The 72,089-nt window shown below is 34.0% G+C and overlaps 1 pseudogene; it reads right to left on the bottom strand.

The window, feature by feature from the left end:
• Positions 1-21,355: 21,355 nt before the first annotated feature.
• On the bottom strand, positions 21,356-63,531 carry LOC120165572 (annotated as a pseudogene).
• Between the last annotated feature and the right edge of the window lie 8,558 nt (positions 63,532-72,089).

Below are 72,089 nucleotides of genomic sequence, written 5' to 3'. Positions count from 1 at the left end.
TCCTCTATCTTTACATAAAGGAGGTAGGCTATGTCACCGCGTTTCTTGTGGAACTTATCTTTGATAGCTACTCTCCAACTCTACTAAATCTCTATCAGCTCCTGTATATCATTTTGCTTGAAATTGACGTTAAAATATGTAGACATATGTGATACATAATCCCCATGCAAACTGTCTCCTTTTGCCCTTTGTGTTTTTTCATACCAAGCTCGGATCGCTGGATTGGGTTCTTCCTTGTTATGAAAACTCTTTTCCATCTCAATGATTTCTCTTCTAATCTGATGATTACTTGGTTAATCAACACCTTTCTTTCATGTATGATGATCATGCAAAATGCCAAATAATAAATAATCAAACATAGAAAATGTGTCAGTATAAAAAATTCAAATATCAAGCAGATATTATTGAAAGGTAATTGCAACACCTACCCACATGCTTTTCTACCCTTATTAGGTTAAATCTTACCCAAAATATGCTTGTTACCCCCATGCTTTGTTCGAAAATAAAACCTAACCACATGCTTTTCTAGTTCACCTATTTTATTGGGAAAATAAAATAACACGTGTAAAGAAAAGAGGTTTAGTGTCGTTTCTCCTTTGTGTACACTTATTTTGGGTACCTACTGACGAACATATGTTTGACATGAATTTTATCGGGGTGGGTTATTAGGGCTCATTAGATGAAGTATTAGGTTCTAAGAAAAAGGTACTAGAATTGTCCATGTTGGTGACTCCTTAGGCTGCCAAACCCTCAATCATGGCCCATTACAAGCTCTTGCAGATCGAGTTCACTTCGAGAGGATACATTCCCTTGTGTCTATGCGGAGAAACAATTTATCTCACGTAGACATAAAGTATATGAACCCAAAGGTTACTTGCTAAACCCCATGCAAAGAAACAATTTATCTCACGTAGGTTAAGCTTTCGCCTCAACTTAAAAGGGACAAAGCTCATAAGTGAGCTTATGTTATGTAAATGTACATGTTGTGTGTGAGGAGAAAATCACAAACCTTTAAAAACACGACAAAATAAGACACTTCCACAAGTTCCTAAAACCTATTCAAATTTGAAGACCACTGAAATAAAAAATCCATTAGTTAAAAATAGAATAATGCATGATATGTTAAAACTCAAAAATAAACAAAAGAATCATAAATTAAATACAATTTAAGTTTGTAATTCCCAAGATAAAAAAAAAATGTATAATCGTTTATGGCCTGAATCTCTAGGTCACTAGCAGAGTCGCCAAGCTGTCATAACGTCTGCCTCGGGGATCCGTTAGACTTAAAAAATTAATTCGGGAAATGCGATTAAATATGATTTTGAAAAACACATTGATTTTAGAATCACAACCAACCTTTAAGTTAGGTAGGTTGAAAACCTTAAACGACAATAAAACGGTTTGCTTTTTACCAATGATTCATTTTTAAAAGTTCGGGAGTCGATTACGTGTGGGGAAGGGTGAGCACCCCCACAACGCTCAAATTTTGGTACCTAAACGATTATATATTGTTTAAATATTGGGAATTACAAACTTCGAAAATATATTTAAATTATGATCCTTTTATTCATTTGACTTTATTCAAAAAGTGTCAATTTTTGAATAGTGAATGCCCTTTTGTGTGAACAATCTTCGGGAATGCACTTCCTATGCAGTTAGGAGACTTTCCCATAGAATCCCCTCACAAAAGAATTATTTTGCAATTTTTCGAAAAAATAAAATAAAACAAAATAACAGTGAAAAGAGGTGAAAAATAATCAAACGTGGAACAAAGAAAAATATTGAAATAAAAAACATTTTTACGAAAAATCCTCGAAAAGATACCTTCCCTTGTAGTTGGGAGATGTCTTCGTAGATTTCCTTTACAATAAAATTTTCTTATTTTTGTATATTAAAAAACAATGACGATTTATAAAAATAAGGTGGAAGTAACAATACCAATGTGCACATAAATAAGAGTCAAAATATGTTAAATAAACATATGCAAAAATAACAATTCAAAATTAAAAGAAAGAAAATTCTCAAACATGGATTAAATCGAATACAAATATAAATGCGCAATTGAACATCAAATAAAGTTTATCTTAGGACTAAATCGACAATTAAAAAACATGTTCAATTTGAAGAAGATTAATAAATATCTACAACTAAAAAAGAACCAAAATATAAGTTCACTAAAAATTGAAGCACGAATCATAAATATTAACAAATACAATAATGTGCTAACTAGGGCCAAAATCGAAAAATATAAAATACTATGCTCAAAATAAGAAACATGAAAATATACGAGTACATGTTGAAAATTACTATTAAATATAAAGACATTTAAATAAATACTTATATATGGTGCGTACACATAAAATACATAAGAATATGAAACATACACATATATTAAAATACAAAGACCAAAATGCAAAAAAAAAAAACTTAAAGGACTAAAATAGCAAAAAAATTAATTTAAAGGGCTAAATAGTAAATACAAATAATCTAGAACCCAGATAACAAATATTAAATAATACAGGTACTAGAAATGAAAATAACCCCCTAAATAATATTAAGGACTAAAATAAAATAAACATAAACATAAAGGACCAAATAATAATTAAACCAAATACCAAATAGTGACTAAAATAACAAATTTACAAATATTGTGGCCAAATTTGAATATTAAGGAAAATATCATAATTCATGAAATCAGTGACTAAATTGAAATTAGTAAAACTAAAGTACTAAAAATAAAATAAATAAAAACTTAAGGACTCGGAGACTACAATATTAAACACACCTAAAAGTACATGGACTAAACGGAAATTAAACCAAAAATACATAACATGCATCATAAATGAGTAAACTACAAAAACGGTCCCTTCAGGTGACCATTTTAGAAAACACGCCAAACTTAGGGGGGACTTAAGTGCAAGTTCCTCCTAAAGTTTTCTCTAAATATCAACATTTTTCTTTTTCTTTTTTCTTTTTCCTTTTTTTCATTTAAATTTGATTTTAGAGAGAGCGGATCTCCCCTCTCTCTAGAAAATCGATGATCGCCGGTAGCTTACCACTCGCCGCCCACCGTCGTCCACCGCCGCCGATGGTCGATGACCACCAAATTTCACTGATAGGTCCATCTTGGCCTCCTCGTCGCCAATCTAATCTTCGTTTTGTGAGAATCAGTGCCGCTTGTCACAAAAAGACCGAAAACACTCGACCTTCTTGAGCTCTGATCGCCGCCGTTCGTCATCCGATCAACCCCAAATTTGAGTATGTTGTTCTACGTCGCCTTCTCTTCCTTTTCAACAGTTAGATTTGTGAACAGAGGCCTCCAACGCCGTGGGTGTCGCCGGCCGAATGGGTAAGAACCATTCTCTTTTTTCTTTTCTTTTTTCCGGTTTATTTTTCAGATTCCTTTGATTCTCTTCGAAAGAAAAGGAAATATATATATATGTACAATATGATATTTCAAATTAGATAAAAAAAGGAAAAAAAAACCTTGATATATATGTATGATATCTCGAATTGGAGAACAAATATAAGAACAAAAACTTGTTTTTCTATTACTTTTCTCCTTGAAAAAGAGAAGGATCCATGACCTTTTTTTTTCCTTACATTGCTTCCCCTTTTCCCCCCTTTTCCTTCGGTTCCATATAACAATAAAAAAGAAAATAAATGCTGAAGTTGTTGTTGTGGTTGGTGACAGGGATTGGTGCTGCAGGCGTAGGGGCATGGGCTACTGGCAGCTTCACGTTGGCATGGCAGGCAGTTGGTGGCCAACCGTGTCGCGTCAGTTCCGGGTCAGATCCAGCTCGAGTTTGCTGGATCTCTTGGGTCGGGTTGCACACTGGGCCTTGGGTTTCAATGTAGTGGGCTTCCAATTAAACATGCACAAAATGTAACCGTAAGTTAATATGATGATGATGATGATGATGATGATGATGATGATAATAATAATAATTAAATAATATTTTTGAAGATCCGGACAAAAAACGAGTGTCTACACTAAATAGTTGAATTGCTATCTTTTTAGTTGTGCATAATAAAAGAGATATCCTCCTTAATTAAATGTGGGATTTCTTTTCAAATGAGTGTAAAAATAAATTATTTCTTCCAAGTGAGATTCACTATATTTCTTTAAATTTATATTCATATATAATATCAAAATTAAACTAAATTCGTATTCGTAGTTCTTTGAAAAATTTACATTGTGTTTTTCTTAAAGGTATCAGATTTTTGGGCATTTTGGGTGCTTCAATCTTCCTCACGCAATTGAATCTAAAAATTTGTATTTGTACCCAGCCCAAAGCGAATAATGACGATTCCTATTTTCAAAATATGTACACTTTCCACGACTATTTTCAAACAATCTAAAAACAGTTTCGACACTAGGTCTTACGATGTGAGAAACTATGAGAATATAACATTACATGAGCACTAAAACACTATACTTAAATAAAAATAAAGAACTAATTCAAATAACAGTACTCACGTATGACTAAGGGAAATTTGTAAAATGTAGCTGGGCTAAATAAGGGTGGTCCTGATCTATTGGGGAGCAATGTAAAAACGTGTGATCACATTTATAACATAAAACCAATAAGAAATTCCTTTAGATACATAATATTCCAAACATAAATGCAATTTAAAGTAATGTGGAATATAAAACATGGTTTTTGGATCAGATTTTAGCAAAACACGTTGTAAAATCAGACTCAACACGTCAAAAAATATAAAATCAAAGGTAAAAAAAGAAGACAATAGTCAACAAAAAACCATCGATAAATGCTGGTTAATAGTTAAGGTCAAAATCAACTAGTCAAGTCCATCAAACTAGGTTAAACGGGTCGAATATATGTCAACAAGTTAAACGGGTTTGACATAGGTCAACACATCAAATTGAGTCGGATACGAGTTAATGAATCAAATAGGTTAGTTTAGGTTCGGGTTAAGACTAGGATCGGACTAAACTAAGGTTGGTTTTGGGTATGAATTGAACTGTGCCAACATTAACCTTAATGGTCGATGTTCAATTTCGGTTATATCAATCATGATAAAATCTCTCTTAAGACAATGATTATTCTATGAAATAAAATTTATTTATTTTTATCACTTATACTTATAAGTGCTAACATATTTATTTTCCATTAATAATGATCTAACACTGTCAAGCAAAAGTGAAGCTATCTTGTGTCACGTTAGATATGGAGTTTCTTCAAAAGATATGTTTATCCAAGGTTCTATTTGATTGTGTTTTGCTATTCCAGGTTGTTAGGGAAAAAGAATAAAATAATAACAAAGGCGACACGAGAAAAATAAAGGGACCCTGGATAATATATGGGCAATACCTTAGTTCAGCAATGGACGATGAACTTTTGTACTTCAGAGGCTTATCCAACGACTGTGATCGCTTGGATTCGATTTCTGGAAGTAATGAAATATATGTATAAGAGAAAATTACTTTATGAAATAGGAAGCCTTGTTGGGAAGGTTGCCAAACTTTGACTTTAATAATACCATGAACAATAGAAGAAGATTCGCGAGGGTGGCTGTTACTGTGGACCTGAAAAAACCTCTCACATATTTGTTTTACATGCGGCAGATTCGGCCATCTAAATGACTGCTGTCCCAACGACCCACAGTTGCAGAAGGAGTAGACTCAGCATCCGGCGTCTAGAACCTCAAAACTAACAAATTCCGATAACCCCAGGGTGAGGGATGTGAGTCAAATTGAGAACCCTGACATCAGCAATCTTACCGCATCGGAAAGTGATCCCTATGGACCATGGATGGTGGTCGAGAAATGCCGTAGACGACCACAAACGGCTACTGCTAAGAAATAGGAGTCTTCTAAGGAAACTACCAAATCGGGGTCGCGTAATGAGGCATCAAACGATTAATCAGCAAGCCCTGGAGGATAATCAGTGTGAAATTCCTTTGGATACTTCTAATAATATTTCAAATTTTATTTATTCTAATCAGAACCTTTCCAAGTTAGCATTGTCAACAACTAAAGGCAAAAACAAAAGTAATTTACAAGGAAACTTTGCTGTAGGAAACCAAGTTCGTGGTCCTCAAATCCAGGTAAAAAATTAGAAGAGCAACGCTTCCACGCCGAGGAAAACTTCACAGATGGCTGAGCCGAGCAATGCAAAACCAAACGAGGTGGGACCTACTCTAAATATACATGTTAATGGAAACACGTCTACGCATGGGGAGGTTCCATGCACAATTTTGCCAACGACAAAAGCCATGCAAGTTGAAGCACTTCCAGCTAGAGAAGTGGTAAGGGTTAATGATTCTGAATTTACTTCTAACACTAATCCTATGTTTGAGAAATCTTTAGGTGTTACTGGAAAATTTAAGGATTCTTCCTTGGATATGGTGGTTGGTTTCAACGAGGAAACTAATAACACAACTCCTCAAGCTACAAAACAGATTAATTAATCCTATCTACGCCGAGCAGCTGGAATTAAGGGACGCAGTGCTCCCTATGTGATATGAAACAAGGGATCCAAGCTCAAAGCCAGTAACCCTATTCGACCGAATGTCCAGGAAGTATTCCATGGAATTGTCCAGAATTTAGATGAACAACTCAACGCCCAGACTGAGGGAATTGAAACGGTGAACAACGTGCTTGCTTGGAACTTCTTTCCCATTTGTTTATGGATTTTAAACTCATTACTTGGAATTGTCAAGGTTGTGGCGGAACCCGGTTTCTGATAATTCTTAAGGAATACACCATGGAGTACAAGCCTGATATGTTCGCGCTTATTGAGCCTTGGGTCAGCAGCCACAAAGCTGAACTGGTTATCGCTAAGCTTGGTTTTAAGTCGAAGCGACTTGTTACTCCGGTGGCATTTGAATTTTATGGAACCAATCTATCAGAGTTGACGTGATCATAACCCATCCGCAATTTATTCTATCTAAAGTGTCCAAGGGAGCTTGGTCTTCGTTCCTCGTCACCACCGTGTATGGCCACCTGAAGAAGAATAAAAGGAAAGCTATGTTGTGGGACCTGAATAGTATCCAGATCAGTAACACTTTGCTGTGGATCCTCGCGGGAGATTTCAACGCGCTCTTAGCTAGTAATGAAAAAAGAGGTGGTCGAAGGACAGGCGTTGGCTGCTATTTGTTTCGAATCTTTTTGGAGAATCATAATCTCATTGACTTGGGGTTTAAAAGACCTCCTTATACGTGGATAAGGGGTGGAATCTTAGGCTCACTAGGATTAAGTTGGATCATCGACCAATCCTACTTCAAACCAAGGTCGCTCCGCGCAACAAGGCACAAAGGCCATTTCGTTTCCGTATTGGATGGGTGAGACATCCAGACTTCAGCTTCATCAACACTAATTGGTTGATGGATGGTAATTTAACCCATTCACTTTTTAATATTTCTAATGATCTTAAGTCTTGGAAAAGGGACGTTTATGTAAATATAATCCAAAAAAAAGAAAGCCCTCACGAAAAGACCACCGAAATTTAGAAGAAGATGGATATTACTAGTGATAGTCTTATTCCCGAAGAGCTGGACAATCGGGTTAAACTGGAAGAGGTCCTGGATGATGAGGAACTGTTGTGGAAACAAAAGTCGAGAAGTACCTGAATTATAGAAGGAGACAAAAATACGAAATTCTTTCACAATCGGGCGCTCATTCATTGTAAGACTAACCGGATTCTAGCCTTGAAAATCAACTGTGATGAGTGGTGCTACAATGAAGATATTCTTCGAAAGGAAGCTACCAAGTTCTTTTCTTCTCTTTATCGTGATGATGGTAACACCACTGACAAGTTCCCTATCAGAGGGGCCTTCCCCCGTTTATCCCAAGCTGATTACACCAGGTTGAATGATGTAGTCTCGGGTGACGAAATAAAGAGAGCTCTCTTTGACATGAATCCGATTAAGTCTCCCGGGAAGGATGACTTGCATGCATTTTTGTTTCAAAGTCAGTGGCATACCGTGGGTTAGTCTTTTTGTTCTTGGGTTCGTGGGATTTTTTAAGGGAACCCTATTGATCCAGAGTTCAATAAAACTCTGTTGGTCCTCATCCCCAAAACGAGTAGTCCCAAAACATTTTCCGACTTCAAGCCAATAAGTCTATGTTTCGTGCTCTATAAACTTATGATGAAGATCATTGCTAATAGGTTCAAGGCCATCTTCCTAAAGTTCGTTGCGCATTATCAAACCAACTTTAAAAATTATCCACTCAATGAGAAAGAAAAAGGGAAGACTAAATGGATGGTTGTTAAAGTTGATTTAGAAAAGGTTTATGATCGAATTAAATGAGATTTTCTCTCTGATTCTCTCAAGGACATGGGGTGTCCCAATAATACTCATCGAATTATTATGCAAGTCGTTTCCTCGTCTGCCATTCAAGTTCTTTGGAACGGAACCTTGTCGAATAATTTTAAGCCGTCTTGCGAAATTCGTCAAGGTTGTCCATTGTCACCTTATCTTTTTGTCCTTTGCATGGAACGACTCGCTCATAGTATCCACTATACCATGGACTTTGAACTTTGGGATATGATGATTTTGTCTTATTGAGGCCCCCGACTGTCTCACCTCTTCTTTACCGACGACCTTATCCTTATGTATGAGGCATCAGAGAACCAGTCCAACCTTCTCTGGGCTATCCTTGATCAGTTGAGCATGTTTTTCGGTCATAAGGTCAATTCAAACAAGACCAAAATTTTCTTTTCCGTTAATATTAATGATACTCTGGCTGATAGGATGTGTTCCTCTTTGGGCTTTCAACGATTGGAAGTTACTGGTAAGTATCTGGGTATGCCCCTCTTCCATAAAATAGTTACGAAGAGCACCTTCCAGTTCATTGTTGATAAGCTCCGTAACAAGCTCAAAAATGGGTGGTCACCGAGCTGTCCCTAGCTGGCCGTGTAACGTTAGTGAAAGCAGATCGCTCGTAGGTTTATTTGGGGGATCTAATAACTCTCCGAAACCGGCTCTCATGCATTGGAGGAATTGTTGCCAACCGCACAGTAATGGTGGCCTCGGAATTCATTCACTCCATGGCCAAATGAAGCGTTTCTTGTCAAACTTGGTTATAACTTCATTATGAGACCGAATGCTCTTTAGGTCAAGGTTCTTCCCTCAAAGTATAAGGTTTAGAAAACATTGCTGGCTCAACTCGGTACCATCAATGGTTCTTTCATGTGGAATTCCCTCAAGCGTATTTAGAAGTTTGTTTATGAAAACACGTGCTAGTCTACTGGTGATGGAAGAAACACAATGTTTTGGAAAGATAGGTGGATCTAACTTCATCAGGATAAGTGGAATAGTTCCAATAAACTGTGGAGTATCACTTGGGATTTCGGTGGACGTCAAAGGGTTAAGCAATTCTTGTGGCTGATCCTCCATCAGTGGCTTATGACCAACTCAGAGCGATCAAGAAGAGGACTTACCACTGACCGAACCTGCCCTGTGTCATAATGGAGAGGAAACCATTAATACCAAGAACAAATGAGATAAGTTTCTTTTCCTCTAATACTTGTGAATGGCTCAGTGCTAATCTTACAAAAAATGCAGGTTGGGACCAAGGCGAGTTTCATTGGAGACACTTGTTCGACATTATGATTTGGAGACTTTGGAAGAAACGAAATAATTTAGTCTTCAATGGACAAGTTTAGTCAGCGCCTGAGATGATACGTGTTGCTTGGACGTGGGCCAAAGCGATTCGGCAGAAACACAACAAGGAGAACCAGACTGTGAAGCCCTACACCCCAAAGCAGAAATGGCGGCCCCGACGTGCGAGAATCGTGAGAATTAACACAGACGGAGCTGTGAACAAGAATTATATGGAGGCAGCCAGCGGCGATGTTATCCGCGATAGTTTTGGTAACTAGATATCCAATTATCACTGTAATATTTATCGTCGCTCGGTGTTCCAAGCTAAGTTGTGGGGAGTTCTCGACGGCCTCACTATTGCTTGGAACCAAGGTCTCCGAAATGTTATTGGTAGTGGTAAGAAGTTTAACAACCTCTGCACAGGGTCATGAAGTTGCTGTTACCAGGCGAATTCTTGAATTGCTTAAACAAAACTGGAGCGTCAAGATTACTCATATTACTCACGAAGCAAACGCCTTGGCTGATAGCCTGGCTCACCTTGAAAGAAATAGCTCTATTGACCTCGAGATTTTCCAACAAATCCCTAGTGGTGTTCTCAATATTTTTAGATCTAATAGCATTGGTACTGTTAGTGGTTTTACTCACTGAGTCTCAGTGATTCCCTTTTGTCACCCAAAAAAAAACGAAAAAACAAAAAACAAAAAAAGACAAAAAAACAAAAGGGACTTGTTGGTTGAACTATGATCCACCGCCATAGAAGCCTCAAAATTCTCAAAGTCATCTTAAATACTCCCTTGATTGGATTTTTGGTGATCCCCAATGCTTTGGATTCAAAACTCTAAATTTTCTCGTTTTTTTCATGCAAGTTCTCTCTTGAAGGTCTTGGAAATTGCGCTTCTTTTGTCCTCTGTATTTTATGAATATTGTATCAAGGGCTTCTTTACTCCCAACAGCCGGATTTTTAGCTTGAAAGATTTATTAATGCTTATTCTTCGTCATTTGCTTAACATTTCACCAACGGGGTTTGTTCAACTTGTAAACAACTTGATATTATTTGAATAGAGCTCGAGTTTGAGTCGATGTGTATACAAAAAATCATTTTTGGAAATCACCAATCAAAACTAAATGTGTAATGTAAATCTATTCGGATTAATCAAAACGAAGCCTTAAAACTGAGATCGCAACAAAAAAATATTTGCTCAAGATTTCATAACATCATTTCATCAATTTGCTTAAGAGAAGAGAAAAGCATTCAATGTTTTTTTTTTGATCAAATTGATAAAGCACGAGCACATCTTCCATTCATAGAACAAGTCACGTTAGGAAATTATTATCGTCCGATTAATTAATGACACATTGTCGAAAGTCGTCATCGTTAACCAATTTGAATCATTACAAATTACCAAAATTCCGCCTGTCTATTTTTATCATTCAATTTCTGTCTATTCAATTATTATTCAATTTCACTTCTCGAATATGGTTTTCGTTGTATACATATATTATGAGGTAAAATTTTATTCAATATACATGTAATATCTTCGGATCACATTGGGTTTTCATTCACCCATTTCTTTCTTTCTTTTCGAACAGTTGAATTTTGAATAAATGAATTTTTAAATTGAACTAGAGGCAACAAAAAAATTAATATTAAAAAAATTAATCTTAAGGATCGAGAATAAAAATTTATTACAGTATTTATAATTTAAACAATATTACACGATATAATTAATATAATCTTACAATAAAATTGCTCAAGATTTCAGAATAACTTTTCATCAGTTTGCTCAAGAGAAGAGAAAAGCATTCAAGGCCTATTTGATCAAATTGATGAAGCACAAACACGAGCACATTTCCATTCACGGAATAGGCTACGTCAGGAGATCATTTATCGTCCAATTAATCCCACAATACTAAAAATCGTCATCGTTAGCCAACTTGAATCATAAAAAATCGTCAAAATAGCTGATGTAATTCATTTTATGAGAAATTACAGGTTTGGATGATGCTTTTTTGACCTAAATTTAAAAACTAAATTCGTGAAAACGATTAAACGAATGGTATAAAATTTTTTTTACGAAAAACAAAATAAAAGTTAAGTTTAAAATGTCACATTATTATTTTTTCATTTTCCTTTACTATAGTTTACCACGATGATATAATGGAAATGCATTAAAATTTTAATGATATATTTAAATTTTAAAAGTATGATAACTAAAATATGATGTTCAATTAAAGTGGTGGAACTCAACATTATTTTATGCAATAATTTTAAAGAAATTATATATATTAATTAAAATATTTTATTATTTTATCAGATTATATTTTTTTGATATAAAAATAACAAAAACGACTTGTTTAGGTTACCATCTTAGAAATTCTACCCCAATTTTATCAATCAATTAAACTATATATATCAAAATCATATTCATAATTTTTTTTTATAAATCCTTAAAATTATAATGCATGCCTATGCTAAGTATGCAAATGACATGAAAACATGGACAAGTGACATGTAACATAACATATGCATAATAAAGGCTAAGCAGACATATATAGACTAGAATGCATCATATGCCAACATGTAACTTAAGTAATATGCATAATATATGGTTTAGATATTAGAACATGAATCCTATCATAAGATGCATATTGCAAAGTTTGTAAATGACATTGTGGTGTATGATAGCATAGTGTAATGATCAAGGCATATGATGCCATAGATGACATATGCAACATAAGTATATAAAATAAATAAGATATACAAATATGTAAGGTAATTAAAAGTTCCCTCTTCTTTCATCCTCGTGAGATAAGATGAAAGAATAATGAATATTAGTAGGTGCTTGAGTAGCATCACGTCATCAACAAAACATAGTGGCCACATACTTGATAGAATACAACACAAACTAAACTAGCAAAAGCAAAACCCCTCAAAGCTTCCAAAACATCCTATAAGCTTACCATTACCACCAAACTTTGAATATTTCATGACTTCTAAATTCTGTTTTTGCGAGATAATCCTCTGCGGTGCACCTTTCCTACATGATGATCCACCACAATTGAAACTGTTACTTTGATCCAACCCATTGAGCAATTACCACCATGACTTAAAAAAATGGCTTTGTAGGCAGGCTTGATCGAGGTGATCCACCATGACATTATTTTCTCTTGGACTAAATAAAGTGTACTCTCACGATCTTGTGAACCAAAGGAGCAAATCATAAAAAACACCACCACCTCCAAGGACTAAGGTTTATTGACAAAATCCAATTCAAGGAACTTGAAAATCAGAATATAGAGGGCCTCTATAGTTCCAATATCTACCCAGAATTTATGGTTCTTTACTGCAACAGGGTTGAATTCGGACCCGAAGTCGTTGGAAGCAGGGTGGATTTCATCTTAAGTATATAGACCCCCATTGATTTCTAAGAATGCATTGCTTCAAATAGCACCCTTCCATCTTAATTATATTGACACCCATTCGAAATAACATCTCCCCACAAGATGACTACAGTCAGAACGTTCCTGATCTATGGATCTTAAGTTACCATATAACTTGCCTCGTAGCATCCGCGATTCCTTCAAAACACTGCAGATTATTTGTTGCGATAACCATCTCCATAAATCCAGCATTGTGTGAAGACAAAGTTTGACAATTATAAATTCATAATTGTGTAATAAAGAGTCGCATATATTACTTAATTGTTACAATTCTCTCGATACACCCTTCAGACATTAGACATCCTAAAAATTCACTCGCAAATTTCTCAATAACATCACCAAGAAGAATATCAATAAAATTTCTTCCAGTTGCCATGGAGGCAACACAAAGCGTTTTGCAGATAAATTTTCTAAAGAATTAATCAATTGAAGAAAACAAAAAACTTAGCTCGTGTTACGTTAGATATGGAGTTCCTTTAAAAGATATGTATATCATAAGCTTTTAATATTTGTTTTAATGTCTAAAACTTGAGAGGAAACACCAATATTTTCTTATTTCAATTAAAAAATAGGAAATAATTGTCTTTGTCGCGGCCGTCTTTCGGTTGGGCCCGAAATTGGGCTTCGACTTGAAATAATGAGTTAGAGTCGCTACCGATCATTTAAAAAATATTTGGCTGATCAGACACCATCTTACCTGATATGCATTTTACCAGAAATGTCGGTTAGGGACGGTTATAGTCAAGGAAGGATTAGCACCTTGTACTACCCTTTCAGTACCAATTAATTTGTCGGTTGTCTCAATAGCGAAAATTAGAAATTAAATTAAAATTTAAGATTCAATTTGAATTAATTACATTTGATCGATTGAAAGTATCCCCTAAAAAATTCGAAAAATATTAAATAAATCAAAGAAAAAATATTAAATAAATCAAAATAAAAAATAAAATATATATAAAATAATAATAATAATAATAATAATAAAGAAATAAATCAAAGGAGAAAAAGGATAAAAATATTCAATAAATCAAAGGGAAAATATATAAAAAATGTTAAATGAAGCAATATGTTGAAAACATTTTGATGTTTCGATATAACAAATTAAGGTAAATAAATTTTAAGATTTTACAAAAGATTTTCTAAGTATATTCGATATAATTATTCGAATATCAAAATATTACTCCAAGTATTTCAACGTTAAATTTCAATCCTTACTAATGTGTAAAATTATGTTTTATACTTAAAATATTTTTGAAACAATTTTCACAAAGTATTTCGAACAAAAAACGAGCCTAAAATCAATTTTTCAGGTAAGTGTACTGATGCATGAATCAATGCATCGATGCACCCTTGTTTTAATTGAACATCGAATGGCTTTTGTGTACCGATGCACATACCATGCATCGATGCACTCCATATATATCCTAACATCGAATTGATTTTATGCATCGATACACAAGCCATGCATCGATGCACCCAGGCTTTTTCAAACATCGAAGCACATTTATGCATCGTTGCACTATCAGTGTACCGATGCACTAAGGGTCCAACGGTCGAAATATTTGAATTTTACACATAGTGTACCGATGAACTAGCCTTATGCATCGATGCACCAGACGCTCCCACTGATTTTTATTAATTTTTTTCACACAATAACGGCTCCATTGACTCCACTAATCATCCCCAACATTCATAATCAATTGAAGGAGTATTTAAACAAGCTTAGAAGCCATTGATTAACAACAAGAAACAAGAATCAAGAGAGAATCAAAGAGAAAGCATCAAACCTCAAGTTTGAGCATTTTCAAGCCTATTTCATTCAATATTCATTTTTGCTTTCAAGAACACTTATTGTGGTCAATTGTATTATTCTTGAGTGTTCTTTCTTTGTTCTAGAATTGTGCAAACACATTTTTCCTTGTGAGGTTTTTCATTAAGTTTGTGAATTTGTAATCTTCTCTTTGAGAAAGAGTGTTCTCAAGAATTAGGGTATATTCTTGAGGGAGTTGTAAGGCTATCTCTTTGGCCTCAAAAGAAAGAACAAATTAGTGAATTTGTTGGAAAATCCTTAGTGTGGATAGCTAAGGTAGTGAACATAGAATTTGGTTGAGAAAGTCGAACCACTCTAAATCGCTGTGCAAATTACTTTCAAATTTCTGTAAAAGCTTCCACCAAATATTTAATTGCCAATTCACCCCCCTCTTGGCCGATTCCATCGATCGATTAACTCAACAATTGGTATCAGAGCTTGACTCATTTGATGGTTTAATCGCCTCTTGAGTAGATCAGGGAAGAGTTAAATTGATAATCAAGTCATCAATGGCCTTCACTTCAAACTCCGACTTCGGTTTTGATTCATTACCCGTTAACAAGCCTCATTTCTTCAATGGAGCTAATTATGCTTATTGGAAGAATATAATGATGTATTTCATTCAAGCAAGTGACATGGGAGCATGGAATATTATAGAAGATGGATACTTCAAACCTTCCACTCATCCAAGATTATGGACTGAAGGAGAAACAAGAATGTTCTAGCTCAACTCCAAAGCCATCCATATTATCTTTTGTGCTCTTGGACTGGATGAATACGGGAGAGTTTCATCTTGTACAACCGCCAAGGAAATATGGTACAAACTACAAGTCACTCATGAAGGCACCGACGAGGTAAAAGAATCTAAAATTAGTCTTATAACTCATAGCTATGAAAATTTCAGGATGAAATCGGATAAAGACATCAAAGCTATGACAGATAGATTTTCCACGATTGTCAATGGTCTCAAATCATATGGAGAGAATCATTCCAAATGAAAAACTTGTGAGGAAGTTGGTTTACTCACTTCCAAAATCATGGCAATCAAAGAAGACGGCTATCATTGAGGCTAAGAACTTAAAGTCCTTAACCCTTGAAGAACTAATCGGTTAACTCCTCACTCATGAAATGATGCTTCAAGATGAGGTAGACCTCGATAAAACTGATGAGATACCAAAGGAGAAGGAGAATGAGAAGAACATTGGAGTTTCTCTCAAATCCACAAAATATGAGAGTGATTCGGATGAAGATGACGAGGAAATGGAATTATTTGCCAAACAGTTCAGAAAATTAATGAGGCCCAACCGAGGAAGAAAATTCAAACGAAATGAAGGCTTCAAAACTGAACCAAAGGAGAAGGACCCGATCATTTGCTACGAATGCAAAAAGCCGGGGCATGTCAAATACGATTGCCCTCAATTAAAGAAAAAGGGTCAATCCAAGAAGAAGCACAAGGCTCATGTGGCTACATGGAGATATGAAGAAAGTTCCGATGAAGAGGAACAAGAAGCAGCAAACTTGTGCTTGATGGCATTCGGGGAAGATTCTCAGGTAACCTCTAGCTCATTTAATTTTGAAGATTATTCATTTGATGAGCGATTAGAGGAATATAATGGGTTGGCTTCGGATTATGAGAAATTATTTTTAAAATATAAAAAGGATATTTCGAAATTGAAAAAATGAAAAGAATCTCATATCCAATACCAACAATGATCTTGAAAGTAAAATAAAAAATTTTCAAATCAAACTAGAAGAGTTTGAAAAGAAAAATTTTGATTTGTAAAATTTACTTTAAAAGGTCAATGATGATCATCAAAAGAAAATTGATGATCTTAAAACTTCTTTTGATAAAGTTGGAACAAAACATTTTGAAAATGGAGAAAATTCAAAATCCAACTTTGTTAGAAAAAGTTTTAAAAACTACAATCATAGAGGTCCCCAAAGAACCTCTAATGGAAAAATTGTTAGAAGAATATGGGTTCCTAAAGAACTCATTACTACTAAAGATAAGGATATCCTACACAAATGGATACCTAAGGGGACTAGGATTTTGAAAACTAATGAATATGGACCCAAAAGAATTTGGGTACCAAAATCAAAAATTAATCTATGTTTGTAGGAAAAGGAGCATTGCTACAAGTTACGGGAAACAAATTCAAACCAATGGTACCTTGATAGTGGATGCTCAAGACACATGATCAGTGACAAAAGCCGGTTCATAGAGCTCAACGCCAAAAATGGAGGAGAGGTGACTTTTGGTGATAACTCAAAAGGTCACATTGAAGGTATAGGCCTTATAGGTAATACCTCTTCCATACAAATTAAGAATGTTTTATATGTGAATGGATTAAAGCATAATCTATTGAGTATTAGTCAATTGTGCGATAAAGGATTCAATGTCATGTTTGATATTAATGGTTGTAAAGTCATTGATATTGCATCTAATCGGATTATGCTTGTTGGTCATAGAATAGGAAACATTTACATGGTGCATGTAGATTCCATAGATGTGACTAATTTAGGCCTAGTTGCTAAAGATGAGCATGATAGTTGATTATGGTATATGAGACTAGGACATGCTAGTATGAGTGTTTTATAACGATTAATTCAAGGAGATTTAGTTTGAGAGTTGCCTAAACTAAAATTTGATAATGATAAAATCTTTGATGCTTGTGCTAAAGGAAAACAAAAGTGAATTTCTTTTAAATCCATTAATGACGTATCCACTAGTAGGGTATTACAATTGATCCATTTAGATCTTTTTGGGCCATCTAGGACTACTAGCTTGGGTGGAAAACAATATGCATTTGTATTGGTAGATGACTATTCTAGATATACTTGGGTTCTATTCTTAAGTACTAAAAATGAAGCATTAGAAAAGTTCATCACGTTTTCAAAAGTAATCCAAAATAAAAAAGGTTACTCTATAACTAGTTTTAGGAGTGATCATGGAACTGAATTTGAAAATATTGGATTTACTGAATTTTGTAATTCTAACGGTATTAGCCATAATTTTTCAGCACCTAAAACCCCTCAACAAAATGGAGTTGTTGAGAGGAAAAATCGAACTTTAGAAGAAATGGCTAGAACCATGCTTTGTGAAAAAATTTACCAAAATATTTTTGGGCAGAAGCCACAAATACCGCTTGTTATGTTATTAATCGAGTAATGATTAGGCCTATTTTGAAAAAAAACTCCATATGAACTTTTTAAAAATAAAAAGCCCAACATTAGCTATTTTCATCCTTTTGGATGTAATTATTTTGTTTTAAACAACGACAAAGACAATCTTGGCAAATTTGATGCTAAAAGTGATGAAGGAATTTTTCTGGGTTATTCCTTAAATTCTAAAGCTTATCGAGTATTTAATAAAAGAACTTTAGTTGTAGAAGAGTCTATACACGATGTTTTCGATGATAATCCCCTTCCAAGAAAGGATTCTTGTGTGAATGATGATGTAGGCATTATAAACATAAATGACGTTGGACATGACATTGGAGAACCATCATCAAAAGAAGAAATGAAAGATGAGGAAACTCATGATCCCCTCGAGAATCCAACCATTGAAGAAAGGGAAGTATCTACCCAAGAGAGTATAACTATGTCAAGGATGGTGAGATTAGGTGATCCATCCAAAGTAACAACTCGATCTTCTCCTAGAAATATTTTGTAATTATGTTTATTCTCATGCATAGAGCCTAAAAATATTAAACAATCATTAAATGATGAACATTAGATTATGGCTATGCAAGAAGAGTTAAATCAATTTGAGAGAAGTTGAGTATGGACATTAGTTGAAAGGCCTAGTAATAAGTCTACTGTAGGTACTAGATGAGTATTTAGGAATAAGCTTGATGAAAGTGGTAATATAGTGAGAAATAAGGCTAGACTTTTTGCTCAAGGGTATACTCAAGAAGAGGGCATAGACTATGATGAAACAAATGCTCCCGTAGCTAGGATGGAAGCAATTAGAATGTTATTAGCATTTTCATGTTTCAATGAATTTAAATTATATCAAATGGATGTTAAAAGTGCATTTTTAAATGGTTTTATATAAGAAGTGTATATGGAACAACCTCCTGGTTTTGAAAATTCAAAATTTCCAAATCATGTTCTTAAATTGACAAAAGCGCTTTATGGTTTAAAACAAGCTCCTAGATCTTGGTATGAAAGATTATCAAACTTTTTAATTGAAAAAGGTTTTTCAAAAGGGAAGGTTGACATTACATTGTTTTTAAAGCATAAAGGTAAAGATTTATTAGTAGTTGAAATTTATGTTGATGATATAATATTTGGTTCTACTAATGATGTTCTTTGCTAAGAATTTTTTAAGCTAATGCAAAGTGAATTCGAGATGAGCATGATTGGGGAACTCTCATTTTTTTGGGACTCTAAATCTAGCAAAGAAAAGATGGCATCTTCATCAATCAAGCTAAGTACGTCAAAGACATGCTCAAGAAGTTTGGACTGGAAAATGGGAAACCTCATGATTCTCCAATGAGCTCATCTACAAAGCTTGACAAAGATGAAGAAGGTAAATGTGTGGATGTTAAATTATATAGGTCAATGATTGGTTCTTTGCTTTATTTAACCGCAAGTAGACCGGACATTATGTTCAGTGTTTGCTTATGTGCTAGATTTCAATCATGTCCTAAGGAATCACATTTACTAGCTATTAAGAGAATCTTTAGATACCTTAAGGATACTCCTAGTTTAGGACTTTGGTATCCTAGAGACTCTAGCTTTAACTTGCATGCCTTCTCTGATGCAGATTATGGATGATGTAAATTAGATAGGAAAAGTACCTGCGGTCCTTGCCAATTCCTTGAAAATATGTTGATTTCTTGGTTTTCAAAGAAACAAAATTGTGTTGCATTATCTACCACTGAAGTGGAATACATTTCAGCCGGTAGTTTTTGTGCACAAGTTCTATGGATGAAACAACAACTTTTTGATTATGGAATTGAAGTAAGTACCATTCCTATCAAGTGTGACAATACTAGTGCTATTTGTCTCACTAAAAATCCCATCCAACACTCTAGAACTAAGCATATTGAAATTAGACATCACTTCATTAGAGACCATGTCGCTAAGGAAGATGTAGTTCTAGAATTTGTTGACACTTTGCATCAATTAGCTGATATCTTTACAAAACCTCTAGACAAAGAGAGATTTTGGACACTTAGGAGAGAATTTGGTTTAACTTACCTATCTTCACTTAGTGTTTAAAATAATTTTAGCACTTTTAAATTATGCTTATAAGAATAACACTTTTAATTGGATTCTATACTAATAGTTAGGGGGGTTTATCATCTTTGGTGAAAATTGATTATATGTTCAAATGTAATTTAATGATAAAATTGATTGATTGAACATGATTAATTTTTAATATATGAGTTGCCAATACCACTAGAGCTAAATTATTTAGCATTTTAAGTGTTTAAAACGAATTTTTGACATTTTTGTGCATAATGCATCGATACACTATGAAAGTGCATCGATGCATCCCTTTGAATGTGCATCGATACATCATGAAGATGCACCGATGCACTCCTTGAATGTGCATTGATGCACAAGGCCATGCATCGATGCATCCGTCGGGTTTAAGGTTAAAAACTCTATTTCTTCTTCATTTTCTCAAACTCTCTTAAACACTCTCAAACTGCCGCCGCTCCTCTCCCTCTCCTCACTCTCAAAATTGCTCTAAAACCTACATTTTTGATCGGAAATCATTCATATTACTTCTCAAAATCATGCTAATATCATTAAATCTTGCAAAACATCATCACATTCCACTCAATCCAAATTTTCAAGGTATTTTTCCAAAAACCTCTATTTATCAAATTTTGATTTTAGAACTAGTTTAGATTAGTTCTAGGATGAACATTATATCGGGCATTGATTATAGTATGATTCTAAACTATATTTTACAATCAATTTTTTCAAAAACAAACATTTTTTCAAAATTTTCTCTGAAATTTCGAAATAAAAAAATTTATTACTTTAAAAAAAATTATTGATGTTTTTTATTTAATTGTGTTATTTTCATGAAAACTATACATATTATGATTTCTCAAATATTATTTTCAAATAGTTTTCAAAATCTTCCCATTAGGATTCGGTATAGAGAATCATGAGTTATTGCGGACTCTTTTGAGTTTTGGGATTGATTATATTACATACATATTTTTAAATTTGCAGGTTACCCATCCAATTCTGATTCCTAAACCATGTCCAACCCGAAACGCCCTAGGACTTCTTCGAGTAGTTCTAACCGACCTCCTAATCCTATTCCTCCTCACCCTCCAAATCTAAACGATCCCAATATGACCATTCTAAACTCATGTTTTAATATGCCTGGTCGACAATCCCATCCCTCTTCAAAACCAAATCAATCTCACTTCCTTGAAGAAGCTGACTGGAAACAGATGAGGATACTGGCCAATGGGTTTATCGACCCAATAAGCAAACTCCGGGAGCCAGTTCTTCACGAGCTGCTCCTAGCTCTTCTTGTGCTCCTCCTACCGCTTCTCATGCTCCTCCTCCTCTTCCGGCACCGGCTACTACGACGATCCCGAGATTCAACAGCTTATGCAAGATATTTTTGATCACGTACCGGATGATGAGCCAGCACTAGATCCAGTACAGCAAGAAGATCAAACGTCTCCATATTTTTGATATTTCCTAGAATCGTTTGATCTGAGGTTTGCTTCCATGGAGTCTCAGCTAACTGAATTTCAACGGGAGATACGTGAATGTATGGACGCTCTCACTCTTGAAGTACAAGCACATTACCCTCCTCCTCCCGACCCTCTGATGGAGTAGATATTTATTTTTCCTTGCTTTCTTGGTCTTAAAACTTGGATTGATAAACATTTTGATGTTCTTGGATTGTTTTTATTTTGGATGATTATATGTTGGATTTATGTTTGATTGCTTGGATGCTTGAACTTATATTTATATTTGGTTGTTAAACTCATATTGGTTTATCTTAATTTTTGCATCATTTAGACATATATGACCAATTCTCCATTACACATTTTATATGAATATTGTTTTATGAAATTAATGGCTAACCTTTCTTTTGATTATGATCTTAGCAACTTAAGCTTTAAATATCTAAATATCAATTGGCTAATTTTTTCAAAACCTTGTTTAAAAACGTTTTTAGAGTCTTTTTGATTTAACAAAAAGGGGGAGAATCGTTAAAGGGGGGAAGTGTTAAAGTAAGGGGGAGTAATTTCAAAACTTTATTTCAAAAATCCTAAAATTACTAAAAGTTTTGTTATATCAAAAAGGAGGAGATTGTTGAAACATTTGATGTTTCGATATAACAAATTAAGGTAAATAAATTTAAGATTTTACAAAAGATTTTCTAAGTATATTCGATATAATTATTTGAATATCAAAATATTACTCCAAGTCTTTCAAACTTAAATTTCAATCCTTACTAATGTGTAAAATTATGTTTTATATTTAAAATATTTTTGAAACAATTTTCACAAAGTATTTCAAACCAAAAAAATAGACTAAAATCAATTTTTCAGGTAAGTGTACCGATGCATGAATCAATGCATCGATGCACCCTTGTTTTAATTGAACATCGAATGGATTTTGTGTACCGATGCACATACCATGCATCGATGCACTCCATATATATTAAAATATCGAATTGATTTTATGCACCGATGCACAAGCCATGCATCGATGCACCTAGGCTTTTTCAAAACATCGAAGCATATTTATGCATCGATGCCTATCAGTGTACCGATGCACTAAGGGTCTAACGGTCGAAATATTTGAATTTTACACATATTGTACCGATGCACTAGCCTTATGCATCGATGCACCAGACGATCCCACTGATTTTATTAATTGTTTTCACACAATAATGGCTCCATTGGCTCCACTAATCATCCCCAACGTTCAGAATCAATTGAAAGAGTATTTAAACAAGCTTAGAAGTCATTGATTAACAACAAGAAACAACAATGAACAAGAATCAAGAGATAATCAAAGAGAAAGCATCAAACCTCAAGTTTGAGCATTTTCAAGCCTATTTCATTCAATATTCATTTTTGCTTTCAAGAACACTTATTGTGCTCAATTGTATTATTCTTGAGTGTTCTTTCTTTGTTCTAGAATTGTGCAAACACATTTTCCTTGTGAGGTTTTTCATTAAGTTTGCAAATTTGTAATCTTCTCTTTGAGAAAGAGTGTTCTCAAGAATTGAGGTATATTCTTGAGGGAGTTGTAAGGTTATCTCTTTGGCCTCAAAAGAAAGAACAAATGAGTGAATTTGTTGGAAAATCCTTAGTGTGGATAACTAAGGTAATGGACGTAGACTTTGGTTGAGAAAGTCGAACCACTCTAAATCGCTGTGCAAATTACTTTCAATTTTCTACAAAAGCTTCCACCAAATTTTTAATTGCCAATTCACCCCCCTCTTGGCCAATTTTATCGATTGAATAATTCAACACAATAGATAAAATAATAATAAAAAAAAATAAAATAAAAGACATACTAACATTAAAAGAATAAAGAAAATAAATAACTAAATAAAAATATTAAAAAATGAATGACTAAAATTTACAGGACCAAATTGAAATAAATTAGAATTGATTGACTAAATTGGTACTAAAAATGGGCTGCAAGAGAAAAATAAAAAGTAAGGGGGCCAATTTGCAAAATAAAAGAAATGTAAACAAGGATTAAATTGCATAAATTGAAAATTCAGAGGGAAAATTGAAATACTTGACCAAAATGAATTACACTTCAAAAGTATAGGGACTCCAGAAACAATTTAAAAATTTTCTAATAACAACCTAGTCCCTGGGCTATAAATAGCCAAAAACCGTAAAAAATCATATTACCCTATTTCTAAAAAAACAAGCCATTCTCTCCCCAGAAGCTCTCAACCTCTCCCATAGCCAGCCGATAACCGACCACTCGCCGATGACTCCCCGCGGCCAAGCAAACCCAAAATGCTCGTCTCACCCACAAGACCGAATCCAAACCCAAAACACCAAAATCAAACCCCTTCGATGTAGATCTAGGCTAAAGGTCTCGTATATACCTTTTCCGCAACCCCTCAGTTTTTTGGTGTCCTCTTATAGTTTCGAATGCTTTTTGTACGGTTTTGCTTTACTCCGTTGTGCGATGATATCTTTGTATTGGTTGCCCCTTTTTTGTGTAGTGGTTCTCCGATCTTGGATCGTGTTTCGATTGTTGATGTGGTTGGTTTCTTCCGACTGTTGTGTTCGATGTTCTTGTGTTTTTTTTCTGTTGTGTTCATTCGGTGGTATTTATATATCCTCCTGACGGGGTTGTTTCCGATGGCAATGGGGTCGTTCCCGGTTATTTCGGGCTGTGAACATTGGGTTGATCGAAAACCCCAGGATGGTTCAGTCCCAGGATTTCAGCAGGCCGTTTTGAAAGTTTGACTGGCGCATGGTCTTCACGTGCCCGTTGAGAACCCCATTTGCAGTGCAATACTTAATGTTAAACCCCTAATTTAGAATTTGGACTTGGTCAGGCCCACCTGATCGGGTTTGTTGGACTTTGGACTGGACCTAAAAACAAATAAAAAATAACAAAGAAAAATATATAAAATTAAATTTTCAAAATGTTTAAAAAACTATATATTATATATATTTTCAAAATGTTTTAAAACTATATATTATATATATATTTCAAAATGTTTTAAAAACTATATATTATATATATATTTTCAAAATGTTTTAAAAACTATATATATATATATATATATATATTAAAAATGTTTTAAAAACTATATATTATTTATATATATTTTCAACATGTTTTAAAAACTATATATTATATATTTTCAATTTTTTTAAAAAACCATATATTATATAATTTTCAAAATATTTTTTAAAACCCAAATATTATATAAATTTTTAAAATGATTTCAAAACAATATAATATATCCATTTTCAAAAATCATTTTCAAAACTATATATATTATATATATTTCAAAAATCATTCGTAAACTATGTAATATATATGTATATATAAATAAAACAAAATAAAAAAATCCTGACGAAAATGAGTGTCTACAGTCTTAATGAAAATTAAGTGATTATTTTTTCTTTAATTGGAAATAGAACAACAATGTGTATTTAATTTAATTTCTTTATATTTTTAGAAGAAGTGACAATATTTCCACGTTTCAATTAGAAAATAGGAAATAATCACCTTAATATAAATTAAGGGATTATTTCTTCTTCGATTAGGACAATACAATAATACGGATTTCTCCTAAAGTTCTTATTAATAAAATTTTAATATTTTAGGAAAATTAAAGAATTATTAATTAAATTTATATTTGAATTCTTAGATTCTTAAAATCAGGGACAATATATAATTAAAGGTACCGATTCCATGCAATGTAGGGTGTTAATTCTTCCTCAAACGTAATTGACTCCCAAACCCAAAATTTCTGTTTACGTAGGCCAATGTCGTCTTTTAAATGTTTTTTATTAATATTTTTTAGAAAAAGGCATTTTTCGAGTATTCGAAGTACCTAACCTCAAAGGTCAATGACGACTCCAAATGTTTCTAAACTTTTCTAAATATTTTCAATTTCGTCAAATTTCCGACTTCTAAAAATAACACCTTTATTAAAAAGTCTTCATGACAGTCTTTTAGCCAAATATTCTATAGTTGATTTATTATATAGTTTAGTTCCTTCTTTTATTGAGTTTATCGTTGCTGAAATTTAAGGTCCTTCGTTGATTTCAAAATCATTATTAGTGGTTGTGTTTGAGATTGTTGGGAGAAAAATCTTCTCTTAATTCTGTGGAGCATGAAGAGTGGAATCTAATCGTTTGCAGTTAGTTTTATGTTCGATAGAGAAATGGTTTTTGTTTTGGAATTGAGTGCTGGGCAGACATAGAATATGAAGACTTTGATGATGTTTCTTTGTTGATTAGTTTTGGTACTGTATTTTTGTAGTTTTGGTGATAACTTTTGGGGTCTTGTTTTTATTGTTTTGTTTTAGTTGTGTGCTCTTTTCCTCTATTTAAGATTAGAGAAGTTTTTAATGAGGTATATAATGAAAAATGTCAATGAAAATGATCAAAATAAATTTTTATTTTGTAATCGGTATTAAAAAATTAAAATCATGAAATTGAAGAGTAGAGAGAATGTTTGAAGTATAAGTTGAGCTGGCAGCGTAAATATGTTTGACAATCATCAAATTTGTCAAATAAATTAATACTGTAATCTTAAATAAATAATAAAGATAATAATATATGTCGACATAGTTTTTCGCCCGGGCGGGGAAATACTGATATCAACTTGGGGGTTTTCTCTTTGAATATATTTCGAAATTTAAGGAGTCGCCACCAATCATTTAAGGTGCGATAGAGACCATAAAAAATGGGTGATTTTAATAAAAAAATTATTTTTATCAAAATACTGAGTTTTAGGGTCTACAAAAATCCAGAAATCAGGTTCGGGAGTCAGTTATACGTGGGGAAGGATTAGCACCCCACAAGCGCCCAAAAATTGGTACCTAGTTGATTACCCTATATTTAAAATAGGAAAATTATGAGTTCAACCTTTATTTAATTTGAAAATCATTACGAATGCAAAGCTGAAAAGGGTATTTGGTTTTTGAGACCGATAGTATTCGCTCCCAAGCATAAATGCGGGAGATCAAATATTGTGCCTAATAACCGAACATTGTCTCGTTTTTAGAAAACATGATGCGGTCTTTGAAAAAGATGTCGACCTATTTCAGGAATCGCTAGTAGTCATCCCCGGAGCATGATGGCGGGAGATATACTATTAATTCATTAATAAGTGAACATTGCCTTATGTTTGAAAAATATAATCAAACAAAAATTTATTGATTCTAATCAAACTAAAAGTAAATTAAAGTTATTTCAAGCTTAAAGTGTCAAATTATGAAAATTAAGGAACTTAGGGACTCAAACCTAAAATGTAGGCTCTAATATTAATCCTATTTGATTTTAATCAATTACTAAATCGAATAATTGAGATGGTCCCTCGAGCATTTAGGCGAGGGTCAACTCAAATTATTCACTAAATTAAAAGGATTAGCATGAAATCTAACCTAAAGTGGAGGTCCTATTTAATAACCTATTTAATTTTAATCACATGTGCAATTCGAAGAATTAAATAGGAACCTCGAGCAAAAATAAGGACCAAATTAAGAACTTTCTTAATTTAAGGATTAATATCTAAAATAAAAACAATCTAGGTTGAGTTTAAAAAAACCTAAATAAAATAGGGTTAATAATAAAAATCTAAATTTCTAGGACTAAATTAGAGAAATTAAAATTAAAGATAACAATTAAAAAATAATTACCAAGTAAATGGACTGAATTGCAATAAATTATAAATAAAAAGATAAAATTAAATACCAAAAATAAACATTTAAGGGACTAAAATAACAAGAATAGAAATTTAAAGGACTAAAATAGAAAAAACAAAAACTTAAGGGACTAAAATAACAAAAATATAATTTAAAGGGCCAAAATAGTAAAAATAGAAACTTAAGGGAGTAAATAGTAATTACAAATAAACCAATCAAAATCACAAATATTAAACAGTACAAGTACTAGAAATGAAATAACCCATAATAATACCATGGACTAAAATGAAATAAGTATAAACATAAAGGACCATACCATAATTAAGGCAAATGATAAGTAGTGACTAAAATAAAATTTTTACAAATGAAATGGCCAAAGTCAAATTTTAGAAAAAACAGACAACAGCTGAAATTTAGTGACTAAAATGAACTAATTAAAAATATTGTGACCAAGGTCGAATATTTACAATAATAAAAAAATAAATAAGGACAGGACTAAAATAAGAATATTCAAACATAAGAGGATTAAATACATTAATATTCTATTTCATTATGGACCAAAACATCAGATTACAAATTAAAGGGACTAAACTCACAATTTTCCCCTTAAAGAAAGAAAACACATAAATGGGTGATATGATTTTTAAGGCCAAAAATGATCATTTCCTTTCATTTCTCTGGTTTGGAAACGAGGGAGGAGAAAGAGAGTTTTCAAACTCTCTCAACTCCCTTATCGGGGCAAAGGGGACCCCTAACTCTACTCATCCCTAACTCAAAACCTACATCGAGCATCCTAGAAAAACCCCTAAAGCCCTAGATCTAGGTTTGATACCTTCAAATATTTTGGGAAATCGGTGACTTTTGGCTTTCATGGCGCCTCTCCGATCAAGGTAAGGGTTCTCCTTCTTTCTTTTCTTGTATTCGAATATATTGCTGGCTTTTTGTTTGCTTTCTTTTTCTTTTTGTCTCTTATTCTTTTGTGTTCTCTTTTTCTTCCTCATTTTTTGTTCGAAAACCCTCTCCCCATTTTTTCATCTTCTTCACCGAATGTTCACCTCTCCTTTTATCAATATCTTGCATGTGATTGATATATTTGCCTCTACCCGAGGAGATAATGTTGTGACAGAGCCCAGACTTCTTTTGATTTGCTTTTCATTTCTTTATTTGGATTATTGAGTGACTGCTTGATGATTCAGTTACTGTTTATACAGAGGAACAGTCGACGACTGCATGGAAAATGGTAGGCGGCGGCAGTAACATCATATCCTAGGGTTAGGTTTCAGAAACCCTAGGGGGTCGGGTCAGATCGGATTGAATCCGGGTCAGATCCTAGGCTGCTGGACCTAGTCGGATCCGAGTCTGAACAGCAAGGCTTCAGTTGGGTCAGCTTCTAGGTCTGGACCAGGTTCCAGTTGGGCTTCGGTTGAGTTATTGTAATTGGGCTTGAGGATTGTTGTAGTTGGGTCTCGGGTTATATATTGGGCCTGCAAATGTAAATGTAAATAATATATATATATATATATATAATTAAGACACATAAAAAATAGGTGTTTACAACTGCCCCTTTTTGCACATTCTTGTGTGAACAAGAATAGGGCAAAGATGAAAAAGACAATCAGTTTTTGTCCGGTTCTCTTTTTGTCTTGGAAATTTGATATTGTTTGTGGTTGGGGATGACACTGCTCATACGTGATGAAGAGCTCTGGTCGTCTAAGGGTATGATGGTTTCAAGAGAAACCGTATCAAGAGAGACAAAACTTGTTTTAAGGGAAACTGTCTCAAGACAGACAAAATTTTTTTTAAAAGAAACCGTCTCAAGGGAGACAAAACTTTGTTTCAAGAGAAACTGTCTCAAGGGAAACAAAATTTGTTTCAAGGGAAACTGTCTTAAGAGAGGCAAAATTTGTTTTAAGGGAAACGATCTCAAAGATTTGTATTTCAAGAGAAACTGTCTCAAGAGAGACAAAATTTTGTTTCAAGGGAAATATATTCAAAGATTGGTGTTCCAAGGGAAACCGTCTCAACGGAGATAAAATTCGTTTCAAGGGAAACGATCTCAAAGATTTGTGTTTCAAGAGGAACTGTCTCAAGGGAGACAAAATTTTGTTCCAAGGGAAACATACTTAAATACTTGTGTTTCAAGAGAAACTGTCTCAAGGGAGACTAAATTTTGTTTCAAGGGAAATAGATTTAAAGACTTTTGTTTCAAGAGAAACTGTCTCAAGATAAAATTTGTTTTTAGGAAAGCTATCTCATGATCTGTCTACCAGAAATGTTTGTCCCTCGAGTGAGGCATTTTATTAGAAATGTTGTGCATCGCGCAAAGGAAATGATGAAAATGCCCTGTACAAAGGTCTTATGGATGACCCAAAGGACTTACGCATTACGCTCGGAAGCCTTACTGATGGCCCGAAGGACTTACTTATCAAGAAACCCTTGAAAATCAAGCTTAGTTTCTTAGTTGTCAAGGAACCCCTAAAAATTAGGCTTAGTTTCCTTTCTTAAAATCTCTTTGGAGATAATTATCAAGAAATCCCTAAATCAGGCTTAGTTTCTAAAAAATCATTTGAAAACATTATGCTCGAAGGTCTTATGGATGGCTCGAAGGACTTATCATCTTGCTCGAAAGACTTATAGATGGCCCGAAGGACTTACGCATCACGCTCAAAAGACTTATTGATGGCCCGAATGACTTACTCATCAAGAAACCCTTCAAAATCAAGCTTAGTTTCTTAAAATCTTTTGTTTCGAGCAAAACTATCTCAAGCGAGATAAATCTTCTATTTCGAGTGAAACCATCTCAAGCGAGATAAAATCTGGTTTTAAGAAAAATAATTTATAGTGAAATGAAATGTCTTATTTTGATTAAAAATTTTCTCAAGCGAGACAAAGTCTGTTTTAAGAAAAACAATCTTGAGTAAAAATAAATATATTCTTTCGAGTAAAACTGTCTCAATGATTATAGATCGTCCACTCCTGTATGTTGAGGAAATATCTTCAGAAGATCTGATTGTTCATATCAGGATGTTGAATCCCCAAAGATGCCCCAACATTTAATTTTAAATCTATAAGATGCCCCATCATTCATCGTTTCTTTCTTCAACAAAAATTCTAAGCATGTGCATTGTGTCTGAGAGTCGCATGTCAACCACCAAGATTCACTCCAGAAAGATTGTCTTGTTTGAAAAACGTTTTTCTTCTTCTTTTTCATTTTCAAAAGTCTTAAAATATCAATTAGAAAAGTTTTGAAAAATGTTTAATCAAATATTTTGAGAAAATATTGCCACTTTCTAGGTATCACAATTGACACAAATCATAAAACAAGAGTTCAATGGATATCAAAGAATTAATTACACTTTTAATCCTTCAATAAATTATAGCTATTTGACAAGTGTTAAGATCAATTCTATCTTTGAGGTATGGTTAAGTAAGGAAAAGATAAAATGTCTCTGGTTATTGTTTTTGGTATAATGTATGGTGTTCTCATTTCTTTGATGTTTATAAATATGATGGAGTAGCTTATATGCTCGTCTACTAGAAGTATTCTCCGACTTCCACTCTCATGATCACACTCGGGTTGTGTGATGCCTTATCAAGGGATTTGCGATCGCCTTCTATGCCACAACTGCACCATCTTTATATTCTAGCCACATTTTCAGGTTTTCAACTCAAATCCTCCTTTAGTTTCAAGACGTTATTCAAAATTTATGTCTTAAACCCCATTTGTTATTTTTTTTCTCTATCATGCATTAAAGATTTTAAAAACCTTTTGTAATTCCTGATGGTCGGGATGAGATCTGAAGATAGTCTATTCTGTTTAGAAATCGATGTATGATTAAAAGATACTTTTAAGGCATGTAATATAGGTCATGGTTCACGGTTGTGAAAGAAAGGGATAAAAGGCCCACGCAAGTGTTTAAGGGTAATTGAACGAATGATCAATTCATTTTGATGCCTTCAATCTTGTCTTGCTCGATTTGAATATGCTCGTACACTTCCTTTATGATCTTCTGGTGAACTGATCTTGGAATGATTGTGCTTGATCAATCTTATTGTTTGAAGCTTGATGTGTTATTTGACTCGAGGGACTCTTTGCATGTACTTCTTGTCTTCTTTTTTCTCTTTGCTTTTTCTTTTGCTTTTTCCTTTGTTTTGGTTTTTTTCTTTTTTTTTTCTTTTTTTTTTCTTTGCTCTTTTTTTTCTTTGCTTCTTTTCTCTTTGTTTTTCTTTTCTCTTCGCTTTAATTTGATCTTTGCACTCTGCATTTGGTTCACATTTCAATATCTTATCTGGATTGATGTCTTCACTCATGCGAGCATATTTCCTCCATCTTGCCCCTAGTGTGGAGGGTGATCCTTGGTTAGGGTTGAATTAGAAGAAAATATCATTCAGGCTCAAATGAAGTCACAAGGGATATATTTTCTCCTTTTGTGAAGGGATAATTAAATAAAGTCTTTCATCATTTCATACACAAAAGTCCTTGCAGAAGAGGTATCCCTAGGGGATAGATTTTCAGGATTAATTTTATTCACATGAAAATAATGTAATTAATGCACGATAGAATTACTTTGAAATAATTTTTTCTGCTTCTTGCTTCCAGCATGCCTTAATTGTACAAGCTCAACTTCAAAAAAAATTGATGCGAGACGTCCCACGTTGTCTTCTTAGAAGAAGGTTTACATTCAAGTGAACATCTTGTACTCAATGTCTCTTTAGGTTTATTGGTAGAAAAAATGTTGGTTTTGCGTCTAAGAAGACAATGATGTAACTTTATTGGCTCAAAGAAAGGTAAAGGTATGAATTTTTGTCTTAAAAAAGATAAAAACAATGTTTCAAAGTCTCAAAGAGATGGAATGTCAAAATTTGGTTCTTTGGTAGTGACCTTGAATTATTTTGGGTAAATAATCAAGAGATTTTATTTTTGGTTCTAGATGGTATAAGAATGGTCTAATCTTGTCATATGTCAAAAATCTATAATTCTTGAAGAATTAAGAGAATCCGTAATTCATTTGATATTCAAAGAACTAAAGATTAAAACTCGTTCAATTATTCAACCTTAGAAGGTAACATAAGTTCAATCATTAAAAGATTAAGCAAATATGAAAGATAGAACAAAAATGATTTCAATCAAAATAGTGCTCTCAATGCAAGTGGTAGTTGCAATGCCCCCATCCTTCTTCGATTGTCCATTCCTCTGAATCAATCAAATTCTGGATATTGATCTTCAGTTCCCCACAATTCTCAATGAGGTGCCTCGATCTTCACATGGTGATAGCATCACATCCATAGCTCTCAATCCTTTCTTAGCACAAGTGGGGTGACTTCATCTTACCTTAAAACTTTTATCGCAAGACTCTCCACGAGTTACTCTTGGGACCCGTGATTAATGCATGCTGAGATGCAATGTACATCATATAATATACAATGTATATATGTTGATGCAAAGATATAAAAATTCTCATGCAAATGCAAATATGCAAAAAAATTGGAGTGCAAAATTCGAGATGTAAATAGAACAAGGAATTGATCCCAAAATAACTATTCCTAGAATAATTCTCGAAAAATTGACAATGTCTCGGTACACTGGGGAAGTAAAAATATGGTCCATCTGTAAGTTGTCCAACTCTTGCGAGCATCTGGGTACTGCATCATCTTCAAAGCTTCTACTTCGTCTCCTGCTTTTAGAAATCTTTCGAGCTAGCTCGTGATCTTCAACTGTTACTTTGGTGTCGAGTCGTCTCAAGTCTAACTTGTTACCTCAGTAAGCAAATGTCTGGCTCGTCTCCTTGGTAGGTAGACTCCCTTTCGACGCTGCTCGATCTACGTGGAGCATCTTTGAACTCATACTGATCCCATCGAAAGGCATTACTGTGGCATTGTTTTTCAAGAACCTTCTAAACAATCAATTATTTACGGATCAATACCTTTGAATGATATGTCATGTTCATGCAAAATGCAACAAAAGCAGACAAAAGGAAATCAATGTTAGTAGAAACAAGACAAAAAGAAAAAAGTTAGTTGAAATGATTAGTCAAAGAAATATAATCTCAGCAGAAATAATTAAATATGACTCAAAGTTGAAACTGAAAAATTAAGGCATTCAAAGAAAATTAATAGTCCTAACCACATGAGTTCTATCTCTTCTAGGCTATCCACATGGCTCTAGTGGGGTATATTTACTAAATTCTCTATATGAAGTTGGGTTATAGCAAAGATTCCCGAGCTATATTTACAACCTGCTAAGGTTGACCTCGATTCTGGCCCATTACAGACTTGCGAATCAGATTCAGCTCAGGGTATCACACCACTAAAAGCGTACCTCATATCTGATATCTGGATAGGTAACTTAGGGTCCTTTCCAGAGATACTTTATCAGACCCACACAAGAAAGCCCAATACTCCTCGTGAGGTGTGACGTTTCTCTCTACTTAGGTAAATCGGGTTGGAGCTCGGGTTTAGAGCTATGATATGCAACAATCTTAAATAATTCCACAAAAGTGTAAGCATTAACCAGAGATAAATATGTTTTTTTTCTTTTTTGAAATAACCTAATGAACCGTAAATTAAATAAGATCGAACTCGAAATTTCCAAAATCATAAATATAGGGTAACCAACTCGTGGCTCAACTCTCAAGTTGTTTAAAAAACAAAAATCCTAGCGGAGTCGCCAATCTGTCGATACCGTTTTTCGCCTGGGCGGGGAAAGACTGATACAGACTCGGGGGTTTTCTCGTTGAAAATATTTTGAAATGTGAGGAGTCGCCATCAATCATTTAAGGTGCGATTAGACATTATTAAAACTGAGTGATTGTAATAAAACGTTTTATTTTTATCAAAATGCCAAGTTGTGGGGTATTTGAAAATCCAAAAATCGAGTTCATGAGTCAATTACACGTGGGGAAGGATTAACAACCCCACAAGCGCCCAAAAATTGGTACCTAGTTGAATACCCTATATTTAAAATCAGAAATTATGAGTTCAATCTTTATTTAATTTGAAAATCATTACGGATACAAAGTTAAAAAGGGTATTTGTTTATTGAGACCGATAGCATTCACTCCCAAGCGTAAATGCAGGGGGTCAACTATTGTGTCTAATAACCGAGCATTGCCTCGTTTTTAGAAAACATGATGCAATTTTTGAAAATGATGTCGACCTATTTTAGGAATCACTAGTAGTCACCCCCAGTGCATGATGGTGGGAGATATACTATTAATTCCTTAATAAGTGAACATTGTCTTATGTTTGAAATATGTAATCAAATAAACTTTTATTGATTATAATTAAACTAAAAGTAAATTAAGGTTATTTCGAGCTTAAAGTGTCAAATTATGAAAATTAATGAACCTATGGGCTAAAACCTAAAATGGAGGCTCTAATATTATTACAATTTGATTTTAATCAATTACTGAATCGAATGATCGAGATGGTCCCTTGAGCATTTAGGCGAGGGTCAACTCGAATTATTCACTAAATTAAAAGGATTAGAATGAAATATAACCTAAAGTGGAGGTCCTATTTAATAAACTATTTAATTTTAATCACATGTACAATTCGAAGAATTTAATTGGAACCTCGAGAAAAAAACGAGGACCAAAATAAGAACTTTCTTAATTTGAGGATTAATATCTAAAATAAAAACAATCTAGGTTGAGGTTAAAAACCTAAATCAAAAAGGTTCTAATAAAAAATCTAAATTTCTAGGACTAAATTAGTGAAATTAAAATTAAAGATAACAACTAAAAAATAATTACCAAGTAAATGGATTGAATTGCAATAAATTAGAAATACAAAGATAAAATTAAATACCAAAAATAAAGATTTAAGGGACTAAAATAACAAGAATAAAAATTTAAAGGACTAAATTAACAAAAAATAGACTTAAGGGACTAAATTAAAAAATAGAAATTTAAAGGCCTAAAATAGTAAAAATAGAAACTTAAGTGACTAAAATAACAAAAATAGTAATTTAATAGGCCAAAATAAAAAAAAACCATAAACTTAAGGGACTAAAATGTAATTACAAATAAACCAGAGCCAAATCACAAATATTAATTAAATAGTACATGTACTAGAAATGAAAATAACCCATAATTAATACCAATGACTAAAATGAAATAAGAATAAACATAAAGGACCATACCATAATTAAACCAAATGTTAAGAAGTGACAAATAATTTTTTTACAAATGACATGGCCAAAGTCAAAAATTAACAAAAACATACAACGCCTAGAATTAGTGACTAAAATAACCTAATTAAAAATATTGCGACCAAGGTCAAATATTGACAATAATAACAAAATAAATAAGGACATGACTAAATAAGAATATGAAACATAAGATGATTAAATAAATATTCCATTTCATTATGAACCAAAACATCAGATTACAAACTAAAGGGACTAAACTCAAATTTCCCCTAAAAGAAGGAAAACACGAAAATGGGTGGGGACAAAATGACAGCGTTTTGGCCAGACTATATATATGATTTTTAAGGCCAAAAATGGTAATTTCCTTTCATTTCTCTGGTTTGGAAACGAGATAGGATAGAGATAGTTTTCAAATTCTCTCAACTCCCTCATCGGGGCAAAGGGGAAAACGTCACCGTCGTCGGAACTCACGACGGAGCACGGTGACCGGAGAAAGGCCACCATTCCCAAAATCTTCCTCTAGTCCTCCCTAACTCAAAACCCCACATCGATCATCCTAAAAAAAACCTTAAAGCCATAGATCTAGGTTTGATACCTTCAAATATTTTGGGAAATCGGCAACCTTTTGACTTCACGATGCCTCTCTGATCAAGGTAAGGGTTCCCTTTCTCTTTTAGCTTGTATTCGAATATATGGTTGGCTTTTTGTTTGCTTTTTTTCTTTTTGTCTCTTTTTCTTTTGTGCTCTCTTTTTCTTCCTCTTTTTCTATTCGAAAACCCTCTCCCCATTTTTTTCCTCATATCCACCGAATGTTCACCTCTCCTTTTATCAATATCTTGCATGTGATTGATATCTTTGCCTCTACCCAAGGAGATAATTTTGTGACAGAGGCCAGACTTCTTTTGATTTTCTTTTCATTTCTTAAATTAGATTGTTGAGTGACTACTTGATGATTAAGTTACTATTTGTATACGGGAACAGTATGTGGCAATATGGGCAATGGCAGGCGATGACAGCAACATCATACCCCTAAGGTTAGGTTTCAGAAACCCTAGGGGGCCGGGCCGAATCTTGGGCTGCTGGATCGGGTCAGATCTGGGTCTGAACAACAAGGCTTTAGTTGGGTCAGATTCTGGGTATGGACTAGGTTCCAGTTGGGTTTCGGTTGATGTTGTTGTAGCTGGGCTTGGGGATTGTTGTAGTGGGGTCCCAAGTTATATATTGGGCATGCAAATGTAAATGTAAATAAATAAATAAATAATAATAATAATATATTTAATACACTAACAAAAAATGGGTGTTTACAATATAGAAAAATAAAGGACGATCCACACAGACTAAAAAAGTATGAATAATTTACTTGTTACGGCCCTTGAGTTTTAACTACAAAAGTAAAAATGGGGTTTAAAAATAATGAAAGTAATAAAATAAATAAATAAATAAAAAATGGAAAATGATAAGAAAATAAATAAAGTAGAAAAATTCAATCGAGATGATATAGCCTTAGGTTTTTCTTAGCCTCAATTTTGATTAAACATCGGAATAGAATTTTCCCTTCATGATGTACAACGTTTTCAATCAACAGGGCCCAACCCTTACAAATATCTCTTCTCTTCGATTAATCAAAATTTCCAAATTTATCTCCGAAATCTGATCTTTTTTTGTCTAACAATGTCTATCACCATTAGATCCAAAATAGCTTTAAGTTCTGAAAAAGCCCAACTCGAGTTATAGCTCACCAAGAATCAAAATCGATCTTGATTCCCCTTAGTAGACCACCTTTAAGTTTAGTCACATAAAGTCGAATTACGACCAACCAATCCGACTTCCAAATTTCAAGAACAAATAATTTTCAAATCAATGTGCACTTTTTGAGTTTAAGATGTTGTAACTTTTAAGGGAATGAATTGCCACTCTTAGTTTCCAAAAAATCAAAGAATACAATTTGAAGGTATGAAGATCAAGAATCAATTCTCACAATTAGAATTGAGCTTCACAAAAAGTAAAACTTTAATAAATAACCAAGGAAATATAAATTCTAATATGTTTTTCAATTGTTTAACTTAAGAGGTATTTATAACCCAAAAAATCTAAGTAAATAAAATAACTAATTTCTAAATAAAATATAATAATAAAGATAAAATAATCAAACTAAAGATCCTATCAAGAGTTATTAGTAGATAAAGTAATTAATTCTAAATAAAATATAATAATTAAATAATTAAATTAAAAATCCTAAATTAAGAAGGTTTATTACAAAAGATAAAAATTAATAGCTTAAGCCTTGTAGTTCTGGTTGAATTATGCTTTTCCTTATAACCTTATCTCCTGTAAATTCCAAATTAAATATTCAATATAATTTTGTCTTAGAAGATGTTGACTGGACCATCAAAATTTGTAGGTTGTTGGGCTAATTAATCCAATGAAGCTTTTGTCCAAAATAGACCCAAAAGGGAGCACATCAGTAATATTGAAGCGACAAATGAGGAGTAAATGATAGTAAAAATATACAATATTCAACACTTATCAAAGTCCCCTTCACTTATTCAATGTTTATCCTCAAGTATACTTCAATTCAACATACTAAGTTTCCATTTACCTTCCATTGTCAGGCTTTACATCTCAAAATACCAACAAAGTCAAGTCTGCATCAAATATTTGAACCAAAATATTAATCAAGTAGAAGAGAATGAATAAGATAAATTTATGCCAAATCAGAACATCCTATTAATCCATTAAAGTGTTTATGGTGTAATCAACTCTCAAAGTTAGAACATAACAAAAGATTACCATAGGCATTCAAGTGAATCAAATCTCCACCAATGTATATGAATATGATGCTAAAATCAAAAGGCCTTAATCAAAGGTTGTAACGGGGCTTAGGTAAGGGTATGGAAAAGGCAAAAATGTAGGCTTCACAATAATTAAGATGAGATGCTCATAAGATCAAATCCACGAAACAATATCAAACAAATCTCAATCTATTAAAAGAATTTCAACTTTCAACCAATAAATTAAAACCTTTTTTCAGGTTTCTCTATCTCTCTTTAAGCTTTTTTTGAACTCTTTCCTTCTTTTTTATGTTTTATCTTCCTCTTTTTTTGTCGAGCACTCTTTTTGTTTTTCTTTTTTGATGGAACAACTTGTTTTGTTGTCTCGAAAAAGGTAGCAAAAGCGAGATAAAATCAAAGACTTTGGGTTTTAAAGTGTGGTAAAACAAAGAAAAGGGAAAATGACTCAAAGTGGCTAACTAAGGGAAAAATAAATGGGTAGGCATTTTCTTTGAGGTATGAAAAATTGGTTAATCCTAATTGCCCTTATCATTTCAAAGCATCATATCCAAACTATAATCTAAACATGTATTCACAAGCAAGTTCTAGAATATAAATTCTAATTTTGACACACTAAAGACAAGAAAACCAAGCAAGAATGTAAGGAATTGCTCTACAGGGTCAAATTTTACCCAAAAGTGTAACTAACATAAAGTCAAGTGCACTTTCAACCAACGAACTCAAGAGATGTGATCATAATATTTTCAAGAAAAACACTAGTCACATTATCCACTTTCATGCATCTTAATCTAAACAAAAATGTATCCAATACTTTCAAGGAATTCAAAGATGTTTAACAAAAATCAATATATTCAACATAAAATTCAACAATATTCAAACTAAAGAATACCAAAATTCAAGCATATGAACAATAAGAGAAAAATTTGATTCGATTCCACCCCTCGATTAAAGAATGTTGTCCTAATACGAAATAAATAAAGGAAAAGATAGAAAAACTACTCATGTCTAGCATCGATGGCTTGTTTGAAATAGAATCTGCCATAAGATTTACCATTATTAAATTTCTCTAATTTGTGATAAAATCTCGAACCAACATCATGTTTGTAATTTCAAACTCGATCAAAAAACACATGGTATACCTAAACATATAAAGAAAAATAAATAACCTAAAATAAAATAATATAAATAAAAAATAATGAAAATTGGTTGCCTCCTATTAAAATGCTTTTGTTTAATGTCGTTAGGTCAATGACCTATTTTAGACTAGGTTCTTTGAGAATGATTTCTTTGACCACACAAGCTTGGTGGTTCTCATAATTTCATGTTTGAATTTAAAAGCAACACATATTTCCCGATATAAAAAGATTTAAAATAAATTCACCGGTCATGAAATTCTTTTGTCTTATATTGGTAGATATGGGCATTGTCATAAGTGTTTCTTCATGCTCTTGAATATATAATTTTTTAGCTTCATCGACTGCATCCATGTCTGTGTTGCATTCTTTAATCGCCTAGCAAGCTTTGTGCTATAATTCAACATTCAAATGGCATGATTTACCAAAGAATAAGTTGTATGGGGACATGCCAATGAGATCTTTATATGTGGTGTGGTATGCTTATAAAGCATCGGTAAGTTTCAAGCTCTAATATTTTTTATTCGGCTTCACGATCCTATTAAGAATCGATTTGATTTCCTAATTTGAAACTTTTGCCTAACTACTCTTCTGATGATGGTAAGTTGTGATGATTCTTTTTTCAACTCCATATCTCTTCATGAGTGCTTCAGCGATTAAGTTAACAAAATGTGTTCCACGATCACTGATTATCACCCTCGGTGAGCCAAACTTAGAAAAATAAAATCCTTTAGAAAATCATTAGTGATTTTAGCATCATTATTACGAGTAGCTCTTTCTTATACCCATTTAGACACATAATCAACAGTGAGAAGAATTTAACAATTCCTAAAAGATGAAATGAAATATCTTATATAATCAATTTCCCATGCATAAAAATTTCACATACTTGAATTGGATTAAGGGACATGCCGAACGATTTATTTAGTTATTGTTTTGTTGTTAATTACTCCTTGTTGATTAGTTGGTATTGTTGAATTAGGAATTTTTATTTGTTTTCTGTGCAGGATCTTTATATATGGAAACACCTCTAAAAAGATGGAGTTTTGTAGTTTTAATTTTTTGAGTCAAGGATGAAATAGTGGGCATGATTTGGGACATCAAAGTGTTTGATGTGGCATCCAATTAGCAACTTCCAGAAGGAGGTCCAATCAGCATTTCTAGAAGGACGAGCAGATTACTTAGGATCAGTTTAAATTCGAATTTGGAATTATCATTTGTTTTTAGGATTTTATTTGAATATTTTTCAAGATTTATCTTTAGCCATTTTTACTTCAGTTTTAGGGTTTTAGAAAGCTATACATACCCTCTAAGGATAAACTTGAAAGACATAAGATTTAGCTTTGTTCTTGTTTTCTTATTTTATAAAGTCTTTATTTTATTTCACTTTGTTTTTACTTTTAATTTTTTTTTTCTTTCTTTAAAATGTTAAGTATAATTTCTATCGTGCTAAGCTAATTTTCCAATAAGCCAAAGGCTGAAGCGATGACTCAATTTTGATCATGAGAATTGAAAAACACCTAATACCTTTGAGTTAAATTCTCAATTTTATACAAACTTGGATTGCCAATGGGTGTTTCCTTTAAAAATCAAAACATTTTCATTTCAAAAACTGTACATTGACTTGGAAGTTGTTCTGATCTGAAATTGGGAGGAAGACTCGATTGGTAGCAAGTTCAACTTCCTGGGAACACACTTAGGGGAGGTCCACTAAGGGAAATTGAGATCGGATTTGATTCTCATTAAGACAACATAGTACGAGTCGGGTATTTCCAAAGCTTAAAATTGAATTAGTGTTGACGACGATAATTGTGGTTAGTCTAGATAAGGACTGAAATTCAAAGATTGATTTTGGATCATTGGTTTACCGAAGAGAAAAACAAGTTACAAGGGTTGGGTCTTGTATACTGTAACTGACATTTATCTAGAGTAAAATCTTATTCGATGATCAATTAGAATTGAGGCAAAACAAGGCATGAGACTGTTTTAACTTAAATTGGATTTTTTCTTAATTTAAGTTTCATAAAAATTATTAAATTTAATATTTCATTTTTATACATTTACTTTCATTTACTCTTTCAATCCAAAACCCCATTTAATTACCCCTTTTCACCAAATATCAGATTAAAAAATATTTCACATCAGAATTTCCAAAGTCCTTGCGTATCAACCCTTCTTCTTTTTACTACGCTTATTTATTATTCTTTTGAGACTAAGGATAATTTATTTGACAGTACATGACACTTTTCAAATTAGCGTCTCTACCAGGGACTTTAAAAAAGTTACTAATTTATTTTGTTTTTGATTTATGACCAATGAAAACTCGTACAAACTAGAATATTTTGATATAGAGGCAAAGCACAAGTTCGAAGAATCCATACGCAAACAGTTTCAGAGAAGAGAAGACAACGAAAATAGAAAAACCAACAACAAACAGATCCAAAACCAAATCCTGAAGCATCTGACGCTAGTACATACTATATTCACGAAGAATCGATTCCGATGGCCAATCAAATGAAACCACAAGTAGTATCCAAGGACCAAATTAAATTGAGAACTTTCCCTTTTTCCATAGCCAGTTTGGCTAAGGAATGATAATTTTATTTACCACGTAACTCATTCAATACTTGGGCTGACGTGACTCACATTTTTCTTGACATGTTCTTACATGCGAAAAAGGCAAGTGAATTAATAAGAAGCATCATTGGAATCCAAAAGAAAGACGAAGAATATCTTACTGGAATGATTTAAGAAGCTCTACACAAGTTGTCCACAACATGCATTATCAAAGCAAACACTTCTCTCGTACTTCTATAATAGATTGCTTCCTTAAAGATGAAGATGGTCGATGCTACTAGTGAAGGAACACTCTTCAGCATGACTCTTAATGCGATTAGAGAACTAATTTTTATAATGGCTTCCAACTCTCAACAGTTTGGCTCTTCAAGTGAACCTAGTCGACGGGTTCACGAGTTAAATACTATTTGTCTAAAAAGTAAAATAGATAAATGAATTGAAGTAGTAAATTCTCTTGTTTCATGAAAATCATAGCAATGAGGGTATGCGGAATATGCACAATCTCGGATCATCCAACAAATTACTGCCTGATGTTAAAAGAAGAGGTTGGCGCACAAGTAAACACAATACTTATTTTTTGGGACCTCCCTAGAGACCTTACATCCCTCACAGAAATACTTACAACCCAGGGTGAAAAGATCATCCAAATTTTAGTTATGCACAAGACCCGAGGCCTAATCAAAGTTATCAACAAATGTCACCTCCACCACAGTCGTATCAACCATAGAAGCCATCATTGGAATTAATCGTTGAGTCGTTGGATCTATCCCAGGAGAAGTTTCAGAATTGTACCGAAGTGTATTTGCAATAGATAGATAAACAAATAAGTCAACTAGCTTAGACCATGTGATGTTTGGAAATGTAGGGAAAACTTTCATCTCAAACCAAGGCAAACCCATGAGAAAATATGAGTGTCATCATCCTCTGGAGTGGTACAGTTGTCATACAACCAATCCTAGAGGTTGTAGGCGCAAGATCCATAAGAAGAAAGAAGAGCTAAGATCCTAGAGAGAATAAGAGATAGTTAATGCAAACTCCCAGAGAGGAAAATGAGTTGACGTAGGATCTCATAAAAAGAATAAAGATTAATCAAAATCTGATCCCGCACTATTTCTATCTGTCGTTCCTCCTATATTCCCCTCAAGTCTAGTACAAAGAGAATTAAAAGTTTTTCAGAAGGTGTAAATCAACATACCTCTTTCTAAAGGTATCAAGGTATGTTATATTTTTAAAGGACCTCTGCACGATAAAAAGAAGACTTATCGGGAATGAGAATGTGAACTTAAGAGAACATGTGTTAGCAATTTTCCAGCGTACGCTTCCACCAAAGTTGAAGGACCAAGGTATCTTTGCTATACCTTGTAAGATCGATAAGGTTGGGATAAAACGTGTAATGTATGATTTAGGTGCTTCTATTAATATAATATCGCTTTCTATGTACAACTTACTTTCTACTGAGCTCTTGAAGGAAATGAGATTGACGATATAGCTGGCTGACATATCCATGATATATCCTGAAAGAATCTTAGAAAACGTTCTTGTTTAGGTACACGAACTTATTTTTTTGACAGATTTCTATGCCATTGACAAGGGAAACGACCGACTAAACACTTCTTCAGAAATATTTCTTGGTCGTACCTTCCTTAGTACGACACATACAAAAAAATGTACGTAAGAAGTGGAATTCTTACTATGGAGTTCAACGGTGAGGTCATAAAATTTGATGTTTATAAAGCGATGAGATATCCAGATAACATTTCTAGTTTAAATTTTATTGATGTTATTGAACATGTCATTGATGAGTTTGCGAAAACTAACTTTATCAAAAATTTGTGCAGGTAAATAGAGGACTTCGATGAGAAAAACAGGGAGTTTGAATTTTTTTTTTCAAATTATTCTGATTCATTCATAGTCTTATCAAAATCTAAAATCTTATATTATGTTTTAAAAGCTCTCCAAATAGAATTGAAGCAATTTCTGGAACACTTGAAGTACGCATTTTTGGGAGAAAATGCCACTTTGTCAATAATTATATATAATAAATTGTCTAAAGAAGAAGAAGAAGATTTAGGTACTATTTTGCACACACATAATGAGGTGATCGAATGATCTATAGTCAACATAAAAGGGCTTAGTCCATCTACTTGCATACACAAGATAAAAAATAAAGAAGGCACGAAACCGTCACAAAAAGACCAACACCAGTTAAATCCACCGATAAGAAGTGGTAAAAAAGAAATCTAAAATCTTCTTGATGCCGATATTATTTACTCGATCTATGATAGTAATTGGGAAAGCCAGTTCATGTGGACCCAAAGAAAATTTTAGAGTCACAGTTATTAAAAATTTGGAAGGTGAATTATTCCTTCTGAAAGTTCAGAATAGATGAAAAGTTTGTATCAACTATAGGAAGTTGAATTTGTTAACTCAAAAAAATCACTTCCCTATTCCTTTTATTGATTAAATGATAGAAAGATTAGTTGGTAAATATCATTATTGCTACCTTAGTGGTTTTTTAGGTTTTTTCCAGATCCTAGTGGTGCTAGAAGACTAGGAAAAATGATATTTACATGTCCCTTGGGAATATTTTCTTACCGAGGCATGTCTTTTGGCCTTTGCAATGCCCCCCCACATTTCTGAGATGCATGCTTAACATATTTTCTGACTATATGGAAAAAGGAATTGAAGTCTTCATGGATGATTTTACTGTCGTAACCGGTTTTCGTCCGGGCACGAAATATTATAATTTGGAGGGGAAATTGATGTTAATAAATAATTTTCAAAATAATTGGTGAGTCGCCATCGACCTTTTGAATCAGGTAGGTCGAATACCTAAAAATTTTCTTTTAAAATAGTTTTTAAGAAAACCATATTTAAAAGATGAACTGATCTGCGTTTTATAACCAAAAATTCGTTCTTTTTAATAATAAAAAGGGATTCGTGGTCGGTTACGTTTAGGGAAGGATTAGCACCCCTACAACGCCCAAAATTGGTACTTTTTAATTATAAATTGTCTCTATTATTAAAAATTTAAAAATTCAAAAATATATTTAATTTATAATCTTATAATTTTAAAATTGTAAAAAAAATATTTATTTATTTAAAAATATCCGAAAAGAACTTCTAGGTGCCTTAAGACAGCTCTTTTCTTTGATATTGATAAATATTAGTTTTTAAATAATATTATTTAATTTTTAATTATAAAATATCAGAATAGGACATCCAGTTGTATTAAGACTGTCCTTTTCTTCGATATCAAAAATATTTATTATATGTATATATAAAAATATTTAACAGTATAATAAAATAAAAATATCACTAAAATAATATATTTTAAACAATAAAATGAAAACATATAAAATAATAAAATTAAATCTAATTCCTAATTAATTGAAATATTAGGGATTAAATATTTTATTTTCTAATTTTAATAACTTAGTGACTAAAATGAATTTATTTAAAAATCAAATTTTAAAATAAAATTAATTAAAAATATGAACTAGGGATGAAAACTTTATTTATTAAAATTAAAGGATTAAATCTGTTATTTATCCTAAATATATTATTTTAATAAAAAGGACTAAAATGAATAAATTTAAAATTCGAAGACTGAACTAAAAAATATTAAAAATTCAATTTAGTGACTAAAATGTAAAGTTTACAAGTACTAAGGACTGCGGAAGGGATTTAACTATTTTGTAATTACGCGCATAGTCCTTCCCGAAACGACGTCGTTCGGGAAGGACTATAAATGTCCAATATCGGCTGGCCCGAAGGGCCAACCATTTCATTCCTCATTTCCTTCTCTCTCTCTAAACCGAGAGAGTTTCAAACTCTCTGCCTTCTCTCTAACTTCCCTCACCGGAGGGAAGCCGGTCATCGGTCGGCCACCGTGTGCCGCCGTGAATGTCACCGCCGGCCACCGCATCCGGTGGCCGGAAAAAATTATTCTTATACTAGTAGATAGATCGGACCGTCCTAAGGACGGTTCCGATGTTCTTTTTCCTTAAATGGCTCCCAATCGGAGCAGATCTGTAAATATACCTTCGGTATTTTTGATTTTCCGACGATGTTCAGTGATTCCGGTGGTGGTCAAAGCTTCCTTGGTAAGCTTCTCTCTCTTTTCTTTCTATTTTTGCTCTGCTGCTGTGGACTGGGATCGTTGGTAGTTGTTGTTGTTGTTATTTTTTTTCTCTGTATTTTTCTTTCTGTTTCTTTCTCTTCTTGCCCTCTCTTTTTTTTTCAGGTGGGTGGTGGCTTTTATAGCCACCACCGGTGCGGTCATCGGACCGGTCCGAAGAGAGGGCTTTGGTGAGTCACCGGACTACCAGTGGTGACTCACCCCGTAGCCTTGGCGTGGACGGCCGGCGTTGATCTTCTGGAGCCTTCATTCGGGACGTGGCAGCGGCGGAGGCGTCGGCAGTGGGCCATTGGACCACTTGGCAGTGAGGCGGCGGCTGGGATCTGGAAGCATCAGAGGCGGCTGGGTGTGGCTAGGGTTTAGAAACCCTAGCTGAAACCTTACTAATTTGTTTAGGGTTTCTGGTTGGCTGGACCGGTTCTAGTTGGCTTGTAACTGGGCCGGTCCAGTTGTAATTATTTATTAAATAATAATAATATATAATAATAATATATAATATTAATAATAATAATAAATACTAATAATAATAATAATAATAATATTAATAATGATAATAATAATATTAATAATAATAATAATAAAATGCTAATAATAATAATAATACTAATAATAATAATAATAATAATATTAATAATAAATAATAATAATAAAATGGATAAAAAATAGTATCTTCAGCTGCCCCTCTTTGCTCATTCTTGTGTTAACAAGAATAGGGCAAAGATGAAAAGATAATAAAATTTTTTATCTATTTGACTTTACTTTGATTATAATGGAGATATTGAGTAAATTCTTCTCTCTCTCCAAATAAGTTCTTCTTATTATGAACTCTCTGCTGGGGATGATGATGACCTCCTTTCTGTGATAGAGTCATTCAAAAGGTTGAATAAACTTTTGATGAGTTCTTCTCATTATGAACTTTCTCTTCTTTCTTCAGATGATATCAAACAAAGGTTGAACAAGCTCTTCTCATTATGAACTTCTTCTTCCTTCTTCAGATGAGTTCTTCTTATTCATGAACTTTCTTTGGCCATGTTGATCCATCAAATGATGAATTTAAACAAAAAGTTGAACAAGTTCTTCTCATTATGAACTTCTTCTTCCTTCTTCAGATGAGTTCTTCTTATTCATGAATTTTCTCTGGAAAAGATGATCCACCAAATGATGGATTCAGGTAAAAGGTTGAACAAATTCTTCTCCTTATGAACTTCTTCTTCCTTCTTCAGATGAGTTCTTCTCATTATGAACTTTCTCTGGAAAAGATGATCCACCAAATGATGGATTCAGGTAAAAGGTTGAACAAATTCTTCTCATTATGAACTTCTTCTTCCTTCTTCAGATGAGTTCTTCTCATTATGAACTTTCTCTGGAAAAGATGATCCACCAAATGATGGATTCAGGCAAAAGTTTGAACAAGTTCTTCTTATTATGAACTTCTTCTTCCTTCTTCAGATGAGTTCTTCTTATTATGAACTCTTCTTCTGGAAAAGAATGATCCATCAAGTGATGAATTCAAGCAAAAAGTTGAACAAGTTCTTCTCATTATGAACTTCTTCTTTCTTCTTCAGATGATGAGTTCTTCTCATTATGAACTCTTTCTCTGGAAATGTTGATCCATCAAGTGATGAATTCAAGCAAAAGGTTGAACAAGTTCTTCTCATTATGAACTTCTTCTTCCTTCTTCAGATGAGTTCTTCTCATTATGAACCTTCTCTGGTAATGATGATCCATCAAATGATGAATTTGAATCTTTGCTAAAATCTTTGAAATTCCTGTTAAAAATTCAACAAGAATAAAATGAATGAAAATGCACCTATTTTTGTAAACACCTAAAATATGATGCATGAATGTTAAGTTATTTGATTTCAGATTGGTGAACTGAATATTTCTTCAGTTGTAGAAACCCAATAAATCTTTCTTCTTCAAATCAGAGAATCTATCCTCTTTGACAAATGTAGAGGTAGATATAATGTCACAAAAATTTCTTGAGAATAAAACTCAATTGTGTAGGCTCTTGAAAAGCTTGCATTCAAGCAACATGTTGATTATGATAACAGCTCATCTGATTATGAAATGGCTTTTCAAGATGATTTCACAGATATCGATAGTTCTTCTAATACCAAAAAATCTTGACTTCTGATTCTGATGAGGAGAATAAACTGTTATACTTGACAAAAATGGGATTCTCAAAGGCTGAAGCTTCAATAGCCATGTAGAAATATGGTCCAAACTCATCAATTGTAAAATTGATAAATTTTATTTGTGCTGCTCAAATGACTAAGGCTGCTGATGCACTTCTTCGGATCAAATAACTCAAAGAACACTTCCAGAAGATGCTATGTTATGATCAAACAGATCAGATAACTCAAAGAACACTTCCAGAAGATGCTATGTTCTGTCCAATCAGATCAGATAACTCAAAGAACACTTCCAGAAGATGCTATGTTCTGTCCAACCAGATCAGATAACTCAAAGAACACTTCCAGAAGATGCTATGTTCTGTCCAACCAGATCAGATAACTCAAAGAATACTTCCAGAAGATGCTATGTTCTGTCCAATCAGATCAGATAACTCAAAGAACACTTCCAGAAGATGCTATGTTCTGTCCAACCAGATCAGATAACTCAAAGAACACTTCCAGAAGATGCTATGTTCTGTCCAACCAGATCAGATAACTCAAAGAATACTTCCAGAAGATGCTATGTTCTGTCCAATCAGATCAGATAACTCAAAGAACACTTCCAGAAGATGCTATGTTCTTCTAACCAGATCAGATAACTCAAAGAACACTTCCAGAAGATGCTATGTTCTGTCTAACCAGATCAGATAACTCAAAGAATACTTCCAGAAGATGCTATGTTCTGTCCAATCAGATCAGATAACTCAAAGAACACTTCCAGAAGATGCTATGTTCTTCTAACCAGATCAGATAACTCAAAGAACACTTCCAGAAGATGCTATGTTCTGTCTAACCAGATCAGATAACTCAAAGAACACTTCCAGAAGATGCTATTGAGCACATATAAAAGGTTGAATTGTTTATAAACATGTTCAGGAAGTGCCGAATTGACAGAAAGGGTCTGTAAGGCTTCTGAAGCTTATGACAATGAGCCACCTTCGAGTGTCCAGAAGTACGTTCTTGATGAGTGCTGAAAATGGAATCTAGTATGGGTTGGAAGGAATAAAGTTACTCCACTTGAACCTGATGAGGTGGAAATGCTTCTAGGTTTCTTTAAAAACCATATACAAGGATTTGTATAGAAACATGTTTCCCAGTGATATCAATGTCTTGTTTCTTTTTGTTGGAATCAATGCTTCAAAGGTTGACTTTTATTGTCTTAGTATATTTTTTCAAACAGATGTGCAAGAACTGAATGGTGATCGGTTGGAACAATTGATGAGTAGATTTGGCGGATTCGACCTTGTTGTCGGTATCACCACTTGTAACAATCTTGATGTTCATGACTTTAAGCTAGTGATGATTTGCCTATTTTGTATTCCATGTATTTAAAAGTATTAACATAAAGTGATATTCAGAAATCTTTAATTTATTTCAAAATTATGTTAATTCAATAGAAAAGAATAAATTGAATTTCCAAAAATAAATTAAATCTCAAATAAATTGAACTTGAAATAGATAAAATTGTATTCAAAGTTCTGGCAAACATAATAATGATAAAAATTCAAATGTCTCAACAAATTATGAGCATAAGTATTTCTAAATTAATCAAGTTGACACAACTTAGAGTAATGATGTAAGCCTTTGTCTGGAAGATCTCAATCGTTGTCAAAATGCTTGTAGATGTGAATCTTCTTCCAAACCATCAAAATCTTAAGAGAGTTCAATTGCCAGATGCCTAATATCAACCTGCATTTGAGCCGCCTTTTCAGGTTTTCAACTCAAATCCTTCCTTTGGTTACAAGATGCCCTTTGCGGGTTTTCACTTTGACCCCCTTTTTTTCTTTTTCTTCTTTTTCTTTCTTTCTTTCCTTTTTTTTTTTTTTTTTTTTTTCCTCTTCAAGCATAATATTTCTTGACAGAATCCGAGTTTATGGGATTTTTCAGAATTTTTCCATCCATTTCTGCCAAGATCAACGCTCCTCCGGAAAAGGCCTTTTTCACAACGTATGGTCCTTCCCAATTAGGCATCCATTTCCCACGGAAATCTTTATGTATAGGCAAGATCTTTTTTAGTACTAGATCACCCTCTTGGAATTCTCTTGGATGTACTTTTTTGTCATGAGACTTCATCATCCGTTTTTGATACATCTGTCCATGGCAAATAGCTTTCAATCTTTTCTCCTCAATAAGGTTCAATTGATCAACTCTAGCTTGGATCCATTCAGATTCATCCAATTTTATTTCTCTCAATATTCGGAGCGATGGAATCTCAACTTCAATTGGTAAGACTGCTTCCATCCCGTAGACTAAAGAAAAAGGCGTTGCCCCAGTAGATGTTCGAACAGTAGTTCGGTATGCGTATAGAGCAAAAGGTAACTTCTCATGCCAATCTTTGTAAGTTTCGGTAGTCTTCGTAATGATTCTCTTGATGTTCTTATTTGCTGCTTCAACTGCCCCATTCATCTTTGGACGATATGCCACTGAATTTGCATGTTTGATCTTAAACTGTGCACAAAGTTCGGTCATCATTTTGTTGTTCAGGTTCAGAGCATTGTCTGTAATAATCCTTTCTGGTAGACCATACCGGCAAACTATCTCTTTCTTTATGAACTTGCAGACTGTGGATCTCTTAATATTGGTATATGAAGCAGCTTCAACCCATTTGGTAAAATAATCAATTGCCACAAGGATGAAGCAATGTCCATTCGATGCTTTTGGTGTGATTGCCCCAATGACATCTATTCCCCACATAGAAAATGGCCAAGGTGCCGTCATTACATGTAAAGGAGATGGGGGTACATGAATCTTGTCTGCATATATCTGGCATTTATGACATTTCCTTGCATAATCAATGCAATCTGTGTACATGGTAGCCCAATAATATCCATATCTCATTATTTTTCTGGCCATGGAAAGACCATTTGCATGTGTTCCACATATTCCACTGTGTACTTCTTCAATGACGTTTCGAGCTTCGCTAGTATTTAAACATCTCAATAGCATTTGATCATTGCTTCTTCTATACATAATCTCTCCATCAAGAAAATATCCAGCAGCCATTCTTCTCAAGGTTCTTTTATCAATTTCTGATGCATTTGGTGGATAACTTTGATTTTTGATATATTGCAGGATATCATGATACCATGGTTTACCATCTACCTCTTCTTCCACACTATAACAATGTGCAGGAATTTCATATACTTGCATTTTGATTGGCATCATATCAACTTTCTTAGTTGCCTGAAACATAGCAGCTAATGTAGCCAAAGCATCTGCCATTTGATTTTCTTCTCGAGGGAGATAATTGAAGGTAACTTTCTCAAATTCTTTCACTAATTCGAGGGTAAAATTTCGGTATTCCAACAATTTGGGATCTTTTGTTTCCAATTCTCCTCGCAATTGATACACCACTAACGATGAATCTCCATATATCTCGAGAAATTTGATTTTTCTTTCTATAGCTGCTTTTAACCCCATGACACAAGCTTCATATTCCGCCATATTATTGGTACAAAAGAACTCCAGTCTGCTTGTAAAGGGATAATAAATATTTTCTGGAGAAATTAACACTGCCCCGATTCCTCGTCCTAAAGCATTAGATGCTCCATCAAAATAAAGCTTCCAAGTTGCAAATTCATCATTTGTTCTGACTTCTTCATTCATGGATATGCATAACAAATCTTCATCAGGAAAATTGAAGTTCAAAGGTTGATAATCATTTGATACACGACTGGCGAGAAAATCAGCTATGACACTTCCTTTTATCGCTTTTTGGTTGACATATATAATGTCAAACTCAGATAATAACATCTGCCATCTAGCCATTCTGCCTGTCAAAGCTGGTGATTCCATTAAGAACTTTAAAGGATCAAGTTTTGATATCAACCAAGTAGTATGGTATAACATATATTGTCTGAGTCTTCGAGTAGCCCACACCAAGGCACAACATAATTTTTGTATTGGTGGATACCGAACTTCACAATCAGTAAATTTTTTGCTCAGATAATAAATAGCTTTTTCTTTCCTTCCTGATTCATCATGCTGTCCTAGTACACATCCCATCGAATTTTCAAAGACCGTTAAGTAGAGAATTAATGGTCTATCAGGCATTGGTGATACTAAAATGGGGGCATTGGATAAATATTTCTTAATAATATCCAAAGTTTCCTGACATTCTTCATTCCAGACTTCAGGATTGTTCTTTCGAAGTAATTTGAACACTGGATCACATTTGTCAGTCAATTGAGAAATGAACCGAGATATATAATTTAATCTTCCCAAAAAGCCTCGAACTTCTTTTTTTGTGTTGGGTGGTGGAAGATCTTGAATTGCTTTTACTTTATCTGGATCAATCTCGATTCCTTTTTTGCTGACCACAAATCCCAAAAGTTTCCCAGAAGTTACCCCAAAAGTGCATTTAGCAGGGTTAAGCTTTAATTGATACTTCCTCAATCTCTGGAAAAGCTTCCTCAGATTTTGAATATGTTCTTCTTCCGTTCTGGATTTGGCAATCATGTCATCTACATATACTTCAATCTCTTTGTGCATCATGTCATGAAACAAAGTTACCATAGCTCTTTGATATGTTGCCCCTGCATTTTTCAATCCAAATGGCATCACTTTATAACAGAATGTGCCCCACATGGTTATAAATGTTGTTTTCTCCATGTCTTCAGGATTCATTTTTATCTGATTATATCCTGAAAAGCCATCCATAAATGAAAACCATGCATGCCCTGCAGTATTGTCCACCAATGTGTCTATGTGGGGTAAAGGAATGCTATCTTTCGGACTAGCTTTGTTGAGATCTCTGTAATCCACACACATTCGAACCTTCCCATTCTTCTTTGGTACGGGAACAATGTTGGCTATCCATTCTGGGTATTTAGATGCCTGTAGGAAACCTGCATTGATTTGTTTCATCACTTCTTCTTTGATTTGCAACAACATTTCTGGCCTCATTCTTCTGAGCTTTTGTTGGACCGGTTTATATTCTGGATTGATTGGAAGCTTGTGTATCACTATATCTGTGCTCAAACCAGGCATATCTTGATAGGACCAGGCAAATATATCTTTGAACTCTTGAAGGATATTTATCAATTCTTGTTTTATATGGACTGTCAGAGTGGTACCAATTTTCACCTCTTTTCTGTCTTCATCTGTTCCCAAATTCACAGTCTCAACCTTTTCTTTGTGGGGTAGAATTTGTTTGTCTTCTTTTTCTACCAATCTTAATAGTTCAGTAGGAATATCACATTCCAGTTCATCTTCACAACCATTGATTTCTTCCAGACATATAGGCTGCTCTAAATTTATCACTGGATTAAATTTAGGAATACACATGCTATTAACACGGTGACACCTGCAAATTTAAATCGGACATATTTACGAAAGAATATAATAAATTTATGAAATGTAAAAATGTAATAAAATGTAAAGAATGATTGCCATCTGAAAATTTTAAAGAAAGTTCCTTATATTTAACATAATTTCTTTTACAAGATAACAAAAAGTTTCATATTTTTGATCTAAACATAAAGATTAGTTCTGAATATTACTCTGCATTAATATTAAAAACTATAGGAAGATCTTCAGTGGTCCAATTGGTGAGTGTTTCTTCAGGAAGGCATGGTCGAATCATATCCAAATACTTGCCAGTCTTGTTGTTATTCGCGATCATGTTGATAAATAATCCATTCATATCTTCTTCAACTATGTCTTGATCTTTCATCAACTTTTCTTCTTTAAAGGCTTCAACAAGCTGCTGTTCCACATTAATTGTTCCCCCTGATCTGAATGTTGTCCTCAACTGTGGGAAAGACATGTGTTTCCAAAGGATTTCTCCTCCTTTCAATTTTGCCTTTCTGTCTTCACATCTTCTTTTCATCTCTTTGTTCTTTTGCTGAAGATTGGGCTTAAACCCCAGCCCAAAACGGTCTTTTTTCATCTTTATACTGATGGGAAATGAAATCCCTTGAAGATTCTTTCCTAGACCTCTCCCAGCTTTAGCTCCGATGCCTAAAGTTTGTTGTACCGTCATCTTGGTGCAATTGGACAATTTGGGATATGGAATTTTGCTTCCTTCTGCAATAAAGGTTGCATTTACAAATTCAAGAGCTCGAAAAGAGCATTCAAGAGCCTCATCATTGGTGTCGATATATGGAACATCGCTTGTTACAGACGCAATGATTTCTTCTTCAGCACTGACGCATATGAGTTGTCCATCAACAACAAATTTCAATTTCTGATGTAATGAAGAAGGAACGGCTCCTGCTGAATGAATCCATGGCCTCCCTAATAGACAATTATATGTGGGGTGGATGTCCATCACCACAAAGTCAATATTGTACACGACTGGGCCGATTAACAAAGGTATTTCCATTTTCCCAAGCACTTCTTTTTGAGTACCATCAAATGCTCGTACCACATTCTGATAACTCTTCATGTGTGATTGATCCAGAGGCATTCTTTGAAGTGTAACTAGAGGCATCAAATTGAGGGCAGACCCATTGTCAATCAATACTCCTGGCAACACATGACCATGACAATGTGTCGTGATGTTTAAAGCTTTTACTGACCCCATTCCGCCTTCTGGTATTTCATCATCTGTGAAGGTTATATAATTGTCGGCGGCTATATGTCCCACAATTCTGTCAAGTTTGTTGAGGGATATATCTTCGGGGATAAATGTTTGATTGAGGATTTTCATCAAAGCATTCCTATGCGTTTCTGAATTCATCAAAAGATCAAGAATAGAAATTCTTGCTTGTTTTGTGTAGTTGTTCAACCACACTATACTCACTATGTTTCAAGAACTTCAAAAATTCTTGAGCTTGCTTTTCTGTCACAGGCTCATTGAATGCTGGAAGGGATTCATCCTCAAATACCTTCTGAGGTATTGCCATGGCTTTTCCTTTTGCTTTCACTTGTTCTGAAGCATTGGATGTTTCGGGAGAGTAACATCTCCCACTTCTTGTAAAAAAACCGACCTCGCTCACTGCTTCAGACGTCGATGTGGTACCCAAACTCTACATTTTCTCTTCTGTTTTATCTAGAGAATCAGATCCTCCTACCATTGAAACATTGGTAGTATAATTCCAAGGTACCCTGCGGGTATCTTTGTATGGAAATGGTAGAGGAGTGGTAATAACAACTTTTGGCCTCATTGGTGCAGGAATTACCGTGGATGATTTCACATTAATGATCACAGGATCATTTATTCTTTGATTTGATTTAGAATCTTCTAATGAGCAAACATCATCTTCTTTTTTCCCGGGTTCTTCTTCAAAGAATTCTATTTCTCTGTTGTTCATCAATTTTTGCACCAAGTTTCTAAAATCAGGACATAATTGAATTTTATGCCCTTTCTCCTGATGATATTCACAATAACTCTTGCCTTTATTCTGTTTTGGCCTGAATTGTTGTGGAATTATACCGGCTAAAGAAAGCTGTTGGAATATCCAAACAAATGGAGATTTAATTTCAGAAATGTCAGTCTTTGCTTTCTTTCTATTTCTTCCTGAATTGCATTCACGTTTTTATCTCCATGATTTGGCAATGGATGACTTGATGCGGATGGTGTATTGAATTCCAACTTCCCAGTGTTGATCAAATTTTGAACCACCCTTTTGAATGCTAGACAGTTTTCAATAGAATGTCCTGTAATTCCTTCATGATAAACACATTGTGCCTTTGTATCATACCAAGGAGGGAATGGTGGTTGCATGGGAACCAAAGGATAGGGCCTTATAACATCTGCTTTTAACAGCGAATCATAGATCTCTGCATATGGTACTGGTAAAGGTGTAAAAGACAACCTTTCATTTTCCTTTCGAGATCCTCTGGACTCTGTTCGATTAGTGTTTGTTTCCTCTTTCTTAACCCTTGGCTGGGTTATTGTAACACTTTTCGATGAATCTTTGCTGTAAGAATTGGCATTGTTGACTTCATTCTCCTTTTTCCGGTATGTAGGTCTTTTGGAACTAGACCCATCATTTGATTCAATCTTGCCACTTTTTAAGACATTTTCAATTAATTCTCCAGAAATGACCAAATCTGCAAAATTTCTGGTTGCATTCCCCATTAGATGGTTTAAATAAGGAGCCTTCAATGTATGGACAAACATCACTGTGGCCTCTTTTCTGACAAAGGTGGTTGAACTTGGGCTGCAGTGTCACGCCATCTCTGGGCATACTGTCTGAATGTTTCATTATTCTTTTTCTCCAAGTTTTGGAGAGTCCATCTATCAGGGACCATGTCTGTTACATGGCGATATTGCTCTAAAAATGCCTTAGCCAAATCTTTCCAGGATCTAATGTTGGCTTTGGTCAATTGAGTATACCATTTTAAAGCCGGTCCTGTCAAACTATCCTGGAAGCAGTGAATTAACAATTTCTCGTCCTTCACATATCCTGCCATTCTTCGACAAAACATAGTAATGTGGGATGAAGGGCATGTAGTACCGTTATATTTATCAAATTCGGGAGCTTTGAACTTGATAGGGAGGATTAGGTCTGGAACCAAACTCAACTCACTAGCATCAAATCCATAGAATGATTCAGTTATTTCCACGGATTTCATTCGTTCTTCTAAGCTCTTGATCTGTCTGGTCAGTTCTTCATTTACTTTTTGTTTCTCATTCAGCTCATTTAAATCTGGGATCAAATGCTCAGTATTAAGATCTCCTATTTTCACATCTGATATAAGTGGATTTTTGCTTGAAGATGCAGGATCCACTTGTTGATCTTCATGTGATTTGACTTCTTGTAATGCAGATGTACGAGCATTGATTTGTATAGGGGTAGTACCAGAGTGATAAATTGGTTCTGGTGGAAAACCTAGAGGGTATATGGGTTCTTGGTCAAAAGATACAGGATTTTCATGCATTTTTCCACTGATAGCCTGCCTTTTAAACATGTCCTCTATCTTCTTCATCATACTGTCTTGTGAATTTGCAATGCTGGCTTCAATTTTTTCCAACTTCATTCTCATTTCTTCTTGTTCTTTATGATGCTGTTCTTCAATACGCTGTATTTTATCTTCCATATTTCTCTTAGTAGCTTGTCTAGTACCGTAGTGATGTAGTATTTCTCTTTTGGCCAGAGTAGCTGCGATTAAAAAATCTTTTAATATTATTTTTTCAAATTTTAATTAATGAATTTTAACTTAATAAAATAATAATTCATAGCGAAAATTATGAAATGAATGATGAATGTATGAAAAATGCATGTATGTAAAAACATTGATCCCAAAAGGTTAACTGTCATAGAACAACTTTCATCGGCATACAAAAGTTTCTTTATAATAGTTCATAACTACAGATAAGGCGTAGCTTTCCTATTAAGCTCTATAATTTCTTTCATTAACCATGACACCTTCTTTCCACATCTAGAAACTGGATCAACTTGATGCTCAATTATTTCGGCTTGAACAGCTAGTTCCCCAACATATCTGGCAACCTCGCTCATTTGCACCATGGCCTCGAACACCATATTGCTTCTTTCTTCACTTCTTTCGACATAGAACTCAGTTGACTTTTGCCATCGTTCAGTTGTTCCTTCAAGAGTTTGCTCTAACTCAGTGATTCTAACTTGACAATTATGCAGAATTTTTTCAAGATCTCTAATGCGTCTTTGCAGTGAAGCATTTTCCTCATTACTTTCTTGAGATCATTAGGTCCTAGACGAACCTTTTCTTGAAACAATGATTCTTCAAGTTGCAAAATGTAAGAATTAAACTCTGAGTTTTTGTTTCTAGACTGATCCAGATCCTCTTCAAGTTTTGTTCGTGTTTCTTGCGTTCTTTGATTAAGCTTCTGGATTTGAATATCTTTGTTTCTGCATCTTTGCATCCAATTGCTAGCCACCTCCTGCTCTACCTCAAGTCTGGTGTTGAAATTTTTCCTTTCCAGCTCCCATTTTCTTTTTCAACATTGGATTCTTCCATCTTTTGGCCTCTGACTTCAAGTTCAGCAATCAACTGGTTCATTTCAGATTCAAATCCTTTGAACATGCTATTTTTCTCGCCTTCAAATTTAACAAAGATGTCATTCTTCATCTCTTCTAAATCTTTGGCTCGATCCCTTTCTCTTTGCATTTCATTCATGATCTCGCGGTGTTCAGCCTTGTGTTTTATAATTCGCTCTCGTCTGTCGACCTCAAAATCTTCCATTTTTTGCTTTCCTTTTTCCAGGCTTTTGAGTAGACGGCTATTCTTTCCTTTCAGATCTTCAACTCGTCTTTTCTCGATATTCAAATCTCTGGTCATCTGTACTGTCGATTGGCTGGGTCCTGATGCTTTTCGGGATTTATACAACTCCTGGTAATCTTTCTGTAAGGCTCTGTACTCATCCTCACCTTTTTCTTTATCTTTTCTCAACATTGCACATTGTGACGAATGAAAGTCAATGTCAACCCCCAACATAGATTTATCTTGTCTCATTTGCTCTAATTCTTTCGACCAGCCATCTCTTTCTGCTTCAAACTCAGCTCTCAGGATTTCAATCTCTGATGGAACCACCTTGATGCGATCATCCATAGAAATATCCTCATTTTGATCTGGTAGAGGAATGTTTTCATTTTTTCTGACAAATCTCCATTCTTCATAATCAGGAGTTAGCATTTCTTTTGCTGCTTTAGCTCGGATACAAAAAGTTGTTTTCCAAGCTGTAACGACTTCCATGATGCTTCTTTTATAATTTTTGCTGTGGAATGCAAACTCAGATGACTGTAGTCCAGCAGTGACAGGTATAAATTGACGACCTTCATATTGTCTTATAACCAGAAGTGGAGCATATCCAATTCCTCCCCATAATCCGAGCAGCATTATCCAGTTGTAATCACCACACCTGTAAAGGAATTCCCTTTGGATTTGCCACGGGGCGCGCCAAACAACGTCATTGCTTTGCAGATTTCGAAAGGCATTAATCCACATATCTTTCTTAATTTCTTTCGGCCATTCCTGCTCTAAAAATTCTTTTAATGGGGAGTAATCCGTATTGAAACGTTGGTATGAAACCTTTTCCGTTCTCCAGAAATGACTACGGATCCAAACATATAACAACTGAGTACACCCTGAGAATCGTCCACCTCCTAGCCTTCTGCAAGCATTTAACGATCTGAAGGTCTCTGCTAGGATAGCAGAAACAGGATTAATCTTCTTCGATAACTGTTCAAACAAGTCTACCACTGCAGCTTCAATATATCCCAATACTTTTGGGAAGATGACCATACCATATATACCCAGAGCAAATAAATCAAATCGTACTTTAATATCTGGATGGCTCTGAATAAGTTCTCTAATGTTGGTCCAAGCAATGCCTTCGCTTTCGCCTTTTTGTTTTGTACGGGCCGCTACCCATTCTTCTCGTACCCCGGCAATCTTTGCTAATTTAACTCGGAAGGGTTGGGTTTTTATTGACTTTGAATAGATTCGATTCTCCAAAGCCCCTTCGATATGTAACAAAGTTGTGTATTCTTCAATAGTAGGGACCAAGTCCTCCTTATTGAAAGTGAAGCAATTGTACCCTGGATTCCAGAATTGAACTAGGGCTCGGAGTAATTCATCATCAACTTCTACATAGAGCAGATATGGGATATCTCCGTAAGTCTGATAAAACTGCAATTTTTTGTTTGAATCCCAACTTTCCCAAATACCTCGCAAATCTTGCAGATCATTTCTTTTTAGTGAAACCGAAGCATAACTGGACAAGTCAGATACATAATCATCCTGCAGACTATCTCCTTCTTGTCTTTGTAAATCTTCAGCCCACTGTCTTACTTCTGAGTTTAGAATTACTTGACTTGAACCCTTTTTATCCATGGATGAAGGTTTTCCAATGAGACTATTAACACAAGGATCAATGTCTTTTATCCTGTATGATGCTATGCAAACAGAAAAATAAAGAACACACAAAAAGAAAATAAGTTAGTTTAAAGGATAATAACATTCATTTAATTTAAACATGCTTTTCTAAATAATTTAAATAAACATGTAAAATAAATTAACAGGAAAGACATAATTCATTTCTCCTGTGTGTACACCTATTTTGGACAAAATTTCGGCATGACTTCTGATTGGAAGAGTTTCTAAGGTTTTTTATATGCAGGGTTTCAGAACTAGGAGTAAAGGTACCCGAATTGTCCTTGTTAGTGCCCCCTTGGGTTGCTAACCCTCAATCCTAGTCCATTACAGACTAAAGTGGATCGAGTTCAATTCGAGGGGATACATTTCTCTATGCCTGACACGGAGAATAAATTCTCACGAAGACAGAGAGCATATGAACCCCGAAAGTTACTTGCTAGGTCTGACACGGAGAATAAATTCTCACGAAGACGTTGCTTTCACTTTCACTTAAAAGGGACAACTCAATTATAGAGCTTTATGTTATGCAATGCAAGTGTTGTGTGTGAGGAGAAATGTTTAAACTTTTGACATAAAAATAAATACTGAAATAAAATACTTGCAAATAAAACATATAAATATTATAAAAATAATAAATAATAAAAAAAAAATTGAAAGGAAAAAATTAAAAATTAAATATATAAATTTTTTTAATTTTTAATTAATAGAGACAATTTATTTAAAAGTTTGACCCGGTCCCCAGCAGAGTCGCCAAGCTGTCGTAACCGGTTTTCGTCCGGGCACGAAATATTATAATTTGGAGGGGAAATTGATGTTAATAAATAATTTTCAAAATAATTGGTGAGTCGCCATCGACCTTTTGAATCAGGTAGGTCGAATACCTAAAAATTTTCTTTTAAAATAGTTTTTAAGAAAACCATATTTAAAAGATGAACTGATCTGCGTTTTATAACCAAAAATTCGTTCTTTTTAATAATAAAAAGGGATTCGTGGTCGGTTACGTTTAGGGAAGGATTAGCACCCCTACAACGCCCAAAATTGGTACTTTTTAATTATAAATTGTCTCTATTATTAAAAATTTAAAAATTCAAAAATATATTTAATTTATAATCTTATAATTTTAAAATTGTAAAAAAAATATTTATTTATTTAAAAATATCCGAAAAGAACTTCTAGGTGCTTTAAGACAGCTCTTTTCTTTGATATTGATAAATATTAGTTTTTAAATAATATTATTTAATTTTTAATTATAAAATATCAGAATAGGACATCCAGTTGTATTAAGACTGTCCTTTTCTTCGATATCAAAAATATTATTATATGTATATATAAAAATATTTAACAGTATAATAAAATAAAAATATCACTAAAATAATATATTTTAAACAATAAAATGAAAACATATAAAATAATAAAATTAAATCTAATTCCTAATTAATTGAAATATTAGGGATTAAATATTTTATTTTCTAATTTTAATAACTTAGTGACTAAAATGAATTTATTTAAAAATCAAATTTTAAAATAAAATTAATTAAAAATATGAACTAGGGATGAAAACTTTATTTATTAAAATTAAAGGATTAAATCTGTTATTTATCCTAAATATATTATTTTAATAAAAAGGACTAAAATGAATAAATTTAAAATTCGAAGACTGAACTAAAAAATATTAAAAATTCAATTTAGTGACTAAAATGTAAAGTTTACAAGTACTAAGGACTGCGGAAGGGATTTAACTATTTTGTAATTACGCGCATAGTCCTTCCCGAAACGACGTCGTTCGGGAAGGACTATAAATGTCCAATATCGGCTGGCCCGAAGGGCCAACCATTTCATTCCTCATTTCCTTCTCTCTCTCTAAACCGAGAGAGTTTCAAACTCTCTGCCTTCTCTCTAACTTCCCTCACCGGAGGGAAGCCGGTCATCGGTCGGCCACCGTGTGCCGCCGTGAATGTCACCGCCGGCCACCGCATCCGGTGGCCGGAAAAAATTATTCTTATACTAGTAGATAGATCGGACCGTCCTAAGGACGGTTCCGATGTTCTTTTTCCTTAAATGGCTCCCAATCGGAGCAGATCTGTAAATATACCTTCGGTATTTTTGATTTTCCGACGATGTTCAGTGATTCCGGTGGTGGTCAAAGCTTCCTTGGTAAGCTTCTCTTCTCTCTTTTCTTTCTATTTTTGCTCTGCTGCTGTGGACTGGGATCGTTGGTAGTTGTTGTTGTTGTTATTTTTTTTCTCTGTATTTTTCTTTCTGTTTCTTTCTCTTCTTGCCCTCTCTTTTTTTTTCAGGTGGGTGGTGGCTTTTATAGCCACCACCGGTGCGGTCATCGGACCGGTCCGAAGAGAGGGCTTTGGTGAGTCACCGGACTACCAGTGGTGACTCACCCCGTAGCCTTGGCGTGGACGGCCGGCGTTGATCTTCTGGAGCCTTCATTCGGGACGTGGCAGCGGCGGAGGCGTCGGCAATGGGCCATTGGACCACTTGGCAGTGAGGCGGCGGCTGGGATCTGGAAGCATCAGAGGCGGCTGGGTGTGGCTAGGGTTTAGAAACCCTAGCTGAAACCTTACTAATTTGTTTAGGGTTTCTGGTTGGCTGGACCGGTTCTAGTTGGCTTGTAACTGGGCCGGTCCAGTTGTAATTATTTATTAAATAATAATAATATATAATAATAATATATAATATTAATAATAATAATAAATACTAATAATAATAATAATAATAATATTAATAATGATAATAATAATATTAATAATAATAATAATAAAATGCTAATAATAATAATAATACTAATAATAATAATAATAATAATAATAATATTAATAATAATAATAATAAAATGGATAAAAAATAGTATCTTCAACAGTGTATGATAATTCCTTTGACGAATGTCTTTTAAATTTGACTAATGTGATTAGGCGATGCCTCGAATTCAATCTTATACTAAACTATGAAAAAAGTCATTTTATGGTTGATAATGAGTTGATTCTTGGCCATATTGTTTCTTCAAATGGAATAGCGGTTGATAAAGCAAAAATGATATTATACACTCACTCTCTTACCACAACTATAAGGGAAGTCTGTTCTTTTCTTGGTCATCTATGATTTTACCATAGGTTTATTAAATATTTTTTGAGGTGGAACAACTATTGTGCAATTTGCTGGAAAAATGACAAAGCTTTTGACTTCAATTCAGAGTGCAAAAACTCATTTGATATTTTAAAGGAAAAGCTAGTTTCAACACCAATTATTAAACCACCCAATTGGGATTTCCCGTTTGAAATTATGTGTAATGCGTCAGACATAATGTTGGAGCAGTTCTTGGGCAAAAAATCGGCAAAGAGCCTCATGTCATAGCATACATGCCACGAACTTTGGATTCGACTCAAAGAAAATATTTGACCACAAAAAAAGAAGTATTTTCCCTCGTTTTTACTTTAGAAAAACTTAGATCATATCTTTTTGGCACTAAAGTTGCTATTTTCTCTGCTCATGCAACCTTTAAGTACTTGATGAGCAAAAAAGAGGCGAAGTCCAAAGTAATCTGTTGGATCTTTCATTTATGAGAATTTGATTTGGAGATTAAAGAAAAAAAGAATGCAAAAGTTTGGTGATCGATCACTTGATTCGACTTCCCCTCTCCATGTCCGATCTGCCACTTTGAGAAGAATTTCCTAAGAAAGCTTGATGATGTCGCAGAAGAACACCCCTTGGTTCGCGGATATGGTCAATTATTTAGCCACGGATAAGTTGCCGTAAGATTTGTCGACAACTAAAATTAACTGGAAAAAGGAGAAATCCCAATTTTATATTGGGGATGATCCGTATCTTTGGAAGCACTGGTGGATTATGTAATTTGATGATGTGTTGCCAAAAAATGTAAATTCCATATTATTTTCTTTCATTTTTTAGTCTTGCAGCGGTCACTTTAGACCAAAACGGAATGTCCATGAAATTCTTGAATTCAGTTTCTTTTGGCCTAACATCTTTCATGATACACATTTATTTTGTAAATCTTGTGAAAGATGTCAACACGCAGGTAATATGATTCGAAGGAACAAAATGCCTCTTAATCAGATTCACATATGTGAAATCTTTGATGCTTGGGGAATCAACTATATGGGCCCATTCGTTTCTTGTTTTGCAAATAATTAGATTATTCTTACTGTAGATTAAGTTTTGAAATGGGTAGAAGCTAAAGCTACTTGAAATAATGATGTCAAAAATATCGTTGATTTTCTAAATTTTTTATCTTTTTCAGGTTTGGCACGCCGCAAGAAATAATAAGCGATAAAGGAACACACTTCGTTAATCTGATAAGTAGAGCACTTATGATTAAATATGGGGTAACTCAAATAATCACTACAACTTACCATCCATAGACAAATGGACAAGTGAAGTATCAAATCAAGAAATCAAGGCAATTCTTGAAAAAATAGTCAAGTCGGACCACAAAGATTGGAGTTCGAAGCTGATAGATACCTTATGGGCATATTAAACAACATATAAAAGTCACATCGAAATGTCTTCATACTGCTTATTCTTTGGTAAACACTTCCATTTTCCGGTTGAATTGGAGCATAAGACATATTGAGTGGTTAAATAATGTAACATGGAGATGGATGCAATAGGTGAGACACACAAATTACACATTCAAGAACTTGAAGAAATCTGTAGAAACTCTTACGATAACGCTTGAATATTTAAAGATAAAACTAAAGAATTCCACTATCTTATAATTTTCTTAAATCATTTTATGTCAGCCAAAAGGTTTTGCTCTTAAATTCTAAGTTTAAATTTTTTGCAGGGAAACTTAGATCAAAATGGCTTAGACCTTTTACGGTAACTCAAGTGTTCCCTCATGGTGTGATCGAAGTTGAAGATGACTCGGGAGTTCGTTTCAAAGTTAATGGTAATAGGTTGAAACAATATTATGAGAACGCTCCGACTTGTTTAATTAAAGAACTAAATTTGGAAGAACATGTAGTCTAAATCATGTTTTCGAGCTAACGACGTTAAATAAAGCGCTTGATGGGAGGCAACCCATTCCATTTCAATTTATTTTAATTCTTCTTCAAGTATTCGTTTGTATCCTAAATTTTTAATTTTAATTTTATAGATACCTCGATATTTCTAATCGAATTTTAATGAAGTAGGGAGCGATATTTTTGGATTGAACAAAGCAAAATTTCTTCCCTTGACATTGATTATCACACGACAGTAGCAGACCAACACCCCGACTCTCTTGTGCGCACTGTTTCATTAAACGGTGCGTGATAGCAAAACCCAATGAGGCCGATAGAGGTTAACTGAATCTATCTCCTAATTTTTTACCATTTCCGTCCAAACCTAAGCCTACCCTTCACATCCCAACATTCTCCTTTCTTCTAGCCACCACCCTTGCCCAATAAGCTTCCCATTTGTATTTCAAGTGGTCCTACATTATCGCTCCCCACTTTGAATTTCAAAACACCCAATTCTTTATCCTCTCCCAAATAACCAGTCACAAATAACCAGTCACTCTCTCCTACTCAAATTATTTTTCTTTTCCTTTAATAACCCACGTGCAAATGAATTAAAACAATACCCTTATTCTCATTCCTTTATCTCTCCCAGCCGATCGACCTTTCCTCTTTCTCTTCTCTGTTTCTTTTGCGCACACTTCGACTGCACATACCATTGTTGTTCGTGCATCCGAGCATCCATTCCTCCACTGTACCAATCATCTTCCAACGTTCAACCACCTCCGCTCGCCTCTCCGTCCCTTTCTCTCTCCATTCCACCATGGTAAGAACGAGAAACCAAAATAATGCACCTTCTCAATTATCGATCACTCTTGGCATTCGTTTCCTTTTTGCAGCACCGATACTTGTCCAAGTGCCAAGTGACCCTGATTATGTTCCTCCTCTGTCTTCTCTGTACCGTGGTGGTTGTCAACAACAAACACCTGTTCTTCCTCCACAAGTCGACTAACCGATTCATGTCACCTCAAACTCCTCATTTTCCAAGTCTTCATCTATGAGTATTTCCTCTGGGTAGTATGGTTCTGCATATCCTTCAGGACCATGGCAGAACAGTTCATCGTGAACGGCTTCTTCTATTTTCTACCCAATGTCATCAGCCTCATTCAATTCTGGAAGCCGCATTGTCATACTCCATGCACTCGGTAGTGCCTGACATAGACAAAAAGGTAATTCTGAACCCATTTACATTCGACCTTTACTATTGTACCACCTCGTCTACGGTTATACAGAAGATTTTGAGACCATTTTTTCGACAGTCGCACATTCTCCGCCGCTTGCCGAGTATACTTCACCTTCACGCCGTGGTTTTGGGTAGCAACCATCCTCTCCTTCATTTACAATAAGCTCGGGTGAGACTCTCATGCAAGGTGATGGTGCACCCGATCATGTCAATAACCCGAGCACCTTCACCGAGGTCGCACATACGTTGTCTCGATCGAAGAAGATTTACAAGGCTACTTGCAATTCAATGACGATGAAGATATCCGGTTCAAGAGTATTCGGCATCGTAAGTTTCAGGTTTACAAATATATTTCTCTTTGCAGTTTAAATACTTTACATCTGCGAGATTCTATTATGCGATACTTCGATGCTATCGGTTGGACTCTGTACTTTGAAATTAAAAGTGGCACATTTTATGAATTAGTTTTTAAATTTTATTCCACATTTACTTTTCTACAAAATCGTGCTGCTAGCATTGACTCGCATGATGTTATTTCTTTCCGCTTGATGGGATAGTGCTTTCGGATGTTTATTACCGATTTTAATTTTTCTATGAGATTCATGATGAATGTCTCGTATCAAGGTTATCTGATAGCTCTACTTGAAATTTCACAAGAATTCACCATCGATATTGATTACGAGGCTCCCACAAGCTTTGAGTGGTAAACCTACAATGCCCAAACAACCAAAGGATGACATATCCATGACCCGACTCTTCGCTACATTCACCAGTTCCTCGCATACAACTACTCCAGACATAACGATACTAAGTCGTGTTTAAGTAAGGTTGAATTATTCTTTTTGTGTTGTATGAAAACTGGTACCAATGTAAACTTGGGCTTTTGATTTGCTCATGCTTTTGAGCGTGCCATGTGCTCCAATCGCCCACTTATTCTCTACTTTTAATTCACTAATATCGTATCTCGTCTTTTCCCATTGACTTTTGATATCAAACAGTTTACTTACGCTTTTTCAATGGATACTTTAGATTTGAGAAGCTTGTATATGATGGGACTCCTTGCCGGCACTCCAGATGCACCTTACATTATTCCTCCTGGCACCATGACTCCTCGTAATAAATGTGTCTTCCTTTGAAGGACTGTACCACAACCAGGAATGAAAGAGGATCTGCAATCGGACATGCATACCCAAATTCATGAAGTGCAAGGTCGACCCAACTCCATCATGACCAACCTTGCCGAGGTCTTCTCTTACTTTTGCTCGGGCACCTCTCGTCATGGTCACAACCATCATTAGAACGGGAAGTATTTCTATTCCCTCTCACATTCTTTTATTTACATATTGGGACAATATGATTTAAGTGATGGGGTGGCACTTTCATTAATCGTTTTCTTTCTCTTACTTATTTTCGTTTGAATTCAAGTTACATTGGTTGCCACATTAAAATATCTTGTTGTTTATCCTAAATCTCACATTATTACCTTGGGTGCCTTATGAATTGTTAAGAGGCTTTTTTTGAATTTCTGACGCATGATAGTTAAGAGGCATGACTTAAATTTTGCTTGATTTCTCATACGTTTGTTGATTAATTTGTTCTTGACTCGATACACATTACCCTTCATGTGAGGTTTGAGCTTAATGAGCATATTTTATTCTTGCTCGTTATTTGATTGAGCAAAAAAAACATGAAAAAAATATTCTAGTTTGAACTGATTCAAAAAATGGAAGAAAATAAAACACAAAGAGAAAAGAAAGAAATAAAGTTGGTTGTTTGATTACCTTCCTTTGCTGTTTACTTTGTTTAAAATATGGAATGAACTTGTCTCTTGTCTTGATTCTTAAACCTAATTTGGCCTTTTTCCTACCCTAACCTAAGCCTTGTTGCAACCTTTGTTAAAGACCACTTGATTGATGCATTTAGTTCATTTTTCATAGTGGAGACTTATTTTGATTACAAGCTTTTGGTAATGTTTTGATTAATTTTGGCTTGAGCGATTCTTCATTTTCCCGAGAACACATTGAGCGATAATGAGTGGATTTTTGTGAGGTATTGAGTCTTGAAGCATTGAAGTAACAGATACTTGGGATGTCATGCTTTGCTTATATTTGTTCCTTATTGTGTCTTTCATTGATTTTTTTCTTGATTTTGATAATTAATATGATTCTAATTTGTTTGGTTGCCTTAGGTATATTGTGAGATGATGAATGGGAACTTGTGATTTTGATGTGTTGATTGAGGAATGCTTGAGGAAAAACATTGAATAAATGAAGGGCAATTTGATGAGTGATTTATTTAGCTATTGATTTTCCGTTAATTACTCCATGATTATTAGTTGATATTGTTGATTTGGGCATTTTGTTCGTTTTCTATGCAGGATCTTTATTTCTGGAAACAACACTAAAAAGGCGAAGTTCTGCAGTTTTTGTTTTCTAGAGTCAAGGCTAAAGTAGTGGGCAAGACTTGGGGCATGAAAGTGTCTGATGTGGCGTCTAGTTAAAAGCTTCAAGAAGGTGGTCTAGTCAACATTTCTAGAAGGAATGACATATTACTTAGGATCAATTTAAATTCGAATTTGAAAATTATCATTTGTTTTTAGGATTTTATTTGAATATTTTCAAGATTTATATTTATCCATTTTTGATTCATTTTTAGGGTTTTGGAAAGCTATAATTACCCTCGAAGGGTGAGCTTAAAAGACAAATTAGATTTAGCTTTGTTTTGTTTTCTTATTTTATAAAGTCTTTATTTTCTTTCATTTTGTTTTTACTTCTAATTTCTTATTTTCTTTCTTTAAAATGTTAAGTATGATTTTTACCGTGCTTAACTAATTTTCCAATAAGCCAAAGGCTGAAGCAATGACTCAATTTTGAATTTGAGAATTGAAAAGCACCTAATACCTTCGGGTTAAATTCTCAATTTTCTACAAACTTAGATTGGCAATCGAACATTCCTTTAAAAATCAAAACACTTTCATTTCAAAAAGTGCACATTGACTTGGATGTTGTTATTATCTACAAGGATTGGGCCTTGTAGATTGTAATTGACATTTATTCAGAGTAAAATCTTATTCGATGATCATTTGGAATTGAGGCAAAGCAAGGTCTGATGCTATTTTTACTTAAATTGAATTCTTCTTAATTTCACTTTCATCAAAATTCTTATATTTAATCTTTCATTTCTTACATTTAGTTTTATTTACTCTTTCAATCTAAACCCCCATTTAATTAACCACCTTCACCCAAATATCAGAGTAAAAAACCTTTTACATTACAATTTCAAAAGTCCTTGCGAGTCGACCCTTCTTATCTTTACTACTTTTATTTATTACTATTTTTTAGATTAAGAATATTTTATTTGACAATACACGATGCTTGTTAAGGCATTTCATTTCTTTATCTTAAATTATTGGCACGTTGACACTTTTCACATTATTTACAAAAAACGTTAGTGTCACGAAAAATAGTTGGTCAAAAAAATCCACATTCTAATACCTTATGTGTAGTTCGCTTTCGGACCAAAATGGCCTCCGCAAGAATAAGAATGATAGAAGTTAAGTATAGAATTTTCCTCACTTTCTACTACACATAGTTGAAATACCTTATCAGAATCGTGTTTCAATAGGTATTGATCATCCTATATGTAGAATCGGGATTTACGTTTAATTTGACCTACATCAGAACGTGATAGATCTAAAGGTGGTATTCTTGTGGCTAAGTAATTTACCATATCTACATACAATGGGAGTACAACTTACACCAAATACAAGATCTCTTTAGGGAACTCCCCCTTATCGGTGCATCGCCCACTATGATTGGTAATCAATTAAGGTGATCAGCAACTGAATTCTCGTAGTGCTTCTTGTATTTAATTTCTAGATTAAACTCTTGGAAGAGTAAAATCTGTCGAATTAAACACAATTTCGCCTCCTTTTTACTCAACAAATATTTCAAATCTGCATGATTAGAAAAAACAATAATTTTAGTTCCAAAAAGTTAAGAGCAAACTTTTTGTAAAACAAAAATAATAGCAAAAACTTATTTTTCCATTGTTAAATAGCTTCGCTAAGTCGCATCCAAAGTTTCGGATGCATAGGATGACTTGTGGCTCATTTTCGATCTTTTTCCAAGCACTAACTTCTACGCTCCCATTTCTCGCATCACACATGATCTCAAAGGGGTAGTCCCAGTTGAGTGTTTGAATAATATGAGCCAAATCCAGTTTTTCCTTAGGGAAATTAAATGCCTTTTTGCATTCCTGATTGAAGTCAAAGATCTTATCCTTTTGTAATAAATTATAAAGCAGGTGTACTACTTTAGAAAAATCCTTGATGAACCTCTGGTATAAAACTGAATGCCCAAGAAACGAACGAATCTACCTCATAGTTACAGGGTAGGAAGTGAGTGAATAATGTCAGTTTTAACTTTACCAACAGTAATCCCATCAGAATAAACGACATGGCCAAAAATTAAACCTTTATAAATTATAAAATGGTATTTTTCATAATTTAAAATAAGATTAAATTCAAGGCATCGCTTCAAGATTTTTTGTTAAATTTGAATAACATCATAAAAGGAATTACCATAAACTGTGAAATCGTCCATAAACACTTTGATTCCTTTTTTGATGTAGTCAGAAAAAATACTTACCATGCACCTCTAGAAAGTGGTAGGTGCATTACAGAGATCGGATAACATCCGACGATAAGCGAAAATGTCGAATATACAAGTAAAGGTGGCCTTGTATTCGTCTTCAGGTGCCACTTAGATTTGAAAGGAACTTGAAGACCATCAAGACAATACTAGTGAGACTTTCTAGCTAACGTTCAATCATTAGATCAATAAAATGGAAGTTGAAATGATCTATCCTAGTTAAAGAATTCAATTTTCTATAATCAATACAAACTCTCCACGCATTCTGAACATGTGTGGGGATTAACACGCCTTTCGAATTCTCAATTACTGTGACTTTGGATTTCTTAGGGATCACATGTACTAGACTTACCCAATTACTATTGGATATCAGATAAATCATATCAACATCTAGAAGCTTTTAGATCTTTTTAACCACCTCTATCATGAGAGGGTTTAGTTATGTCTGACCTTGACGAGTATGTTTAGCCTTTTCTTCGACTTTGATTTTATATATGAAAGTTGAGGGACTGAGTCCTTCAATGTCAATGATTGTCCATCTAATCACTTCTTTATAAGTTTGCAGGACTTATCCCAAATCCTCTTTTCCTCAATGAAAAGTTTGTTTGAGGTGATAACCAATAAAGTTGATCCTTCTTTAAAAAAGCTTACTTAAAGTGATTCGGTAATTGTTTCAGCTCAATCTCTAGTCTCTTCAAAATTGAAGGTAAAATTGTAGTTTTTGAAGGAGTTAGGAACATATAACATGAGAAATATTTTCCAACTCCCTTTACTCATCAACTTTGTCATCCAAATCCCTACACAAATCATCAAGAAAGTTAAACTACATATACTCATCAACAAAAGGCTAAAAATATCAATAAACTTAACATTCTCCATTAAATCATGATATTTCATGGCTTTATAAATATCTAACTTCATTACTTCACCATCAAACTCCATAGTGAGCATTTCTCTTCGAACATCAATCTATATTTGATTTGTACTTAGAAAAGTCTTTCGAGAAGAATTTTAGAAGAATTATTGAATCGATCATCCTTCATATTTATGACATAGAATTTGATTGGAAATACTAACTCATCTACTTTTACAAATACATTTTCCAAGACTCCTTTTGGATACACCATTGATCTATCAGTAAGCTGGATCATCAAACCTGACAAGCATCATAATTTTCAAATAAATATTCCTTATTCTCAAATAAAATAAATAAAAGTGTAGTAAAGATAAGAAGAATCGATCCACAACGACTAAGGAGCTTC

The sequence above is a fragment of the Hibiscus syriacus genome, unplaced genomic scaffold (assembly GCF_006381635.1).
Source record: "Hibiscus syriacus cultivar Baekdansim isolate YM2019G1 unplaced genomic scaffold, ASM638163v2 tig00111584_pilon, whole genome shotgun sequence".
NCBI lineage: Eukaryota > Viridiplantae > Streptophyta > Magnoliopsida > Malvales > Malvaceae > Hibiscus > Hibiscus syriacus.
Note: the sequence above shows the minus strand (reverse complement) of the source record. Positions and strands in the feature narration are given on the sequence as shown.